General features: G+C 41.7%; 4 protein-coding genes across 4 annotated transcripts; 3 read left to right on the forward strand and 1 right to left on the reverse strand.

The window, feature by feature from the left end:
• Positions 1-42,511: 42,511 nt before the first annotated feature.
• On the forward strand, positions 42,512-47,872 carry gjb9b (gap junction protein beta 9b). The gene is made up of 3 exons (XM_070846280.1): positions 42,512-42,594; positions 45,759-46,260; positions 46,753-47,872. The coding sequence occupies exons 2-3, from the start codon at positions 45,871-45,873 to the stop codon at positions 47,179-47,181; spliced, it is 819 nt and encodes a 272-aa protein (XP_070702381.1). The 5' UTR covers positions 42,512-42,594; positions 45,759-45,870; the 3' UTR covers positions 47,182-47,872.
• An 877-nt stretch (positions 47,873-48,749) lies between these two features.
• On the forward strand, positions 48,750-53,772 carry pef1 (penta-EF-hand domain containing 1). Its single transcript, XM_070846500.1, has 5 exons — positions 48,750-48,828; positions 49,876-50,125; positions 51,664-51,819; positions 52,369-52,512; positions 52,669-53,772. Exons 1-5 carry the CDS (start codon positions 48,808-48,810, stop codon positions 52,896-52,898), a joined length of 801 nt encoding a protein of 266 aa, XP_070702601.1. The 5' UTR covers positions 48,750-48,807; the 3' UTR covers positions 52,899-53,772.
• Positions 53,773-56,410: 2,638 nt separating this feature from the next.
• On the forward strand, positions 56,411-58,546 carry smim12 (small integral membrane protein 12). Its single transcript, XM_070846586.1, has 2 exons — positions 56,411-56,482; positions 57,508-58,546. The coding sequence occupies exon 2, from the start codon at positions 57,536-57,538 to the stop codon at positions 57,800-57,802; it is 267 nt and encodes an 88-aa protein (XP_070702687.1). The 5' UTR covers positions 56,411-56,482; positions 57,508-57,535; the 3' UTR covers positions 57,803-58,546.
• Positions 58,547-65,097: 6,551 nt separating this feature from the next.
• gja4 (gap junction protein alpha 4) lies at positions 65,098-69,410 on the reverse strand. Its single transcript, XM_070846204.1, has 2 exons — positions 69,376-69,410; positions 65,098-67,237 (listed from the first exon to the last, which is right to left on the reverse strand). Exon 2 carries the CDS (start codon positions 67,226-67,228, stop codon positions 66,074-66,076), a length of 1,155 nt encoding a protein of 384 aa, XP_070702305.1. The 5' UTR covers positions 67,229-67,237; positions 69,376-69,410; the 3' UTR covers positions 65,098-66,073.
• Between the last annotated feature and the right edge of the window lie 2,679 nt (positions 69,411-72,089).

The raw sequence follows: 72,089 nt of genomic DNA on the forward strand, positions 1-72,089 counted from the left end.
CCTTCAGCCATATACTATACTATGGCTCGAATGAGTACCACTGCATTTTCGAGTCGGCCAAAACACTGTAAAATGCATCCTCGTCCATATCATTCCCTGCACTCCATGCCATTTCATTGCTGCAAACGTTGCTGAATCAGAAGCTGAAATGGTCTGTAGTTCTTCCTTGCCCCCAACTGCTGTACATGCAGTAACTCAGTGTACATGTCAAATGACAGTGCTGGTCCGGGAAAAACAACAGATTTCGCAGCAGGAGAAGTTGTCATGTCATGGTCAATATAACACGCACTGAGGTATTTATTGCTTCAATTGCCATTATTCACAATCAACACATTAACAAAAAATGTGGTGAAATTTCCCATTGCATCCGTCGACGCTATGCAAGTCATCAGTTTAAAAAGATCATTTATTAAAACACCTGTCGTGGAGAAAACAATTCCCAAACAACATGTGCTACAGCACAAGTCTCTGAAAACCAAACACACACCGCACTTAGCGTACAGTGAGTAATACTGCTATTGGATGTGCCTGATAGCTGTATTTACCATTGTGCAGCTGTGACGTTCAGCTTGTGATAAACCCGTTCTGACACGGCTCTCTTGATGTATTTGCTTTTAAGTGAAACCTCTTACCATTATAGAGTTCAGATATGGGCCGCTTCCCCAGAGCACAGAACTGGTGAGAACAACTGAAACAGAAAATGTTGTCATTTCTCACTAATTCTGTTAACACCCCAAAGAGACAGTGTGTGTACAGGAGTGTGTGGCCATAGCTTTGCTGTGTTTGGATCCATTGGTCTTATTTAGTTAACGCTATCTCTTGTACTCGTACTGTGCAGACTTTCCAGTATGTAGTTGGCTTCCTCCTAGAGTGACATATTAGGCATATTTACAGTAGCTTTAGTGTGACAATAGTCATTGGCTTGGATGAATAACATTATCAAAGCCCTGCAGAGCTGCAGTCATTTTGTGCTATAAGACAGTCGTACCTGTTGACAGTGACATCTCTCACAGAAGCAACACTTAAATGGATGAAAAAATAAAGCCCTGTGCTCACTGTGTACTCCAGGCATAATTACTCATGACTCATCTTTAACTCCAGTACTTTTATGCAGCGTGTTGAATATACTGAAAGAAGAATTTTGCACAGAAGTTTTCACAGACAACTGATGAACTTATGTCTGTGTGTGGTTACTTTAGGTGCAAACTTCCACCGCCAGAATGCCTGACTGAATGAGGAGTGTCTTTTCAGCTGTTGAGGGGTCAAACATACATGTATGGAATAGATCGACATGTGGGAAGACTGTCTTTATCAACAGTTTACAAAAAAAGTGATACAGGATGGATGTCCACATAGGAGGAGCAAAGTTTCACAGCCCTGTCTCCAGACATTGCCACCCCAACAGACTATGAAAACAGAAACCCAAAGGCTTCTGTTTTTTTCTAGTTTTTTGTTACTTCTTCTTGGTTCTCTCTGCTCCTTGTTCAGTCCCCTGCTCTGGTGTCTGTGGATTTCTTGCCAAGTTTTTGTTGTTTTATTCACCTTCTTCATCCTCAAGTTGTGCCTTGGAGCCTCCTTGCTCCAATGTCCCTGCCACGCAGAAGCCGCACTCCCAGCGCAGTCTTGGAACCAAGAAAGTGCTGATGGCCGCCCAACCATCCAAGATGGTTCTGACCTCACAAGGCCAGAACTAAAGAAACTGACTCCAGTCTGTGTTTCAGAACCAAAAGAAAGCGCTCTGGCTTGCAGTGGACGAACGCTCCCCCTGCGTACCGTCATCCTGATTGGGTGGCTAACCTCACCACCCACCATCTGCTACACAGTTTAATTAATGACTGAATGAATTTATGAACGAATTAATCAAATAATTTAATTTCATTCAAATATACAAATATACATATGAGGACGTGCCTCGTATATTTGTTCTTTTGTTAGCAGCTGTTTAGTGAGTGAAACACTTATTTGATAAAGAATCTGATTCTGTTAGTGTATGTGGAATATTATGGCCACTGTTTTTAGCCAAGACCTTTAAAAACTTCAGTTGAGACTAAATTGATAATCGATAATTAAATCAATAATATGGCCATCAATTTATCTTTTTAATAGGAGTGGTGCCCCCAAGGTTAAATCCTGCATTTTTCTATAAATATTGATCATTTCTGAAGTGAGAGTAATTTCCTTAATTCCTCTTGATGTGCTTGCTAAAGATTTATGAAATTTTGAGCCATATACTCTACATTTACTAATTTAAACACCGTGATACTTGAGACATACTATTTTCTGTAGAGACTAAATGGCTTGAAGTATAGTCAGTATTAACACATTTTCTTTTTTCTAATTTTTTACAAGGATATCATGGTAGATTGATTGTAGTGGGGAATTGTTGGCAAACACAAATTAGTTGTCATCACCAGTCACAAACATGTCTCCTAATTAATTCTTCATGAAAAATACATAGACGTGAGAGCAATCAAAGTCACTGTTTGTTTGGGTTTAAGTCAGGCAGCTGGAAGAATAGATAAATGTGAGAGAGGGATGGGTGTGCTGTCCTGAATTTCTGACAGCCACAACAATAACAGCTTTTGCTTGTTCCCCTGTCACTTACTGTGGCTGACAAGTTGTTCTAAAATCCAGCACTAACAACGCAAGACTGCTGCTCACATTGAGCTCCGTTCACTTCGTTTTTTTCCCACTCTCTTGACATCATCATCACACAAAAACACTCACACACCACAGTTGCGTGTACAGAAAATTTGTACAAATAACTACATTGAAAAATACTTCAGAATACAATTTGGCACTGAATATACATGTCCAACGTTGATTGTTCTTTATTTACATGGAGCTGTGTCTTACAGGAGTTTAATAAGCTTGAAGAATCTACAGCAGGGCTAGCAGTGTTGTGCAGCTGTATAGGTGTAGCAGTGCTAAATGCCAACATCTTCATGCTAATAGGCTCACAATGACAATGATAGCATGCTGATGTTAAGCATGTAAAACTTTTATCATGCTCATTGTTATTTGGTGTCTTAGCATGCCAACATTTGCTTATACAGCTGAGGCTAATAGGAATGTCATTAGTTTTGCAGGTATTTGTTCATAAAACCAACGTATTGGAGACATTAAAGTATTGACATGAGATGGTGGCAGAGGAAATGGAACAATGGTCATTGGGTCACAAAAGTTAGGACTATTCCTCATCCTTGTACCAAATTTCATGGCAATCCATCCAGTAATTGTCATTACTGTAAAAACTAAACTTGCTGGTGAAGCCAGAGGTCAAGTCAAGGTCTCCCCACATTCAGAAAGAATTATCCTCTGGGAACAATGAATATCTGTACAAAATGTCATTTCAATCCATAATTGTCTACACAGCCGTTTGGTCTCACGTGTCTGACACGCCTCTGTTTTAACCAAAACTGCCATCGCACGGGCCCAAAGTGGCCCACTATCTGCTTCATTCATGGCCACAAACGGAGGTGTATCTTTTAGACTTGTATTAATCATTACTATAGATTTTTTTTTTCTGTTCTACATGGATAACAGTGATTTTGGTTTGGGCTCTGAGTGTGACCTACACTGCATACTGTGTATGCTTCCTGACTGATGACTAAAGCTGCTGCTGATCTGCTAACATGCCGCTTTTGCTCTGTAGGATCTGTAGACATGTAATAGTTGCCATATTTCAGTGTGATGAACCAGCCGAGCGTTGCCATCCTTACAGCCATGTTGTTAGCATTGCTGAAAACCTGTCTCACATGTAGATGTCAATTAGTACACCCTTCAAATGTAAAAGCTGGCACAGCATCCCAGATGTGATGTATCCATCTGAATGCAGCTTCTATTGTAGCGCAGTGCTTCAGCTTGATCTCAGACTGACCTGAATACTGTGGACTAAACTGAAGTGTACAGGCATCGGTTCTTATGAATAGGGGTGGAGGGATACAGACGTGGGTAAAAATAAAAAAAATTTTAAAAAAAGATTGCTCTGTGAAGTTTTGATCATGTGGTGGTTTAAAGGGAGCACCAAGTGGTGTACAGGGAATAAAGAGACAGGAGCAAAGACAAGTCTATGTTAACAAGTCTATGTGATGACAGCAGAGTAAACACACTTTGTTCCATCTATATTGACTTTCATTGTGCAGTGAAACTTGTTTTTATCTGTACAAATGACAATAAAGACGACTCAATTATATTTACATTTTCCTCATTTGGATTCTTAGCAGATTTTATTTGCCCTTAGCTTCAACTGCGGCTAAGAATGCCTCATTAACCTCATGAAATATCATCCATTTCTATTTGTTTATTGTTCACCTAACATTTTCTGTTTTGTAACTGCTCAGCTGTGATGGTGTTGTTATTGTTCTGTTTGTGAGGATACACATGGTAAATCATGCTTTGAAAAAGTTCTTTATTTCCATACAAAGCCACTGTGGTGAGTAAGATCCGAGCAAGACAAAAACAGGGTGGATTTATTAGGGCCGGCAGCAATAAAAGTGAATGAAGGAGTAAAATAGTAAGAATAAGAAGAAAAACAAGGCAGTGGCTGCTCTGGGAGGCATGTAATGTCTGAGGAGTAGTTTCAGAGGCTTAGCTGGGAAGTGGACAGAAAGGATTCAAAAAAAAAAAAGCAAAACACTGCCTTGGGGTCTGATTTGGTCCATTGACTTTGTCGAGAATGACTACGGATCCCTATCATAGATTGGGGTTTGACCACACAGTGGTTTGATTTGAAAATCACCAGATGGAGAGACTGTGCGCTCATCTCTGAAACATGAAACGTTTTAAGAGTTAACTTCAAGTCTAGTTCAACCTGGTACTTCAATTGGCTGAGGCATTTACTACGAAGAGCAGAAGGTCTCAAAAGGGCCATGATGTGCCAAGAGTCTGCAGCTTTTCACTCATCCTCCACACTGATTTCTCTAAATGCAGTTTTTCTTATTACATCCATGATCAACAGCTTTAACAAATAAAGCTGTTGCTAGTTTAAAGTAAATTATCGGCCGGTTCACGTCAGAGACACTGCCATCCCTGGAGCAGTGGCTAGAATAATCTTAATTAAACTACTCAGAATCGTTGGATAAACCACTTGAACAGATGTCACTAACAACACCTGAATGTGTTCCTTAGGACAGTGTGCATTTGAAAATACAGCAGATACATCTGTAATGGTTTTGGTAAACACCATCCACATCAGTGCTACCCGTCTTCCCTCGCCACAATCATTTCCTCCAGCTTATGTATGACCACCGCGGAAGAGAGCGGGTGTCTTACATCAGGAACTACAAACTAAAAACCAACCCGAGACACACCCACATGGAGACTCTGGGAATACTTGTGCAGAGGTGATATCAGTAATAGGGGTATCTGAGTCGGGTCAACGTGGCACTGTCACGCTAAACATACCCACAGTTAGCCAACGCCAGAGGGTCCCCCAGAGCCCGAGGCACACTATTAACCCACTCGTAGGGCCGCTGGGCAGTCGGGGGATTTAGCCCAGAGGAATATGTGTGTGTCTGAAGGTGCATGCATATGAGTACAGTAGAACCACAAATGAGAGGAACCAGATGAATGTGAGACTTTGCGAATTTCGGCACACCGCACATGTGCAAATGTGTGTGGTTATGCTTCCATGTCAATAGAGGCGACCCCTTGTCTGGAATGTGTTCACAAATGCAGTCGGATGAATGGAGCTGAGGGGTCGGAGTTGAGCTGTGACAGTGGCAGCTGTCAGCACTGTGGTGTGTGATGTATGAGCTCATCTGTCACTACCACTCCCTTTCTGTGGAGGGGGTGGAATAGTAATCCAACATCATTTCCAATTCTTCCCTCAGCCAATTCCTATCCTGATATATATGTGAGATTTATTGTTTCTTGTTCAGTTTAATTAGCGTCTCTTCTCTTTTTTCCCCTTGTTTATATGTTTGCAGAGATGAGTGAGACTGGGTAAATATTGGTACTTTCTTATTTGGCTTTCTCCATCTTTGTGAGTATTATGATGCAAGTGTTTGCCTGTAGATGGGCTAGACAAGTGAGAAAACATGGGCATGCAATCACAAGACTGAAAGTGGGAAATGCATTACTTCAAATCTGTTTCAAAGGCATATGAATCATTAAGGGCTAAGTTGTTGCAGATGTTGGCAATAAATATATTTAGATTTAAATATAGTTTCTAGGCTCACTCATCTGAATAAGTTACATGAAAAAGAAAAACACGCACATATTCATATGCGCACACTCCCTGGCCAATGCACAGCCTCCAGGGACTCAGACTGAAAAGCAGGGGACACACTGATGCCACAATGCCAACATGCTGCCAGTTGGCCACACCTGAGTCAAAAACCACGGAGGATGAGACACAGCTGCAGAGCTGAGACACTACGACACACATACATGGTGTGTGAGAGTGTTTGTGTAAAAGACTGAGATAAAGCCCTGGGGATGCAATAAAAGAAAAAGAATGCTGACGCAGAGAGCTCAAATGTCTCAAAATAAAATTAATTCCTTGCGGGCCAAAGTTGCTGATGTTCCGAGGACTTTACTCCTTTCCGATCTATACCCTTATGTCTCGATTCTTAGGTAGTTAAAATAGATCTGCATAACGGATTTAAAAACAAAAAGTTTCTCTAATAAGTGCTGCTCAGTGAGGACACAGTTGGTGACAATGCACTTCCCAGACCTCCAGCTACCCACGTTGTTTGATTCTCTGTGCAGGGAATAGCAAAAGCCTCGCGTACTGTATGTCTTTGAGATTAAGTGCAATAGTAGGAGATGTGTTACCTCATGTCCCTTTACTTACTCCCCCTGGGGCCCACTGAAATACATTGAGGAGTCATCACCAGGATCCCTTTATGGCTTTCCATTCTGTCCTCATGAATTACATTTCACATAATTTCCATCTTTGTTCATGCATGGTGGTGCCAAGAGCTCTACGTCTAGCATGTGTATAAATCAAAGAGCAGTTCACCGTTTGGGTTAAGGTTGCCAGATACAAGCCATCGTTAGAGTCGTGCTTTAAAGTATGGACATGGCCGTTCGTCCTACACGGCGCCAAGAGCACGTGCACGGGCCATCGCAAAGCGGTGCACATAAGCATGTTTTATATTGCTAGTTCTAAGCCTCACCATGTTTACATCAATCATGTTAGAATGGAAGACAGCATTCAGCCGCAGTGTGTTGTGTATGTTCAGCAGGTATAGACAGAGCACAAGCTTTTGTATTTCAGGGGATAATTATACCTCCTAGTATGCTACATATGCTAGCTAGCTGCGACTGAGCAAGTCCAAGAGTAACAACTGACAACAACTGGCAAATCAATCATCCGTAATAAAGCTCTTCCTCTTGTTGTGATTATTTGCTTGTGTTATTTTTCTTTGTCCTCTGCAGAAGGTTGTGGGTCATCCTATGGAGTTCCATTGCAAGTGCCAGACCACTTTTGTTTTGGTTTGCATTTGAAGGGCTACAGAATAATGCCACCCACATCGACTGTGAGTCATGCAGCAAACACATGTTTGCATAACTCAAAATAATTGCAAAGCATCTATCTCCAAAAATCTAGTTATGCCCTTCTCTCCCTTCTCTCTTACCCTCTACTTGAGATTACAGTGAAAGACACAAACAAGAAAACCAATAAATTGCAGGCCTCTGAGACCATCACAACAGAACTACACATCATGAAATGATATTAACAGCGCCATGCAATTCTCTTTGAGGCGAGCAAGCTTACTATGCACAACAATCAACCTGACACTTATTCAGAAAGAGAAAGAAACAGTAACCACAGGCATCTATCTGTGACCAGTATCCACAGATGCCTGTGGGATTTGCAGAATCTTGAGGCTGCCCCCTAATTAACTGTATTCTTCTCTAAGAAATGCTTTTTGTTTGTGAAATGTTGCTTCCGCTTCTAATCTTTTGAACATAATAGTCTTCCCTTCCAACTGGCTTAATGGCAGGCAAAGGTGTGGTCACAGTGACCCTGGCTCGTCTCTTTGTCGTCACGAGTTAATGGGACGTTGCCGTTAGCAACACAAGCACCGCTTTTTCATTGCAAGTAGAGGGGAAAAAAATGAAAGTTGCGGGCTGGCAGGGAAAAATGCGACGTGGCAAGGAGTGGGATGGTGGATGCTTCAAGGAAATGCGCTCTGTGCCACTGCTGTCAAGTGTAGGTGTGCGCTTTTCTCCTGTTTTAAACAAAGTATGCTGTTGAAGACCGAGTCATAAAGTATCCCAAAGGCCATACACCGTATTTTACTGTTGGTCCAGGGTGGCGGAATTCATTATTTTTTTGATCCTTCAGGCTTCTCTGTGTCTCCATCACTCTGTCTTGTGTGCAGCTGATGGTCTCTGAGGCAGCAAAACTCAGTGTTAATGCATCACTACCACTTGTCAGGCCTGTTGGAATAGATTTTGAAGAGGATGTGAGAGGACACAGTGCTAGAAGAAATGAAGAACCCAAGGCCTACAACTGTGGCCTTATTGACAGTGCAAAGCCTTCACAAATATCTCGCTGCCTTTCTCAATGCCGCATTTCTGTGCACACACAAACTACCACAAAAACAAACCACAGTTTTATGTTAATGGTATATAACAAGAAAAACAGGGATAGGGCATTTGCTTTGGCATAGAAAACTTGGGGGGGGGGGACATTTTGCTCTAGACAAGTCAAACTTTTGTAAATCTGAAGTGAATTTTGGTGCCAAATGCATCTGCTGCAATCAAAATAGCTTAGGATGTTGGCATTGCATCTATATTCAGCCATAAATATCTGAATTAACACTCACACTGTGTTCCCTCAGAAATCGAAATTTCAACAGTTTTCAGCTCCAAATTCACTAATTAGACTTCTTCATTTCATGCCAAAATAAACCGTACGCTATCCTAGATTATCAGTTTGAATGCTCATGCCTTATTTCGCACTGTAAATAAAAAAGTTAGTGTCAAGCTGTTAAAACAGCAGCTCCTCGAGCATACAGGTCTGGGGAAATATATCACAAAAAAATGGGTTGACATGACCTTTGAAATTCTGAAGTAGCTATTTGATTGACTGTGGATGGATGGATTCCCAAACCCCACTTAAGGATACAGCACCAGAGATTAATAAAGTGATAAAAGTAACTCTGTTCATCATTTTTGTTTGCCGATTTGAAAGGCTGGAAGGTGCTGTGACAGAAAGGTTGTTAATCATCAAAACCAGCAGAAAATTTATTTTTTCCTACTCTGTACAAAGCTCATCCTCCTCTGTTTCTGTTCCTGACACCACTCAAGATCTTAACGATCTTCCTCCATCTTCAGCTGAGGCTGCAAACGCAGACAAGTGTTTTTCTTTCCTTGAGCTGGTCTCATCTTTCTTTCACAAGGGCCTTTTGTTGTCTTGCCCTCCTCTCATCCAATTTTTTTTATTTTTTATTTTTTTTTATTGTTTTAATCCTGCCTCACCCTCTCCTCATTTCATTCTCAGGCTTGATCCCTTTCCTACTTTTCCATCTTACCTCTCAATTTGCTTCAATTCAGTTCTTTTCCTGCACTCCATTTCCACCTCCTTTAACTCTCTCCATATTCATCGCCTCGCCTTTGTCTTCGCTTTGCAGGCAGTCCCATGTCACCTCTTCAAAGTCTCCATTTCCTTTTCTTGTCGATATTTGTGTCTTGCCATTGTTTTACTGTCTATACTTTTGTACTTTAATCTGGCTAGCCGATATCTCCTGCATAGCTCCCTGAGGTCTGATGCCACCAGACAGGAGAGCTTTCCATTAATTCTGTTAATAATGGAGGTTTGATTGACAGGCTGCAGCTCACCTGAGCTCACATCTAGACATGCTAAGACTTTATAAAACATAGGTGAGGGAAAACCATAGGTGTTATTTGAGTTGATTGAATGAATAGCCTGAGGTGCCAATTCAGCAAATCTCAAATGCTTTACATTTGAACTTTGTGCAAGTGTGATAAAAATCCAAAGAAGTTGATTTATGGTTGATTAGATGTATCTAATAAGCTCCATTCAGGTATAGCTCATAAGCCACCCCATTTTTAGCAGTAAAAGCAGCAGAACTTTAAATTCAGTGATTCAAATGCTTCTTAGGATGTGTTCAACCCAACAACAGTTCTCTCTCTCTAACACAGGCCCTTTATTTGTTTCGGTGTGCTGATGCAGAAGGCTCCGGCAGAGGAGCAAAAAGGTGGTGCATCTTTTGCTGAAGCACAATTCTTTTTAATCTTGTTACACACTCCACTGGTCAAACAAATATGCAAGTGCAGAGGGGTGTACTGGAAAAGAAATTCAGCCCTGGACTTAGCCACTGGGACCGGCCTGGGGGTCAGGTCTGGGAGGTCTCAGAACAAGCCCGCAGTGCACACTTATTCCCATTCTGGATGACAGGCACACAGATGGTAAAGAGACAGACAGGTTTGGCTGGCTAGTAAAAACTTTGATTTTTTGACGGTCGACTGGCCAGCTGATGTAGTGGCCCACCAGGATTTGTCCCGGTATGCCAGATGGGAGTTGTAAAAATCTGGTCGTTGTCACACACAGTGAGTTTAAGTAAGACTAAAACCCGGGACGCTCAAATCAACACTGCCCACTTTAATACCCTGTAATTGATTCCATTTGGGAAGTTTGAGCACAACTGGTCAGTTCGTTTATGCAGGTTGTACTGACTGAGAGGGTTGATGCAGTAATTTGCTAAGAACCAACGATGAAAGCTACCACATTTGCTTTGATCTCAATGCATTCTTAGCCTCCAATATGTAGGTGCAATTCTGGCAGTTATCTGTTTAACTCACCACACTCCCTGATTTTCAGTGTCCATTCTTGCCAATTCGCTGTACATTATAAATGATATCCCTCACACGAGAAACTGTTTCAAATCGATTGGGCCTTTTATTTTGTGCTGGTCAGACATTCTGATAAATACATGTACGTATTGACAATCTTCTTTTCTCTTTTCTGTCTGTTTCATTTTTTGACATCCTGCAACTCTCTACCATTTTATTTAATTCCCTTAAGCGTAAGGTTCATAGCATAACAACCGAGTGCGCCCATCTCTCTTTTGTGTAACAAATAATCGCAATCCAAGAAAAAGAAAAACGGGCTCAGGTTGATATTATTGGTGCATTGTAGTCTTTTATCATGAAGCATAGTATGGGCAAGTTACGGTATTTGTGAGACCGTTTCAATTTGTGAAACAACAGTCGCATCTTTATGAAGTTCAACTTCAGTCTGCAGCCAAGTCACAAAATTAAAAAGTAATATGGCTGGTATTTACCTATATACTTACAACTGCCCTTATTCGGTAATCTATAATTCTGGCCTTGTGTTTGCCTGGTGAATCACGAATGGGATTAATTTTTCAAAATGTCAGTGGGTACAACTCTGTTAGAAAATTATGCTAATTATTTATAAAGTAAAATTCTAAAGTTAAAGAATAGCTTGCCAGAAACTGCGCAAGTGCTCCAAGCAAGATCATCATATGCAGTAGCCTTTAATTATAACTGAAGTATCACTTGTAAGTCACTTGATGTTTGATACACATTCCAATACACCTTTAGTAAACTGACTAAAATGTTTAGCGAGGTTTAAAGCTTCTCAGAAATGTTTCATTTTGGACTCAGTGTGGATTGATAAGTGGATCAAAGAGACCATCTGGTGATATCATCTGAAACAATGTTTTGATAAGAAAACTTTGTTTTTTCTCGTGTGTGTGTGTGTGTGTGTGTGTGTGTGTGTGTGTGTGTGTGTGTGTGTGTGTGTGTGTGTGTGTGCGTGCGCGCTCGATTTTGCTTCCTGATACTTCAGCAGCAGCAGCAGAAAACAGTATCTGAGTCAACAGCTCAGGTTTGGTTATATAACTTGGTTTCATTTACTGGAATATATTTGAAGTAATATTCAGCAGCAGTTGTGTTTTGTTAACGTGCTGATGATAAAAGATCAAAAGCTGTTGTTGTCTTTGTGTCGCTGGTGTTTTGTGTTGCATGTGCGCGTTGTGGCGTCTAAAAAAGGTTCAATCCTCTCTCTCTGTCCATCTCTTTTTGCCTGTTCGGCATCTCTGCAGTGGCACAGGGCATCAGTAAGGTGCTAATTAGATGCTGCAGTGGAGCATGGGACAGAGCGAGTGGACAATCACCACGGTGAGAGATAATTTCACACTCTCTGCCCGAACTGTCCAACGGCTGCTGCAAGCACAACTGGCAGAGAGGCCCCCGCTCAGTAATTCCACTCCAAGCGAAACTAAAGCAAACAAAACAACAAACAAACACAAAAAAAGACTGTGCACCAGGGTCCTTCACTGGAATAAACTTTACACCATCTGCTTGAACTCATCTGTGAAGACATTTCTAATGTACATGAGGCTGAGATGGTTTTTATGGAGGTGATGATGATGTCCTTTGGAAATATTCAAATATCAAAAAGATATGCAAGTTATTTGACAATGTTTAATTAAAAAAAAAAAAAAGTCCTTTTTTTTTTTTTTTTAGTTGTCTGTAAAGGTGATTATCGCCTTGGAGGTCACAGTTGAATTTAAACACCTTTACTACACTCGCCTTTAACTTAATCCTTATCTTATTCTTATCCCCAAATCCAAGTCCAAAGCTTCAACAACCCAGGCCCCTTGTAAAGCTCTGAGCCAGAAAATGAGTGAAATTCAGGAGGGGAGAAGCGATATCCTTTAAACAAAAAGACTGAAAGCTCCAACCCTGGCTCCTTTCTCGCCTCCACACGCCTGGCCAATCAGGGCGTGAAGTGGGTGTGAATGGCGGTTTGTCAGAAAGTTACAGAAATTGTCATACACAACTCATCCTTATCTGACGAGTAGGATGAGTTAAAGAGTCAGATGACAAGCACTCACTCTGTTGCATAAAAAGGAAACTGAAATGCGTCAAGCTGCCAAGATACAGTACCTGTTAAAAGTTTAGTCACATCTTCTCATTATTTTCAACACTGTAGATTAATATTGAGACATCAAAAAAAGGTATAAGATATCAAAACTATGAATTATGTAGTAAACAAAAGTGTTAAACAAGCCCGAATATGTTTTATATTTTAGATTCCCCAAAGTGGCCACCTTTTGCTTTGATGACTGCTTTTGCTCTATCAGCTTCATGAGGTGTTTTCCATTAACACATGTGCCTTGTCAACCATCAGTTGTGTTGTGCAGAGGTAGGGGTGGTACACAGTTCTATAGAATGAATAGCCCTATTCCACTACTGTTACTAAAGTAAAGAGGAACGGCAGTCCATCATGACTAAGACATGATGGTCATTCAATCCGGAAAATTTCAAGAACTGTGAATGTATCCTCAAGTTAAGTCGCACAAAACCACCAAACGCTGCGATGACATTAGAGTTATCAGCCTCAGAAACCTCGGATTAAGAACAGAAATGCCCCACAGAGTTCAAGTAGCAGACACATGTCAACATCAGCTGTTCAGAGGACACTGCGTGAATCAGACCTTCATGGTCAACTTGCTGCAAGGACGCCACTAATGAGCAAGAGAAAGAATTGCTTGGGCCAATAAGCAAAAAGAATGGACATAAGACCAAAGCATGTTGGACCACAGAGAGAAGGAAAAGCAGCCAACGAGCGCTGAGCACCTCTGAAAACTCTTTTTAGACTGTTGGGAAATCATTACAGGTGACCACCTCACGACGCTGATGGAGAGAATGCCAAGAGTGTGCAAAGCTGTCATCAAAGCTAAAAAGGTGGCTACTTGGGCGGCCACTGGTTTGTTGAATACTTGAACACTTTTTTTGTTTACTACATAATTCCATGCGTTCCATGAATTCCATGTCCACGACAAGACTGAGACAGGAAACAATACTTTTTGTTCCATCTGGACAATCCTGGAATGAGAGTTTGCTTTGTTTGAGTGATAGGCACTTATTGGTTGTTTGGCTATTGGGCAGTTTTCCCAAATCACACCTACTTGCTGCTTCTCTTGTGTTGGCCTTAAACAGTATTGGCCCCCCAGAAACACACACACACACACAAACCTGCACTAAGCCCTCCTAGCTTGCTCCTGTGTGATCGTGCGCTGCAGATGTTAGTGATTAGGCTTGTAATGATGATAACCTGAGCCCCTTTCTCCATTTCACATCTCGTTCTCTTTGTCTCCCTGCCTTTCAGTCTCACTCTCCATCGCACACACTAGACATTAGACAGGTCCAGGTCTAGCCATCCATGTTGTTGCTAGGTCACAATAAGTGTTAGAGTCCCTCTGGCCGCGAGGTTCAGCTCAATTTAGCCTTGTTCCCTACCAGAGGATGGGCTATTTACACATGTTGCCAGGCAATTAAAGTGCTCGTCTGATGATGGGGTTTGTGGTGAGGGCTGACAGCTTTATCACATGTGAGATGACAGGATGTGAAAGCATGATAGGTTCGCCTTTGAATCATGGAAAAACTGGGTTTATGCTGCCTTCCCATCCATTCTCATTTTTCTTTTGCCTTTTCCATCATGCGTAGGCAGTGCCCACTGGTGCTTAGAAACAAAAGGGCAGCGAACCAAAATGTGCCCATGGAGCAAATGTTCAGAGAGGTTCTGCTATGAGTCCCATTCCTCGGATGATAGCACAGACAAAGTGTTTTCCACCAACAAAATTCTTCTGAATGTTGATATCTCCACTTGTTAGCTTCGGTTGTCTGACACACTCCAGCTTATATGTTTGAATGACTCCCAGAGCCATGCCAGCCTGAAGACTTTGTAGGTTGATCACACTTACATTAGAAGGCAGGGAGTAATGGTCATCCAGCCTCAAAATGAAGAGACAAATTACACGTCGGGAGGCTCATATTGGGTGGCGAGGAGGGGGAAGATGTAAGCAAGATGCAGAACATTTTGAAATGAAATATCAAATCCTTTCAATTGTAAATAGGTTACGCTTCAGTTTATAAGTAACTCTAGTTAAAAATGGCAAAATCAAAGATTTAGTTTAGATCAATTTTTGCAGAAGGTCTACAGTCTTAAGTTATAGCCCAATCAATTTTTGTTGACCTGGAAAGAAATACAGAACGGAACCAACTATTATAATCCAATCAATTTTCCATCATCAATCTGACTTCCTCATGGGTAGCATCAGGTGCATAAGAGCAACAAAGGACTCTCATGAAGCTGTGTTCCCTGGGCCAAAGTAGTTACGGTCTGTTTGGAGCGTTTTCTCCCAGAATACCGGGGGACATTAGTCACTAGTCAAGTACTTTAGTCAAATATCTATATGAAGTCACATTCAGGAGTATAAATGAGTATGACACAGGCTGAGTATTATTTGTGCTAAATTTAAAACATCAGAAGGAAATCTGTCTGGTTGAAATACTGCAGAGTTTAACAGTCAATCTAAGCACAACAGCAGCAAACCTCTATGTTTTCCCACACTATCCATGTCTTAGCCTGCCTCATTGCACCGTATTCATGCATACAATCGCCCCCTTGTCACATGTTGAACAGGTAATTCTCTCGTCTTTTGTGGAAACATGCTTGTTTGTAATGTAGCACTGATTAGCACCATCACAAAGGAGTGATGTGTCTTGGAGTGTGTGAACGTGTGTGAGAATGTCACAGTGCAAATTTGATGTTTCATTTGGTTTCCGTGCCATTTTGATTACCCTGTCGCTCGGTTCTTTTTCCCGCACTCACACTTTCTTTCACACACAAAAATACACACTCGCACGTCACCTCGCATGACTGGCAGACCCCATGCCTGCTCCCCGGGGCACTGTGGTCCTTTTATTAGAAATGTATTCTATCAGTGCTTTTAATGTAAAAATGCAATAAAGTCATTTCACGCCATGTTGAGCAACTTTGCCACATTATTGTTAGGTCTCTGTGGCTTTCTACGGTGGGACAAGACACACACACACACACACACACACACACTGACAGGTAGTGGAATAGAAATGAACAGATGAATAGCTCAGTAAATCTCGGTGTACACTGGTGTTGCAGTGGAATCAGCGACGAGGGAGTAAGCAGTGTTGAGCCTTGCAAAGCTTCAGAATATGGGTTTGAGTGGGATATCACAACATACAGTGTAATGCTATAGCATAAGACAGGGTTCACAGTCAAACGGTCAAGTGTGTCACTTTGCCCGTGTCTACCCTGAACAATCAAACCATCACATGATCACACTGAAAATCCTGCAATATTTGTCTGATGTAAATCTCTTATTGTCTCTTACTGACCTTTCACCTGTTCAGCTGTGATCACATATGACTCTATCGCTGTCCTGTCTGATAAACTCTTCGTGGCCCTCTTGTCAGGATGCATTTAGAAACTACTGATAATAATCAGCAAGCTTTATTTTTCTCCCTCAAACCTCCAGTATTGAGAAAACAGAACAACCAAACTTCTGCTTGCAAACTTTGCACAGCAGGTACTCCTGGGAGGCTGCTAAAAAGACAGTGTGGTGAAAGCTGATGAGTTATGCAATCAAATCAGTCGGGGGAATGCTCATTATTGTGTGTTTTTTGGTTTGTTTGTTTAGCTTTTTGCATTCTCTCTCTCTTCTGTTTATCTCTCAATGGCAAACTGTGTTTTCTCATCTGAGGGCTGCTCATCTCTGCAATATTGCACTCCTCTCCATTTCATATGCATACCATCTAGCTGGTTCAGAACGTTCTACTGCACGGTGCCAAGACTGACATGGCAACATATCAATGAAGGTTCAAAATCATTGAGGCTCTATCCTCTCTCCCATTCATCTGGCTGCTTTGTCAAAAGCCATTTTCTTGTGAAGGACTCTCAGTAGCCACTGAAGGAACAGCCGTGTTAGATAGGGGTTTGAAGAGAAGCATAAATAGAAAAGTGAACCTTATAATGCAATTTGTTTACCGAGAACATACAATTAGCGCCTCAAGAACTTGTGCCTGGCACTGTCTATTTGGCTGACAAGCCCATTTCTATTAATCAGGAGGAGCTCTTTGACCACTTTACTCACTAATTTGGTATAATGGCAGCCTGTCCATTCTGTAAACAAACCCCACTGCCTCCTCAAAACAAGATGTTCTTCTCAATGTTCCCTGAATCTTACTGTGTCCGTCTTTCTCCCTTACACCTTCTCTGGGCTGTAATTTCATGGGAAAATGATGACTGGCACAACCCCTACTGCAACAAGTTGGCATTTTCTTGGCATTATAATGTAGTTTGCTGGTCACTGTAGTATTTTCATGCCCAGTGCAGTGTACTCCATCAGCTATCAAACAACCAAGTACTTGATGAAAATGCACGGTAACCACAAAATAAAGCCAAATGGTACTAAACTCTTAAACACTCCAACCAGCAGATATATTCAGATGAGAAACATAAATGCAGTCACCTACCTCTGCTAGCAGACTGAACAAAGGCCTGGCCCTTCAGCTGATTGAATTCTGCTGCACCTGAAGGCATCCATTGTTATCTTCAATCACGCACAACCTGGTTGCCCCAAAATAAGGACACAAACTCCTATGCTTCAGTGCACACCAGACTCAATTAATGTAATCATAATCACCATAAACAAACCGCTTCACTTAGTTTTGGCAGCACCGTCATTATCACAAGTAAATGTAGCCATATCTAATTACATGCTACGTTATTAGTTCCGGTAAAACAAACTAAATGCAATCAGTATTGTGTGTGACAATATGCAGAAAACATGAAAACATTTAAAAAAGGCACAATATCATCTTTTAGATACAAATTTGCAGCATGTGATCTGAATCATCTGATCGGCTCTGGGGTGTGAAATGAACCTGAGAAGATGATAATTGATCATAATGTCCATATGTTCCACTGTTTGTACAGAGTGCTCATTGTATGAACCAAAAAAAATGAAAAAAAAACAGATGTGCTGGCCTACATCCTCAATGACCTTGTGTAAATGACAGTGCTTTATGCTGATCTTTTTTTGCTTGGTCCGCAATTGCAGCATCACAAAAGAGCGTTTCATAAGCCTAACACAAGTGGACAAGAGAACAAATTGCTGTGTGTGTGTGTGTGTGTGTGTCTGCATACATCAATTGCCTTTAACGCTTTCTCTATGCATTAATTCATCTATGAGTGTGTGTGTATGTGTGTGTGTGTACATGCACATCTACATTTCGTGATCATACTGTACACCGTCATGTCTGTCTACGTAGATGCACTTGTACCTCTGTGTGTGCTGCTGCACTGCTGTGATCATCCTGACCTAGAAAAGCACTGAGACAGAGAGCTGAGACTCTCTGCGCAGTGACAGGAGGGGGAATCCGAGTGTCGGCACTCAGCTTCACTGAGCCAGGCGGCAGTCTCACTCCGTCAGTAGCACCGCTGCCCCCACCCACCGTCCCCACCGCCCACCAACCGAAGTGATGCTGTGGAACGCTGCTGCTCCAGGATGAGGATAGGCACAAATCAGAAGTTCACCGTGCCCCTCAGAGAAACAATTTTGGAATAATTTAAAGACTGCTTGTGTCGCACTTGCCTGCTGCATCAAAGACCTTCGCTGTTCCTCAGAAGTAAATCAAGCGTGATCATGCTTGCTTTTCAGCTCACTCTGATTCCAGTTGCAGCAATATTAACTTTGAAAACCAATATCTTTCAAGCTCTGTTTATAAAATCTTAATACCAATCATCCTCCTATAACATCCGGTCTAAATAGTGTGTCAACATGGTGTCATTTCACCGACAGATTATTTCTTGTGCTGCCAAAGTGGACAAAGGGGTATTGGCTGACAATGCTTAACATTTTCACAACCCTTTACCAGATAGCGGTTGGTATTTCCAGAATCGTAATTGAGTCCGTCTCTTGATGAAAAATACAGTAAAGCGATAAGCGAGGTGAGGCAACAAGGGAGCACATCTGTGATGCGTCATGGCAACTGAGGCAGATGGAGGAGAGGAGTGTCATACGAAGGCCATTCACAGCTGCACAATAGATTAGTCACACACCCTCACAAAATACACGCCAACACACATTATCCCACAACGTTAATCAGGCAAGAAGCAGGCATATTGTCTCTGCGTTGAAAAGATCCTTTACTCCATGTGAAGAGTCAAATTAACTTTCTTTAATTACAGCCCATGCTTCCCATTGAGCACAACACAGACAAGTGGCTCGCCCCCTCAGCTTCCTGCATGGACATTAGTCACTGACTGATGATGACCCCTGACTTACTTTCAGTAGAAGTCATGTGACAAACGGGGGCTCAGGTGGATTTTGTGTATGAAGGAGCATCCAATCAGAGATGGCAATCAGAGCTAACGGCATCTAACAGCATCAGTGTCTTACCGACTCATCCACTTGTGAGAATGTCAAGTAGTTCATGCGTCCGGACGTTGTTTGGAGCTACAGTAAATCTGGGTGAGATGAGATTCATTGTTGCTTCTTGAAACAGTACAAAAAAGTGGACGGACTAATTCGGGCAGACTTAAAGTCTTCAAAAGCAGTTCAGAACATGTCATTTGCTGTTTGGAGTTTGTGCATGAGAGACTGAGAACACCACTACAATATATTCTTCTATCAGATATGAACCAGTCTAGCTTCAACTTCTTGGTTCCCTCGGGGCATTTAAGACTTTTGTTCTTCTGAGATCAAACAGTCGGGCTAAACTGCAGCCCTGTCCAACCAATTAACACCCTCTCTCTCCACAGCGGGATGAAAGTTGGCGTTCTGGTTATGTCTGGTTTGCGGCAAGTGTGTTGATCTATTGCACCACCCTACTCATTTATGCACCCTTTAGCCAAGCCACCAGTGATAACCCCGAGCAAGGACAACAATCGAAAAACACAGCAAAAAAAAACAAAAAACCAAGACACACACACACACACACAGATACACTCTCTTCACATACACACACTAAAGTGCTTGTAGCCTAAGCCATGACTTGTTCACCCCCTAAAAGAAAAAAAACATTCACTTTTATTTTAATTAAGTTGTCCATTTAATAAAAACAGGTGCATATGAAAATGTACTACGAGAGGTGATGACACCAATTAAATCCAGGGTCCTTTGACGTCAGACATTTTTGCGCTACACTGCTAAAACAAAAGACTAATGTCGAGGTGAAGAAGGTTACAGTTCTGGACAGGTTTTGTTTTATTTAACTGGCAGGAGAATGCATTACCTCTTTATGTGTTAATCAGGCAAATGGCAAAAATACACATCAAATATCCTCACGACGTTAATTAGTCACTGTCAGACTCTACACTGCATTTTACATTGTGTGCCAGCAGGTTGGATTTCTCACTCAAACACAGATTACTTTGGTTCATAGGGGGATTTCGTTTTATGGCATAAAGCAGGAACACGGCAAACAGAGCTCAAGCTTGCAGAGAATCTGTCAATATCAGATGGTGGAATGAATGAAAATCTGATCTAAAATTACTTCTTTTATCATTGCCCTCTTTAATAAAACAAAATAGGAAACAAATACACATTGGGTAGGTCGATATCCTGTTTGGGACAAGAAGAAACAAGTTTAATGGGAATAAAGGAATAGCCTAGTTTAAGATTTTGGGAAATATGCTTATTCACTCACTTTCTGGTGTCGAATTTTAAAGATCATTAAATATAGCGCCACTAATGCATTCAGTCACCCAAATAATGTGGAACAGTATAGTTATGTCAATACAGAGTGGATATTTACTGTCTTACCTCATCACTCCCCACAAGCATACACCAAGCTCAACGCTGACTGAGGGCAGCGACAGTAATAAACTACAGAGCCACAACATCAGCTATTATTTGGAATCTGTTATGTGGGAGCACGGCATCAGGCACCATGTTGACCACCTCCATGCACCGTTGGGATGAATAAACCCCAAAACCCAGCAGTGTATCTGATCTGCAGCAGGTTAAGGCACATCATTTATGCAGCATAGAATGATTAACTTAAGCATATTAAACACATCATTTAATGGCTCGAGGCGAGCAGACTGTCTCTTCTTGTGGAACGTTGTGTTGCATTGATAGGCATCAGTACATGGGTATGAGCTTAAGGTTGGCAATGAGTGTAGCTGAGGGCAGCGGTCTTGTAAAGCGTAGAAGCAGTTTAGATGTAATTATGATAGGAAAAATAGTAAAGTAAGCCTGTTGCTTTGAGTTGAAATATTTCTCAAAAACCAAGCACAACAACATGACTTGGGAATATGTGCTTGTTAAAGATCAGACATGAACATTCACATTGCACATCTACATAAATTAGCAGCATGAAAGCACAATGCTTGCGCCCAAACAACAACCAAAGTAAAAGAAGCTCAGCCACAGCAGGGACTCAGACAGGTAGGAAGCAGCCTGTAGCAACATAAGTTAGCATGCAGCTAGCAGCTAGCAGACACCAGGACATAGCAAACAAACAGCAGCACAGGACCAAACACACGACTGAACAGAGCCGAGACATTAACACACACACACACAGCAGCAAACACTTACCTCAGTCGGTGAAGTGAGGCGGTGTTCCCTCAGCAGAAAGATATCCCCTTAAAACAGAGCAACTGGGGTCCCCAGATGAGGAAAGCTAAGCAGCACTGCAAAACTCCACTTCCGGGTTAAAGTGCCACGTTGGGGCTGACAGCTAATGTGCAGAAATGGCCGACAAAGCAGGCCCTTGCCCAGCAGCAGTGGGAAACGAGGCTGTTTCTCCACAAAGCCTTTCAGGAGCTCCTGAAGGGGACTGTTAGAATGCTAGCTTGCTTGTGAAATGCTACATGATAGCAGGAAAAGGAGGGAGCACCAAGTCCAGCATAGCTAGCTAATTAGCAGTGCAGCAGCAGGTGGTGGAGGAAGAAGGAGGAGCTTCTTCACCTTAATCTGCAAATGGAGTGGGTGATTGGGTGTTTGCTGCAGGGGGCGGAGCATGTCATGAGAGGGTAGCAGCAACACTTGCAGGTTTTGGTGTTTCAAGTGCTGCACACACCTTTACGCAAAACCTTACATGCTGCGTCTCAGTATTAGTGGTGCTTTAATGTAAAAGCAGCATTTGAATGTTGCAGTTAGTACAAGTGAAGCCAGTTTGACTGAACAATAAGTTTCACATTTTAAAACCTAAGAGGCAGTTTGACTTTTTTGTCATAGTGGTAAAAGAACAGGTCATAGTGGTAAAAGCACAAGTCATAGTGGTAAAAGCACATGGTATTAGTAGTAAAAGCACTGATACCCTTAACGATGGCTGCACACTGTTTGAGTGTCCCAGTAATTCATGTTAGTGTGACAGCGAACCAGCACACACAATACAAGGACGCTGAAACCAAAGCAGCTAAATGGATTTCAGACATCATTGATTTTATTATTTGCATTATATATTTATTTTTTAGAAAAAGGCCCACGAGTTCCTAAAATGTGAAAGTCATTGTGACAGATTAAACTACCCAACAACTGCAGTGCTGTTGAACTTGCACTGCATTACACAGAGAGGTGTTTCTCTTATTTAGCATGTTTATTATTTAGACAATAGAAACACCTGTCAGTGTAACAATACAACACAGCTCAACAGCACCACAGACTAAAGCCTCCACAATTATGGCCATACGGTTGAATCAGCACCTCTCTAAAAGCTTCAAAAACTGAACATTATAACCTTCATAAGAGAGGATTTATTGCAGGATTGTTGTATTATTTTATTTACTACTTTTCTATGCAGTGTCACAATAATGTTGCTGACATTATAGTCAGAACGACTGGCTGACATGTGATGCACATTGTTTTTGGATTAATAATTATGATATACAATCTATAGAAAGGTAAGATTAAACTTTTTTGATAAAAATAAATTGCAATAAATCATAATATAAAATCATAATTGCATTACTTGTAGAATCACATTACTTGAAAATCGCCATACATATCGAATCAGCACCATCAGTATCATGATAGTATCGGATCGGGAGGTAACATCCCATCCCTAGCTTGCAGGGTCTTAAAATAAAATGTTCAATGCAGGACTTACTCATTTGTTCTATTTTTTTCTTTGTTGTATTGTATTGATATGGTTTATTATGTACAGAATCTGAAAACTTTGTTCACCACTGCTTGTAACAGAGAAGATGTTTTAGGTCAGACAGTCACTGCAGCCTCCTGCCTCTCAGCGCGGGACAATTTATGGCCAGACAACGGCGGGCAACAGGGGGCACTTAGAGGTAAAGTGTCAGCACTGGCTAACAGCTCCACACATATTTATCCAGCAGTGGCAATTTATGGGGAGGGAGGCCTGTCACCAGATGTGACCCCATGGGACGTGGCCTCAGCTGGTGAAGACAGCGTGGGGACAGCATGAGGAGGACGGGGGGCTAACAGAGAAAGCAGTGGTCAGAGTACCACTGTATGTGTGAGGAGAACAGGACAAATGTGAGAAATATGCACAGTATATCTTTCTATCTTCTATCTTTTTGTCTCCTTCACTCACACAAGCAGACGCGCACAGTCGCACTACGGTACCATCTCAATGCACTGGGGCCATCTCACTGCGGGGTCAAGTCGAGAAAAAGACAGAAGCGGAGGAAGGGGGTGGGGGCATTAAAAGATCCCAATAATGAATCCACGCAATACAGTGATAAATGATCGCAATGAAATCAGACCTGCTTTAATGACAGCATAATGAAGACGGGTGAAATTGAGGGTGCGAGGAAAGACTTAGAGAACATGAAAGTCAAAGCAGAGAGGAAAGCGCCAAATGTAATGAAAGTGGCAGAAGGGAAAATCTATACGAGACAGAGTGAGGGAGAGATGGAATGTTAGTCGTCTCTGCTGCAATAAGCTTCCAGCGGAGAGGGGAAGAGGCAGGGAGGCCAGTATTCCTGACAGAGCCTTATCTCATCTTCAGCCTGGAATAAAACCCATTTTCCAGCCCCGAGACAATAAAGCACAAGGTTACTGAACCTCGCACCCGTGACACCCCTATTTAGAGAGGGGCCTCGGCCCAACATAAAAATGCATAACACCATCACCGCACTGAGAGGTGGTGTATGACACCAGGGCCAAGCCTGCTATGTCTGTGTGTGTGTAGATGTGTGTTTTACGATAATGCAACAGAGGCGTGCTTCAATGTGTAGTTGAGCAGATAAAGTCTACTGGGGCAAGTAAAGAGACTACATTGAAGCAGTGGTATGCTTGCTGCTGCATTTTTTAAATCAGATTTACATGCGAAGGGTTAATTTAATTGCATTGTTCATAACCTTGAAGAGCAGGACAGAGTGGCCGTGTGAGTGTGTGGACGTGTGAGTGTGCATGCATGCATTTAAACAACTGAACGTGCTTACACACCCGCAGCATGTCTGTTTGTCTGCTCCCCCTGGGATTTTTCTCCTCACACATTGACGTGAATGTGACAAGTGGCCCCTCATCATCACTAAGTGGATTGAGCTGTGTGATGGGCATATCAGGCGCCCTCAGGAAAAATGCCACGCGAATCATATAATGTGATTCTCCTCTGTCGTAATGGGTGACAAGTGTTTCCTGTCTGCCCACCCACCATCCCCTCATCCATCCATCCGAGAGCTCTGCCTCCCTAAGCTTCGCCCGAGGAGACGTGGAAGCGGAGATGATAAGATGGAGAGATTGGCAGGAGAGAGGGAGAAAAAGGGAGGGATGGGGAAAAAGACAAGATGCCACTGTGCATTGCTTCGAGCCAGGAGATGCCCACAAGTCACATTCGTTCACAAAGAGGAGGCAGAAAAGTGAAATGTCTGCTGTGACAGAGAAATAGACTCTGGCAAAGGGAGATGCAAACACAGGGTGGCTTAGGCTAACATTTGCCCAGAGCTATCGGCTGCTTGATTGAACTTTTTGTATATTTCATCTCGCTTTCTCTTGTCTTGCATACACACATACATATAAAAACACGTTACCCAAAAGAGATCTGACTAAGAAGTAGCACACCACCATGCAGAAAACAAGCCTGCTCTACTTTCTCATAGCTATGCAAATTGGGTCAATTAATCCAATGCATGTTTGGCATCATGTAGTAGTTGGTGCAGTTCGCAAAGCATTAACAGCAATGTCATGCTAATTGCAACTCTGTAGTAAATTTCTGCTCAGACACTACCATTTGGCTCAGCTAGCCTCCTGCATGGCCTTACCTTTCTCATCAGAGGGAGCCATGCAAAACTGGCCCAGGATCAGCCGCCACCCATTTGAGGGAAAGGCTTCTCTGGCTCGCTCATTTAAAATGAAATAGCGGTACCAAGCTAGGCTCTGGCATTCACACACTCTTTTAATTGCTTGAAACACTATAAAGCAGGAAAAGGAGCTATTTGTCTTGAAAGTACACTTATCTAATCTCCCTTGAACTATTTGCTTGGAAATACAGCTCTGGGAAAGCCGAGACAATTAGCACCTTTTAGAACATATTGAGATAGATCTTGGGCAAATTTCAAAAGGCATTTGGGGATGATGTGATCATTTGAGGATTTTTAGTTGGAAGTTGGCACTGCTATTAGAGATAGTGAGATTCTTCCCACATCTGAGGAAGGAGATTACAATTTTGGTCCATTCTGAATATCATTATATAGCTACTGCAAAGGCCATGTAGTAGCTCCTAGAAATAAATGACTTAAAGTAATGAACAAGCACACATACTTTACCCCGGTTAGGTATCAAGTAGCTCCTAAAGCTACTAAAAGGTACAAGGTCAACAAAAATCTATTAATGCTAACCAGTAAATGGTATACTGGACTCCATTTAGTGCATAGACTGTAAATAAGAAGTGGATGTGGTCATGCATTGGTTTAGAGACTGCCATTTTGAGATCTCGGGCTTGGCATTTTGGGTGTTGCCATCTTGGTTTCAGAACCAGAAGTGGCGTTCATTCAGTGATTGATTGGTAAGGTTTCCTCCGCTGGCTGGTTTGTCACAAGGTAGTCCCATCTTAAGCATGCTTGCAACATTATGCTTCATCGAAGAAGACGAAACGATTAAGAGTCCAGTAGAGTAGCCTGCTGGCCATTAGAAAGAATGCAGGTTTAAGGCACTTCTGCACTGGTTTCACTTTTCAGATCATTAAGCTATGTCCACTTCTTTTAAATAGTCTATGGTCATGTTCTGTTAGAAATACACAGTATTTCTTTTTTCCCAAAAGTACAAATTTGCAACCCAACAATTTTTGTACATTTTGTGCAAGAGGGAAAGCAGACCATAGTTTCCCAAAAATGATGTAAGGTTGGATAGCTCACAAATGTGAAATATTACTACAGTCTTTATTTTTATTAGGTTTATTTATATTAGCTTACCTTTTCTAAACTATATATATAGTATAAGATTGTAAAAACTCTTGTTTGTACACACATATGCAAAAGTTTTCTTTTCTTTTCTTTGCATTCCACTAGACAGAATGCCGCAGGCACCACTGATCTCTAAAGTAATATAACAGCCATTAAGAACTGACTGCTATTATTGTAGGCCCTCTCATTACTGTCAACAAAACAGCCCTTGAATGCATGTTATACTTGTATTTTCATTGTCTGCATTCTGAAGTAGGAGCTTACAAAAGTGTACTTGAAAGCAGCACCACAAGGCAATTTGCCGTGTGAAAAATAGCTATACTCAGCTAGCATTATTTGACAGTGATCAAAGGTGAGCTCTACATTTTCCTTCAGGTGTTTGAAACAGTGCAGAAAACTGTAAAAAGGTGATGGAAGCTTAACTCCTTCCCCAGCATTAGGGACTAAGCCCAGCAACTTGGTGTGTTTCTTTGGTAGTGCACTTGAGTGAGTCTTTGTGTGAGTGTGTGAATTCTGTACGTGTGTGTTTGTGTGTGTGTGTGTGTGTACAGAAGCCCTTTATCAGATGCTGGCAGAGTGGAGCACAGGGGGATCGATAGAGCTTTGGCCTGAAACAGGGAGACAGTACCTGGATCTCAGCCGGCCTCCACTGTTCCTCTCATTGATCTTCATTACCTCTACAGACTGGAGCTCGAGCAAGAAGGAGCTGGACGCAGTGGCCCATACACACAGGAACACACGCTGCACACACGGACTGTACAGTCATAGTAGTCTCTCTGACTTTGTAAGGACTTAAATTTAACTCAGGCCACACACACAACCACTCCTATTTACAATCAAATTAAAGATAAAGGGCATATTGCATGGATGTAGCTTAGGAAACGTCAGACACAGCCAAAAACCTGAATATGGCTCCTAAATATTCAAAAAATTCAAGTAAGTGCTTCACTGGGGAAAAGATAGAATGCAGTTAATTTGAAAAAAGTTTTTGTTGTCTAATGCTAACCTTCACCATTACTTAACTGTTAACTTTACAGAGACATGTTAATAGTAGATAATGCATAGTCTCCAGTTCAGGAATAATTTGAGCCTCGTCAGTGAAAGACTTCATAATGAGCGAACAATTCTTTATTGACATGTGCACAATTAAAACAAGACACGTGAAGAGTCCTTGCTGATTAGGCGCCATCGTGACATCATCATAGTTTAAAGAATAATGAAGCCACGAACAGTATAGAACAGCCCCTCATAGGGTCTAGACACTGGTGGTGGTTGGATGAAGATCTGGATGGATGTGACAAGGAGCGGGTATCTGATTAGCTCAAACCTGGAAGTGATGAAGCTGGAGGTGAATGGGATGGAGGAGGTTTGCAACAATTTCCCACTGAAATGACAGCTCACAGCTGTAGAGAGGTCACAGATATTGTGACATCTGGTGAAACAGCGAACGGCCGTAGATCAGCTGATTAAGGCGAAAGCATGAGATGAGGGAAAGACAGAAAGAGAGAGAGAGACAAAAAGAATAAGCAGCAGAAAAATAGTCTTTTAGCTTGAACTTCCGCTGAGCTTCATTTGTCTGTTTTAAAAAGTAATTTAAGTCAACGAGTAAAGACATATATTTGTATCTAAACCACAAAGTGCCTTCAAAGAACTATAGACACATAATCAGATTCAGATAATGGTTCAAAACACTCAATGACGTCATCTCTTGGGACCCTTTCATTGGATTAGCTTGTGATTGAGTGTTAAGACAACTTTTAAGTCCATACATGGTGCTCAGAATTATGAGAAATGTAAGCATCTATAGGACCATGAACTAAGCAAACTCAATCTTTGAGTTGAGGACCATGTGATGCTGTCAAAAGGTCATGTTTTTAAAAATCCAAACATTTGGAGTCCTCAAAATCAATCAAATGGTGGCTCAATTGAGCCGCAGGACATTATCATACAACTGTTTCTACAAGCTGGCAAGTAAACTGATTCAGGAATCTTTAGGAATATTGAACAGAATGAAAATGAATCGTTTATATTAAATTAGTATTTGAACCAGCAGGTTTGATATTTATATCAAAACAATAATAAATGCTAAAAAGGTAAGCAATTCTGATCATAAGCAACATGGAATCATTTAGTGGAACGCATTGCTGTAATGTAATCACAAATTATTGAGCGCTAACATGTACTAGCTCTTACTGACAAAAGTGAGATGATTATAATTTTTGACACTGTTGATTAGGCAATGTTGTGTTTGCACACAGCTCATTTTTGTTATTGTTTTTTGAGTGCCAAATGATTTCTAGTTCGCAGGAAAATGTGTGCCTTCATGTTAGCTGCTTGAATGGGGATGGCATTTGTATCTAGGAAGAAAAGAGATTTCCCAATCTATAAAATAATGGCTAGACAAAAAAGAAAATAATTCAAACCGTGTCTCTGTTTATGAAGCATTATGTGCTCATGTCCAAATAATGTATCTCTCTGTATTCATCTACACTGCATCCCAAGTGGGCACCGTTTCTTCTTTATTATTTCCACAATCAACAACAATAAAATTGGATGTGAACGCATTTTAGGCCTGGTAATCAAACCCCAACTTTCAATTAACTTGCCAACTTGTTTTGTCTATTTGAACAGAATAAATAATTACTTCATTCAATTTAATTGTTGAACTGAATGTCCTTGACAATGGCAATAACAAACAGGCGAGCTAAAGCCGTTCCTAGTCGGGGAAATTACTTGAAATGCCCATGTAATTCTTTAAAGATTTTTAAGCACTCGCAATCCAAGACAATTTACAGTCAACAGACGCAAACAAGTCCAAGCAGCTGGTGAAGACGTTGGGTCTGGCGTGTGGATTAGAAACTTTGTTTATGCATTACTCGTGTGTCTCTCTTCACCTTGTCTCCAAGAAGCCAGGCGCTTAATGCATGCAAGGGGAAGCGAGTTAAAAAGGGAAGAGGAAAAGTAAGGGAAGAGAATGAGTGAATGAAAGGTAGTTTATTGAATAACTAAAGCTCTCAGGTGCCATTCTCCGCTTGTGACTTGTGAAGTTAATTCAATTCTCCCCTCTGTCCCATCAAGCCTTGTCTGGAAGTGGACGACATCAAAGCAGAGCCGGAAAACACTAAATGATTGTAACTCAATTGTTGCTGGGCCGTCATTGATTGTTTGCCCGGAAAGAAGTTGGAAGAGAGACAAGACACTTATTTCCTCCACCTCTCCCACCCTCGGTAATCACTTTTGGGATGGATGTGTGTGTAATATGTGCATGTTTGCACCTATTACAATGAAGAAGCTTCTGAGCACTGGGCTTTCATGTTTACTTGCAAGGTATACGCACACAAAGCACTAAAGGAGCACAAAGTAATCACAGACAAGGGGATATAATTGAATGAAAAGCAAATCTGCTTTTTGCAGATGAGCACTCTGTGGTCGCACACATAAACAGATGGATATTTAATTAAGTGCCTTAAAAATTTTGACTGTTCTCACACATTCAAAGACTGCCACTGTCTATAAACAGACAGCATGGCATTTAGCAGTGGTGCAGACAAGAATTCACTAAATTACTATTTTCTTGTACACATTCAAGCTTTTAAATCCTCAGCTGTAATTCATAAAGGCTATGCCTTGATCATGTAATGAAGTCAAAACCAAGTGTTTTTTTATTAGTCTTCAGAAACATTCATCAAATCACATGCATAAAAAGTTTTTAAATCTCACAAAAGAGCTGCCTGCAAATACAAAAATGTTGGTATTAAAGGAGCATTCCAATGATTTCATAGATCAAGTTCAGCTTACTCGTCATCACAGTATTATTAAAGGGATAGTTCAAATTAATAATACAAATAATAATAATAATGCATTTTATTTGTAGTGCACTTTACATTAGCAAATCTCAAAGTGCTACATAAAACACCAATAGGCAAATCAACAATTGAAAAATCAGTCAGCATCATATATAAGGTACTTACCAGTAGTTAGTCAATTACTTACAGTAGAATGCTAAGCAATGTACTGCTGTGGATTGGGTCAGCAGAAAAACAAAAAAGACCCACCTAATTAAATCAATACCATTTTAATTATATGCTATATTACGAATATTTTCACTTCTTTACATTGCCGTCAGACAGCTCTTTTCATCAGGAAATTTAATCCACTGTATTGTTCTACAGCGGGTTTGGGGAGCTCAGAATTGCATCCATGCTTTTTGCAGATAACGTGGTTCTGTTGGCTTCCTCAGACTGTGACCTTCAGCATGCGCTGGGGGGGTTTGCAGCTGAGTGTGGTCCGTTGTGGTGAAGAGCCGTAAAGTGAAGCTCTTGATTTATCAGTCGATCTACGTTCCAACCCTCATCTATGCCCATGAGTTCTGGGTAATGACCGAAAGAACGAGATTGCCGATACAAGCGGCTGAAATAAGATTCCTCCACTGCTCCTTCACATCGAAAGGAGCCAGTTGAGGTGGTTCGGGCATCTGGTCAGGATGCCTCCTGATGGGACATGCCACCGGGAGGAGGCCCCGGGGGTAGACCCAGAGCTCGCTGGAGGGTTTACATCTCTCATCTGGCCTGGGAACACCTCGGGATCCCCCAGGAGGAACTAGAAAGCGATGCTCGCGAGAAGGGCGAAGGGATGGATGGATGGATGGATGGATGGATGGATCGTTCTAGGCTGTCTTCAAAGTAGCCAGACTCCATAGACAAAATGGCAATTTTACTTTGCTAAACACGGGAGTTGCTGGACTGTCACTGCCTCAGTCAACAAACGGTGGTGGGGCTTTGGCTTAATGATAGAGCAGGTCGTCTACAAATCACAAGGTTCGTGATTTGATTCCAGACTCTTCCAGTCCACATTCAAAGTATCATTGAACCCCAAATTGCTCCCAAAGTTGTTGACTGATGAGCGGGTTGGCACCTTGCATGGTGGCCCATTTTGATGACATTTGGCCATGTCATCAGTATGATCTGAAGTAACTATTTAAAAAATACAAAGTCACACAATAATACAGACAAACTAACTTATCGAGGAGCATCCATGCAGGTACTCTTGGATGCTTCTCTAAACTGCAGCATAATACACTAAGTGTGGATAAGTACCTCATACAGACCCACTCAAAATAATCCAAACTATACATTTAAGCCTGTGAAAACACTGTGTGATGCACTCTGTGGCTCTAGAGGGAACTTTCTCAAGTCTAAAATGATAACTCTCATGATGTCATTGTGATATGAGCTTGGTGACTATGAATATTTAGCCTGTGTAACAAACTGTGTGAGTGTGGTTTGAATGACATGAGAATGGAAGGTCTAGTAACAATGCATTATGGGATATGTAGGATCCCGTGTTTAGGGGCCTACATGTGAGGGTAGAATCTGCTGCTTCGATTTTGACCGTTCTTCTTTTGATCTGTCTCTTGTAATTCCTCCTTAAAGGAAATGCAATACTGATTACATTGTTTATCAAATGTACCACTATATGATATAAACTGTGAGAAACCCTGCCTTCTTTACATCCATCTGCTAATACATACAAATAACTTTTTGCATAATGAAACACACCAAAGTGAGAACAAAGACGACTCCCTGACTATGCAGTTGAATCATTGCTAAACCAAGAGTGTGCTGCAGGTGAAGAAAAAATTGATTGACCTGAAAGTGGTTGCAAAAAACAAGATTGCAGAACACAAAGGAGATGTCAATGTCACAGTAGGGGACAGAGCACCACTTCAGTGTCATCCATACAGTAGATGATAAAATAGCAGCATTTATTGGTGAGGCACCTCTGAAAGCCATCATGCTTGATGGAGACTCTGAGAGCATGAGCACGACAAGCCAAGGACCACCAACATACATAACAGTACATAACACATGTTTTTTTTTATGTACTGTAATTGAAACATAAGAATTAAGCATTAAAACTGACAAATTTGTTGGGTACTGCTCTACAAGCCATGATGGCTTTGAAAACTGCTGTGTCTACACTGCTGGTGATTAATTGTAACAAGAAACAAGATGAAATAATCTGGAGCTGGTGCTGAAATTAAGGAGGAACTGCAGGAAGTTGATTTGAAAATAAGAGAAAGAACCGCTTGCGTAAGTATTTGGCGCTTCTGGTTTTGCACGTTAGGAACACAACATAATATCTAACTTACAACAAAAAGTGATCACACAATACTTGTGTTCCTATTAATTCAACTCATTTTCTTCATTAATCTCCAACTGCTTAAAATAATAACAGTGGTCATATATATTATAGTCTGAAAGCACAAACTAAAAAAGTAAAGGAAAATGTAAAAAAATCCACTTAACAGGAGTCATTCAGAGTTTCCTAGGTCGTGCTACATAACACGTCGAGACTGTCACATCTAAGTGAAATTATAAACAGTACAAGTAATTTCTGCAGTCAATTAAAAGACTAATGAAGTTGTCGGAGAGGAGGAAAGGGTGAGCAAGGGTGAGTGAGTGGAACTCTGAGAGGACACTGTCAGAAATAAATAAGGCAGGCATTCATGTGTTATTCATTGGAAATGAGTCTGCGGCACAGCACTTGTCCATCATAAAGTTTTGTAGCTTGATGATTACAATGTGGGTTAAATGCTCAACCCTTGTTTACTTGTTCTCACAGCTTTGCTCTCTCCATGCTGCTTCGATGCACGTACGGCATCTCGCTGAGTCACTCGGAGTCAAACAGAATCACAGCTGAAAAATCATTGCAAAAGAAGAGAGGCTGACAAAAGATATGACGACAGTGACACAGTGTTCATTAGCAGCAAAGTTTTAGCCAGAGTGCATAGTTTTATAGATACATACAACGTCTTCCTTGCTAAATGTATTTATTTATTTAAATTTATTCCGACTCCTATGTGGCCAAAATTCACTCAAATTAAAGCTTAAAGCATGATTTCTCATCACGTAATGTCACATCTGCGGCAATAAGAGTCCAGGAATGTGTCACTATCCAAATTCTGCAGCACATTAACTGTCCTAAAAAAGAATCTACGTCCACATGAGCACCAAAGATTCATTTTCACACCCATGTTAGATTAATTGATATTTAAAGCTTTCTCTTTTTGGCTCCAACCACCTCGTTAGAAACAGTGAAAAGGTCGATCTCATGACTCAAACCACTGACACATTTAATAATCCTCCGAATAGACTGCAGTAAGTCATACAGAGCGTTTACTCTCTGAAACTCTCCATGAATGTGGATCATGGGTGTAAATTTCACGTGAGAGCTGTGTTGAGCAGAAGTGTGTGAACAAATTCTTTCCATCCTCTACATTAGAGGCATTTCCAGCACTTTACCACAACTCCTCTTGAGCAATCAGTTTAGCTTTCACACCACAGTACAGGGTAAGCTTTCTCACTTAGTCACACACCATTAATAGTACAATCTACAGTAGACAGTATAATCACCTGACTCCACTGTACATGCTATTCCAGTTGTCATGGTGATCTAAAGGCGATGCTCTGACTAACAGGACCTGGCAAACAGCGGTGTGCATGCATGTGTGTGTCTGTCTGCACATATTGTTCCCACAGCTGAGAACAAAAGCAAGAATAAAGACATATAACAAAGCTCTTCCATGACGTATTTCATCACAGAAACTTAAACATAAAAAGGTTATTTTAAAGTCTGAAGAGCTCACAGATATCATCAGTAAACTCTGCAAGCTGCCTTTAGTGTGGCTGTTAAAAAATAGCTTGGGATATTTTAGACACTGAACAGGAGTCTACAAACTTGGCTTTAGCTTCAATGCCTGATCGGAATGCTTTCCAAAAAGCAAACAAATAGATTCACAAAAATAGTCATCCTTGGAGATTATAGTCACAAAAGAATATTCAGAATATTACTCAGAAAAGCTCTCACTTAGAGTCACGTTACACCTATTCAAAGGATCATTTAGGTGATTAGACATGTTGTCTACAACTCAACAGTGTAGCTAAAAAAAGTGTAACACTTTTATTTGGAGGCAAAAATGAAATTGCATTGCCAAAATGTTGGTTAAATCCCCTTATTGCATTGAGTTGGTCTATGATGGATGTTAGCAATGAGCAGTATAGATGCTAATTTTTACATTCACCTCAGTGCTCTCTTCCTGATGAGACTGGCTAACCTGAGGGTTTGATTAAAACCTGAATGACAGTCCCACTGCTGCTTTTGTGGCCCCTTGAAATGACTTGTGACAAACTTTGGGGACCCCCAACGTTTCATCTAGAGCAATCATCAGGTCAAGATTTTAATTCGTCCCGTACTTTGGTTCATGACCAAATACCTGAAAAGCTAACGATATCCCTATCAGCCTTGATGATCCTTTGTGTGCTAATTAGCACTAGCATGCTAACACTCTAATCTAAAATAGTAAACATTGTGAATATTGTCGGCTAAACATCATCATATCAGCTTTTCCCTTGTGAACATGCATGCTACTAACGTTGGTGTTGGTGTCATGCGTTCACAGTGGCAATGTACAGTGCACAGCTACTTAGCTGTACCATAGTTAGCTATGATTTACAGCTGTAGTCCCTGGGCAGGAAACAGAGAATAAGTTATCTGTTATAGAATGAATATATATTCACTACATAACAACAACATTTGCAACAACATCAAGATTTCACAACATCAAGTCACATAAAATGTTTGTGTTTATGTGAGATGGGTCCATGATTGGGTTGATTTCAGCCATGTTTTTATCTTGAATTTAAAATCAGTAAAGCTGCAGCAGTCTCTTATATAATTTGGCACTGAGCTCCAAAAGCTAGTTGCTCTAACAGAACATGCATAGACAGCTATCACTGGATGACTCTGATACTGAAGAAAACTGTGATTTTTGATGATTCTCAGGCAACTTCTGAGGCGTCTTTTTTCTATGATGTCTATGCAGATTTATGGATGTTTATCCACAGTGGACTCTGGTGCTAATAATATCCTTGGAAAGTGTAAGCGAGTCTGAATGATGTCAATGTGTGTGTCATGTCTGTGTGTCAAGATTTGACTAAAGTATTGACTAAATAAAAAAGCAGGATTTCTGACTCAAATTCATCTCACACAGAGCTTTCGCCTCACGGCTCTCCTTCCTTTCAACTGTCTGGCGCATATCCCCAGGAGAGGCTTTTTGCTTTCTCTTTTGGCATTGTCTTGTGGAATGTCCATGTCCAATACAGACCATGTCCTGTAATTTTTAAATATCTCATTCACAACCTCCACCTGTAATGTCATTGCCATCTGAATGATACTTGGAACTCTAACAACAATGATCAAAACTATATGAAAATGAGAGTCAAGTTGTAATAAATGCCAATTATCTTTAACTTCACTAACATAACAGTTAACTTAGACATCACAAGATTTATATGCATCGTCATGCACGGCAGCAGAGACCTCTAACAAGATGTCAGATGAAATTAATAGGTGGATGTTTGTGGAATGATGATGAATATGTCTTTGTGCAGTGAATTGGTCCACAGATTGGACAAAGAAACCCGCACCGGAGTGGCAGCCAATCTGTACAAGATCTGCCCACGATACCACTTGTTGTTCATGAGGTCCCATTATTTGGCATCATCCTACGCTGTACTGTTATGCAGGCACAAGCTAAAGGCATCACTCTATCTATACCAAGATAGTTGATCATTTTGAATATCATTATGCATTATTTATAATGTGAGAAGTTATATTATAATGGATTTACAAAAGTGCTCTTTGTGCAATTACGTTTTCATAGACCTGAAATATAAAATCACAAAAACAATTTAAGTTTGAAGAACCTACATTAACAAGGTCAACAATTATTTTGTGAGCATCCAATTAATAGTCCTCCAATTACTAACAGACAATAGACATCATAGAGTATTCCTAGCTTTATCTCAAAAAGCCACATTTCCTGCCCGAGCAGACAACAAAACAATGCAGTGTAGTTTTACATGCAGCTCACTGCTCCCTAAAACACCACAATCACTGCTAGACCCACATACAAAAAGGAACGGCTGCTCTCAGGAATAGCAAATCCTGACCTAGTCAAAGAAGCAGAAACGACAGTAAATGAAATGGGCTACCACAGCAGAGGTCAACTTTTCCTTTACATCTCTTAGATGTATATAAGCGTCACTGGATTTGCAAAAGGCAGCGTTGCACTGATAGATCACAGCCGTTTTGTAATGATAACAATGTGGCACATTTATCAGTCAACAGTGGATCAGATATCACACAAGAAAAGCAGGCTTTTCATTTCTAGCGGATAATTGTGGATTTTGTCAGCTGAAATGACGACTGTCACTAGAATTCTGTCAGCTGTACCTGGCTCGCCTTTGCTAATACCAGCGCTAAACCAAAAACTGTAACGACTTAGTTTTTTTATCTTTCCAGCTCATTCACTTTAAGAGGAGAAGCTTGTAGAGAGGTCCTAAATAAAGACTGAAATATGAGGGTAAAGCTATAGAGGTGGTCCTAGTGGTATATGTTAGTACATAATGATGAATAAAAATGTAGGCCTACTTAAAGGATTATACATTCTGTCATAACCCTTGGATGGTTTGGATGCTTAACTATAGGAAAGCACACTTGGGCAAGTAACAGTGGTTAGAATTAGGCCAAACGTTCATATTTTCTATTCGCATTGTTCACTTTTACAAGAGAAAAGAAATTGAGAATAGACAATAACCTATTGTTTAAGGTAAGTATCACATGTAAACTTCCCCAAACCAAATGAAGAGCAGGACAGAGATGCTGCTCTCACTTTAAAGTTGGATATAGTGAATGGATGTTCCAGCCTTTCGTGTGTAATAATGATCTAATGATATGTTCCTTGCCTAACGGTAGTGCCGGTAATCAGCTAGTTTGCTGCCAGCTACGTTCCACAAATTGCTGAGAAGCTGTGCGACCAAATTACAGACTGTATGGAGTGCCGAGGCCTCATATGGAGCTAGTCACAGGTAAGTGTGTGGTTCAAACATTGATATCTCATTACTCAAACATCAGAAGGGTTTTATCAAGTGTTATCATGCAAGTGAGCAAATAACATGTTCATCTTAGTAAGGCCATAATTGATTGTTAACATGATTTTATGGATTTTATGTGGAATTAACAGCTATTTGATTGACTCTAATCAGTGGTTCTCTGCATAAATCAGCTCACAGACACTTATTTTACTTTACTTTCATATTTTTACATGTTTTGACAAACCTATCTTTCCACAGACCACCAACTAGTGGAGTCAGTATATTGGACAAAGAAAGACAGAAAGAGAGAGAAAGAAGATGGTGACCCCCTCAAGGGGGCATCCTGACATCATCCACAGTGGCGGTGGAGACATGGTGCTGTCACAACACACAGCAAGGGGGGGCTGGCTTGGTGTCACCGGCTCTGACACACTGGGGAATGACCCAAGCTGGAGCAATGACTATGACAGTAATGGGACAGGTCTCCGGGAAAGGGATGGGTGGTGGAGGGGGCAGTATAGAAGCAGGAGAGGGTGGAGGGGTGAGTTGTGGGTGGGTGGTTTGTTGAGGAGACACGGCAGAGAGACACGGCACAAGACTAGACAGGATGGCTGTGTCAGCATGGATGGATACAACAATGTTTGGATATCAGAAGTAAAACACTTCAGACCTGACAAGTGACAAGTTACGTGCAACATTTTTAAACATCAGTATCTAATTGTCAAATCAATAGTGATATTTTCCATACAAAAGTTTTGACCTTGTCTTCACCTCCATCTTTGTAGTTTGATGTGAGAGACAGAAGCATGCACTCTTCTTCTTTTTTTTTTTTTTTTTAAACAATATCTTTATTGGGCTTTATATTATGAAATAATTAACAAAATACTCAACATAAAACAAACAAAGAGCAACATAGTCCCCCCAAAATAAATAAAAGAATGAAAGAATGAAAAAATAAAATAAATAAATATAAACACACAGCATACAGCTCAGCAATTCAGCACCACTGTCAAAATTAATTGGCCTTGTAACATCTGAGAAACTCAGTTAAAGGTGACCATATTCTCTCAAAATCCCCTCCTCTTCCTCTGACAATATAAGTAAGTTGTTCCAGTACAACACAAGATGCCATCTCCCCCACCCACATATGTATTGAGGGTACGTCCATTTTCTTTCAGTATAAAGATATCAACCTCCTGGCCTGCAGGAGTCCAAAGTCGATGAGTGTTGACTGACTTGAAGTGAAAATACAGTTCTCTGGAAATATACCCAACAAACACATCCTTGCGTGAAGAGACATCCTCACACCAACAATCTTAGACAAAGTTTGTATGACTGGTTTCCAGAACTTCTGTAATTTGGGACAGCTCCAAACACAGTGAAACAGAGTACCCTTCCCTTCTAGACATTTGCTGCAGATATCTGGGATGTTGGGCGACCAACGATTCAGTTTGGTCGGAGTGATGTAAGTTCTCATCAACCATTTGTATTGGAGGAGTTTCATCCTTGTATTGATTGATTGAGTTTGGGCTTTTAAACATGCACTTTCCCAATCTACTTCATGTGTATCCTCTTGAAGATCGGATCTCCATGCTGCATACACTCTTCTTAGTGAGAGTTATATATTTCTTTCTAAATAACATTTCTAGTGTAAAGCTCTCGTTCTGTGAGTCCTTCTGCAGATGAAACACTTGTCCTCCAGTTTTATTCCGCACATTCCTGATGGGGCTACTCGTGCAGTCACTTCAACATTACAATGATATGCAGATGCATGCTCAGCCAATTGGTGCGAGCCTATTTACTCTTTTAAGAAAAGACAAGACTCCTATATGCATCTAGGATTGCCAGAGGACATTGTGCAGATCTGGGGTGCAGTGTGGGCAAAGAGGTGTTGATCCAGTGATTTGTTCATTTGGTTCAGTTCTCTCATTTCTACAACGTCTGCACTTTCTTGAAGGGTTTGGAAAAAGGCTGTTATGTGGCCACCCTCATCTAAAATGTTTTCTGTTAGGGTTTAGGAGGAAAACATCCAGTGATATATTCCTCTTCCCCTCTGAGGGAGTTGCTTTTCATTCTTCTGGCCCTAAGAACACTTGTCACTCAATCTGTCTTGGAGACTCACAGGAGTGGGTGTGCCTTTCAGTCTATTCCAGATATTTTGAGTTAAAAAGAGCTCTGAATCATACGCCTTTCAGGCAAAATCTATAATTTGCCTCAAAAACTTTTTTTTTAATACTTTTTAGATGTTATTATATAGCTATATTATTTATTTTTAGAATTCGGGAAAGTGTGCTTAGACAGGTGCATCGAGAAATAAGTAATGACTCCAAGGAGGCTGCTTGCAATTCAAAAAATGCAAAGAGTTGACTGTGTGCAAGAGCTGGTTTTGTTACTTAGAGGTTGTTGGGGTCAAGAATGAATCAGTCAGATGTTTTTGGCTCCTCAACATGACAAGAATAGCAAGGAGAGTTTGCATTGCTCGCGTCTCTCTCTCATGTGAGTTAAATTTGCTCATTCTGAGCATGTGCATGTACAGTAAAGTGCTGAAGTGAAAAGAGACCTAATAAAGACCTACAAGTGATAATAGAGCTATAGCTCTCATTTCTTTGGTTTGATCAAAAGGGTGCTGGCGTATTAAATATTGAATACATTGGTCAGCACATTTAAAGCATTAGTCTGTAGCATTGAGAGGAGAGTGGTTTCAGGATTTCAGAGTAGAACTTCCACGTCTCTCCCCAGCACGCTTCATTTCTGCCTCCAAAACCCGTCCCAAGCCCCCAGGAAGTGCGTTGAGCCTTGAGGTCAGTTTGACATAGTGGCCAATCCGTGTAATCCGTCAGGTGGTGCCCAAAAGGGGCCCAAAAAGACTTATTTTTCCCCAGACTTACATCGTAAATGAGGCATCTGTAAAACAATGGATTGTTTTTTGAGCATCACAACCCCCATGAAATTTTACTCTCAGAATTTGATCCATTAGGTCCAATAACATTTCTGAAGTCTGGAACAGCCCCATGATTAACTTGTTTTATCCACATTCAAGTTAGCTGAGGGCTAACAGGCATGTGAGACATAATGCACATGCTCTATGGGCCCCACAATGTGGAAGCATGGATGTCCATGTGCAGATGATCTACACACAGTGTATCCAAAATACTGCTGTACCCAGTTATACATGCATAGCCCCTCCTCACAGAGGAGGCTGTCTTGCATGCACATGCTAACCAGGGCAACTGAAGAGGCCAGGCTTAGAATGGCGTACACAATGATACACGCTGCCCACTGAGGGATGCTTTGCGTTAGAGGTTATTGAGAAGATTAGCTCTACATGTGATTAGTAAAGAGCAGATTGGTTGAAGTGCTTGTTAATCAGCACAGAGAAATGCACTTCTGGTGTGAACCAAGAATCAACGGAGCATACAACTCCCATGTTTCCCAGGAGTAAGAACAAACCACGAATTATACTCTACAAGGCTCAAAATAACATGCTTTTTCATTGCTGGTGGTTGTCTCTTAGCCATTGTGTTAGCCATTGCAAAGCTCCTACTGAAGCTGCCACTGAAAAAACTGAGCTTGACTGAGTGAGAGCATTTGTGGGCGAGGAGGGGCTGTACATCATGTGCAGTGATTGACACATGCGTTAGAGAATGATCCTGCACCGATTGGCTGTTTTCATTCAGACATAGTGGATTCCTGGAAATGCTAGGAGGAGCACTAGGAGGAACTAGAGGAACCAGATTTTTTTCACAGATTACCTGAGTCATGTACCGCTGTCAGAATATAGTGACAGTTTCGGGAAATATGACAAAAAGCTATTTCTATAAAAGTTACGTGAACCTTTAAATCATCTGGAATAGTATGTTTTCAGACACTAGTATCACTACTGACAACCAAACATTGCTGCTTTATCACATTGTTATCACAGATGATGTGGCTGCTTAGTTTTAGTTTTAGCTGTTTTTCTGTCTATTTAACATTTCTACTCTCTCTCTCTCTCTCTCTCTCTCTCTCTCTCTCTTCTCTACTCTGTCTGACAGGAAAAAAATGTAACAAAATGATGGAGCATCAGCATTCTCTAGAGGCCAGTGGAGGGCATAACATAGATTTTGTATTAAGGCATTCATATTTCTTTCCGTTTGATGCAAGATAGTATAATATGTATTGTAGAATCCGGCTTTGTACAGCCTGTACTACTTTAAGCAAGGTACAGTGTGACATTCTTTGAAAAGCACTGACTGGTATAGTGTGAAAACAGGAACCAACTGAGAAAACCTGCTTCGTGGTTTAAAATGGAATTACAAGTTAGATTGGCACACCCTAACTGAACTTGGAAATTATCCTGAAGTCCGCCATTCTTGTTTTTTTTTTTTGTCTCTCTCTCTCTCTCACACACACACACACACACACACACATATAGTGACAACATTGTAAAACTCTAACAATCTTGACATCATTCTGTATCATGTTCATCCTCCATTACGCTCCACATATTTGTGTGTGTTCCTTAAGTCGGTGTTACAAACTAAAGAGGAAAAGATCAAACAAACAAACGATAAAAACACCCTAACAGGCCGGGGAGTGCTGAGAGAATCCCTCCCTCCTGTAGAATGTGTGGGATTGTTTGCCAGGAAGACACATCAATTGCTCTATTTCCTGTCAGGATTAGCTGTCGTGTGTGTTTGTGTGTGTGTGTGTGTGTGTGTGTGTGTGTCCATGGGCTGATATTAATGAAATGTGTGGTCCAGGACTAATAGTTGAATTTAAATATAATGCCATAGTGGACTTTGGGGTGTGTTTTTTGTTAAATATGTGTATTTGCTGACATCAGTGGGCCCCATGCAAGTTTTCTTCAGGAACTTCCGATCGTTTCACTTTTTATTCCGTACTACTGTTTCATTTTGAGTGGGCTAAGGAGTGGCTAAAATCCCCATTATTTTTCTTTTTGTGCATGTGCAGCTGTAACAGGCAGTCAGTGTACGCTGATGAAGAAGAAACTCCAAAGATATAAAGGTTAAATGCCAGAAATCCAGCACAGACTCAAGTGCTCACTCTGGCTCGCAGATTTGACTTTGCATTCTAATGTGCTGATTTGCATCAGTTTCATATCATATACAATACCATGCAGATCTGTCACGTGCCTGGTTTGCCGCCTGCCTGTTGCTTACCTTTTCTTCTGCTCCAGCTATCATTATCACTTAATTTTCTATTCCCATGTCCAACTGTCAGTTAAACTGTTTCTCTTTTCTCTCTCTGATGATATCTCTCTATTACTTCTCTGTCTTCCCTGGAAACACCCTGAGGCGGGTCTGCACATGCACAACAAGTCCAGAGTGGAACTGCCACTGTGAGAGTATGTAAATGTCTGTATGCGGCGCTCCACCCTTCCTTCCATTCCTGAACGTTGCCAACCATGCTCAATATATCCAGGTGAGACTATGTCAGTAAAGCCAGCCGAGACATCAGCAAGCACCTCTTTCATACTGCTTCTCTGGGTCTAAGGTAAGGGGCTTTGTCTACATTTAAAACAAGCATTAGATCATTTCAACTGACGTAATGTGGATGGATTTCTTTTTAATTTAAGATGAATATTTGGGAGGATTCAGGAGGACAAAAGACTAGTCTAGACCCCTCAAGTCTAAGAAAAATGGACGATAAAAGGGCAAGACTATTGTTCATTTTATTCCCTTTCTAGCATTCAATGAGGGAAGATCTTGTGTGTCAGGGAAAGAGTTCAGTCCTGGCGCGCACAAAAGAATGAGATTTGTAAAAACAGATAACTCGAAGCTGTGAGAATAAAAGTATACCTGACTGCTTTTGCTTCACTCCTCCGGCTGATACGTGCTACCTTGAAAAATGGAATAAAGTCAGGTTGAAGGTAAAAATGAATGACAGAAAAAAAATGAAAAACAGAGTTTGGGAGAAGAATTTTTAAAAAGCCGCAGAAGAGAACTTCAACCCCACCTTGTTAGTCAGGAGCACTGGCTCATACAGACAGTGTAGTCTTGGTGGATAGGAACGTATTTGCAACTAGCTCAACCTGTAGAGCAAGTCACAGTTGAGGATCTATCACTGTTTCAATGCTGTGGTTAAGCACACAAGGAGACAAAATGGGCATCTGTGCTGAGGATCAAGAGAATTTATAAGTAAAGGAGGATTTTGTTGACACATTCGGACATGCCTGCCTAACACCTGCTGATATACCTCGTAAGAATCAAAACTCCATGTAAGGCTCTTAATAAAGCCAGGGGCTTGCACAAGAGCTGTGTTTGCTTTGCACAAATAAGGCTCTAGTAGGGTACAAATAAGGTACGGATATTGGAATCAAGTGCATCGGATATCGGGATCAAATGCATCGCATAACCTGAGGTTTCTCAGTTCAGAAAGCGTGATATGTCTCGTCTGTCACAACAACGAAAAAGACAAACACACGGTAAAGAGATAGACGAGGCCGTTCGCTGTCGGCAGGGAAGCCAACATTGCAATCTAGAGCAAATAGGAAAACAAATTGTGCTCCAGCTTTGCCATCTCCCTGAGACAAGATATATGCTGTTGTCTAAGGTTTTTTTTCTTTCTATCCGGGCTGAATGTCACCTCAAAGTTTGTGTATGTGTGTATGGCTGTGCGAAATTGAGAGAAATCACACTGATAAACCACATGCTCTGTATGTTTGTGCAAAGGCTATGAATCACAATATACATGTATTTTTAAGGGTGAGTGTTTTTGTGTCTAAACATGCAATTTGGGAATTTGTCAGACGTCTGTTTTTATGCCCGAAGATTCAAAACAAAGATGCACCCGACAGCCTTTTCCCCAAATGAAACTGAGGAACGTCATTGTCCCAAAAGCACAGGCTGAGGTGCATTTTAAGATTAATACCCCGGCTTGTATTATTCACTCAGGAGAGGTGAAGTATAGGTAACATCAGTCGAGATTGAACCTGTTTGGCTTTCACTAGCCCGTGGTGTCGGTCTGCAGGCGTTCATTGAGTCAAGTCTTTTTATGCTATGTAATTGAATAGTCAGGAATGGTAGATGAGAAAGAAAATAGCAACTGATTTGACAGCTCAATATATCTACAGTGATGCCAAAATGCTGAAGGAAAGCGTGTCAGAATTCAAATAGTCTGGCTTAGATGAGACCGAAGTGAAATGGAACAGCGAGCAGGGAGGCTGTTATCCAACTTGTTCCCTGTCAGCAGTCATCAGAATGAGATGTAAATGTATAAGAGGGGCATTTCTTTCTGTTGTCGAAGAGGAATCCTTTTCAGAGTCTTAACCCTAATGTAGAGTCCCCGGCCCTCCTTATGCTCACTCTTACATAACAAAGCCAAATATGTATTTCAATGGCCCCTCACTCAACGGTCACACCTGTCGCTCCAGAGCTCCCAACCCTAAGTGAAGGTGAGAGTCCCTTTCAGATTTTAATCCCACATTCTGCAATGCCATGCACACACCTACATGCATAGTTCACACACCATCAAACCCAGGAGAGGGAGAAAAATGAGAGGATACGCGTGTGGCCAAAGAAATGTGAAAGCACACCCACACAGAAACATGGAGCCAGACAGACTTTAAAGTCTGCACACGATCGGACCATTAAATCCACATGCTAATATTTCAATTTTTCCCTTTCTCTCTCCCGTGGCACAATCATGGCATGCTTAATGTTCACAAATGAAATGCTGTTGCTTCGCAGTCCTCTGAAGAACCAAGACTGGCATTTGGGATTACAAAGATTTCTGCGGCAGCCTGATCAGCCACACTGTTCAAATAGCTGACTAATAGAGTTGAGAGTACTGGTTTGTCTTTTCAGCATAGAGGAGCTCAGATGATGACTCACTCATTTATGTATAATGAGTCTGTATTGAAAAGGTAGCTCTGTGTAAATAGGAATCGGCTGTGACGGGGAATATGTTTGTGAAAATGATGTCTGGTTGTTATGTTTCCTCACCGCTGATCACCATTTGAAAATTGCTTTTTTGTTTGTGATTGTTTTTTTCATTGCTTCCTCTGGTTTGGGAATGACACAACAGAAAAGTTGCATTAACCTTATATGTGCTGTGTGTGGAGGATTACACAGTAATGTAATATAATTGCAAAAAAATCGAATCTAATTTGAAATCAATTATAATTGATTGTTCACTTTACATGCATGAGGAGCATTACTCCGCCTGTGCAAAAAGTTGTGTTAATATCTCCTGCGGCTCTGGAGGAGCTTAGTGATGTCACCAGGGTTATGTCGCCTTGGGCTTGGAGACAACAGATTTATTATGCAACAGAAATGCTGCACTATAAACTGACAGTGTCTTGTTTGAAAGGTGTGGGCATTTACCAGGAAGGTAACAAAAGGTGCTGTCTGGTTGCATCATGGGAAATGTAGGATCCAGGAATTTACACCCAGTTTTAGGAATTAAAAGTCATAATATCTCAGCTGTTGAGTTTAGTCCATCTTTTTAAATTTGTCTCTCTCAGATTAAGATGTAAGAAGTTGTGTTATATCACTGGAGCATTTGAACCCTCACTAAAAAAAATTGCTTTAAAGAATGACGAAGATGAAGATAATGTGCTATGCTCTTAATCTAATAAATGGAAAGAGAGTATTTCACTTTTAAGCGCTTAAATTACTCTCTTTTCTAATCGACTCTGTCATTCGTCCATTGTTCAGGTTCAGATTATCAAGAACTTCATCGCACCGACCCCACCTGGTTTCCTGAGGAGCTCTTTCATCTCCCCTCCAGCCTTCTCCATCCCTTCCACCACCTCTAAAGGCAGCAGTCATGAACTGGTCTGCGTTGGAGGCTCTCCTCAGTGGGGTCAACAAGTACTCCACTGTGTTCGGCCGCGTCTGGCTCTCCATGGTCTTCGTCTTCAGGGTGATGGTGTTCGTGGTGGCGGCACAGCGAGTGTGGGGCGATGAAAGCAAGGACTTTGTTTGTAACACAGCCCAGCCGGGCTGCAACAACGTGTGCTACGACCACATCTTCCCCATCTCCCACATCCGCCTGTGGGCCCTGCAGCTCATCTTCGTCACCTGTCCATCGCTGATGGTGGTGGGGCACGTCAAGTATCGGGAGAAAAAGGACATGAAGTACACTGCCTCGCACAAGGGCGCCCATCTGTATGCCAACCCTGGGAAGAAACGTGGGGGGCTGTGGTGGACATACCTGGTGAGCACAAAGGGCTACTTAATTTTATTTCTTGCATCTCTGTAAATGCCACATGTAAAACACAGCAGTGCTTTTGTCTTGACCAAACTGAAGTTAGTCATTGTGAGGAATGTCAAATATAATTGCCATGGATGAGCAACTATGCACCAAAGGGTAGAGAAGACATTTGTATAATTATATATGATTTGTTTTCTCTGATCACAAGAAAAGGCGCTGACAGCTTCCTTTGCACCATTTCTTTTGCCCAATCAAAAACAAGTTTCACCATCCCTCCAAACTGGACTGGAGCTGTATGAGTTATGAGCTTATAATAGTTTAAAATGCTGTCTTGCTTCCAAAATGTATTATTCTTCCAGTTGTTATCAAACTCAGACCAGCAGTGACAGAAAAACCACCTGGATATTGTTTCATCGACAGGCAAATTAACTATTGCCTCATTTATTTTCCTGAAAAATGTGTCTCCCAGTTTAACCCTCATTTGTTTTTTCATAGGTAAGTCTGATTTTCAAGGCAGGCTTTGATGCTGGCTTCCTTTACATCCTGTACCACATCTATCATGGGTACGACATGCCCCGCCTGTCCAAGTGCTCCCTGGAGCCGTGCCCCAACACGGTGGACTGCTACATATCGCGTCCCTCCGAGAAGAAGATCTTCACCCTCTTCATGGTGGTCTCCTCTGCTGTCTGCATCTTCATGTGTATCTGTGAGATGGTTTACCTCATCTGCAAACGCATCCAGAAACTCGTCAGGAGGAAGACTGAGGCAGACAGGAGGATGTTCGTCGAGCATCACGAGATGTCACCGCTGGCAGCCCCCAGGTCAGAGTTCAGGTCCAAAACATCAATCAGAGTGGATCCTACAGTCTCTATCCAAAATCTCAGTAACATCAAGGCTGAGGAGAAACAACCTAAGGAAAAATGATGGCCAGCATGGCAGCAGTCATGTTGGAAAACTGAGCAAGGTACTCAAGGGACCACTGCAAGGAAATGCATTCATCAGACCCCATGGAGAGCTGCTGCTCAACACTGAAGACATCCATCAATTTAGGGACTTAAGACAGCGTTCTGTAAATATTATCAACTTAAATGACTTTCTGCAGGAATGGGCACCTCACACATGGAAATTAATCCTTATAAAGGATGATTTCAGAGAGGGTAAAGGGTTTTAGAGTACTTTTTGGAATGAGTTTGTGTTGTGAGTGTGTGGATGCTTGACCAGTTTAAGCCGTTCTATCTGGTACTCTGTAAATAAAACTATAAAATGCTGAAAGAAGTGATGTAAATGTAAAGTGAAAAAAGAGTGAACCCTTTCCCTGAACATGCACACTGCCCCTTAATGAATGAAACAAGATGAAGCACAGAGTGTGCTTCCTTTAGGGGAACACCATAATCAGCAAAAATCACTTAAGGGCTTTTCGTTCTCAGATATGCAATATGAATAAAAAGCTCTTCATTGTTCGAGAGCCACTTTGACTCCTGTTGAGAGCTGATGATCTCACACTATTAAATCTGAATTGCTTAATGAAGGTATGATACACTTTATGAAGAAATTCATACCACTGAAAAAATTATACTACGTGTCCTCAAATTTGTTTAAATTTAAAAAAGAATGAAGTAAGATGTCAGATGATCGTATATTTTGTTTTACACTTTGTATTTATTACTGTGATCTATAAAGCAATCTCAATCTTAATATATTTCAGTGTGTCTCCTTTATTTATTTTTTAAAACTTTTTGCAAATATCATACATGAAACTACACTGTTGCCCATAAAGTTGGAATAAAATGTTTTTTACCTCTTCTCATGAAATGATTGTGACAATGTGATTTATTCTTGATAAATAAAGTGTATATCTTCTCAACTTCATTGATCAAACTCTTCCAAACATATCACAGTGAAACTTAAACCACAATTAACCTTTGCAAACTGTGTATTCAGGCTTTAACTAAATTGGGGGTATTGAACAATTATTCCAACTTTATGGGCAACAGTGTATCTTGTAGCTTCCACTTAAGAGTTACAAGTTTGGGATTTAAGATACATTTTGGGGACAGGAAAGTTATTATAAGTTGTTATTTTGTTTTTTTTTAAAAAAAAGATAAGAAATGATAAAATACTTTAACATAAAACAATGGTTAAAAAGCATTAAGATTATTATTAGACTTTACTTAAGATGGGTTGTTCTAATGGATTGCGCGTTGGTTAGTCATACGAACATCATTGAGTGATCTGAATGAGATTGAGACATCGAATAAAGAAACAAAAACATGTCCTACCAACAGGTTTCTGTAAAGCCAGTACTTATTATGGTCACAGCCAGTGACTAACTCACCAAGTATTGGGTTATATTCATGAGACTGACAGTCAGAGTGATTCATGCTTATTTGCTCTGTCGTCATCGCTTTTCCACTCTGCCGTCCAATCAGGAACAAGGGACGCGGGTGCGGTTTTGACAGACCCGGAAATGCACCAATAGTGACGCTGAGCCGGACGGCGCCGTGTCCTCCCTCACTGCTGTCTTGTTGAAGGAAGTAAAGTCTGTCAAACATGAGTTTTCACTACGGCCAGGTACCGAAATACTGCAGTTTTCTTGTGTCTTTGTTCATTACAGTGACGTGTTAACATTGTTAAGTAACTGTAGCGTCTGTGTTTTTGCCTTGATACACCGTAACTAATGGTTTATGTTTTGGAAACACTAGTAACGTTAGCTGTGCGTTAGTTTGCTACGGACAGTGATAGCGGTGTGGCCAGCTGCTACATTCAGTATCTTACGTAGCTGTGTGCTTTACTAACGTTATAGTCATTTAATTTGCGCTAACAATGCTGACATTATAGCTGAACGACATAGAACTGCTGTAGCTTGTGTTCCCGTTTTTTAATTGACAACAGCCGTCTTGATAAGTCCTTGTGTTCTCATTCGGAGGTTACTGTGTTTTTATGGGCAAAATGTGGCTTTAGGTTTTTCTTGAAGTGGTGGGAAAAGTATCCACATCCTTCCAAGTAGGAGTATTGATATTTAACTCTAAAGGTGTTAAAGTCATGCTTACAAGTACATAAGTATTATCAGCAAAGTTAAAGCTTCAAACTACTGACAATGGCCCCTCCCTTGTCTCATATTTGGCTTTTCTATTAAACAGTCACATTATTGTTAGTAAGCTGTATTGAAACTTTGAATAGAGCTCATTTAGCCTATTTTGTATCCTGGGTAGCTACTGTATCATATTTTAGGTACCAACTACATGTTTTGTAAGTAAACTGGCTAACAGGCTAACTGTAGCTGCCAGATGAATATGTGAAATCTCTATATATGAAATCTATTAGAGTACAAAGTAGTAGAAAATGGATACACACAAGTTCAACTACCTCAAAAATAAAGTACGAAAACAGTGCTTGAGTAAATGTACACAGCCACTTGTTAATACTGGGTAGTGAGTACTTCTACTACCTTAAGTCGTCTATCTGTGGTACTCAGATTTTAATACTTAATAGCTGTTGATGACTTTTTTCATCTCACAGGACAGGATATAAGAGGTTCAGTCCAGCCACCCACAGCCCAGTTCTTCCTTGTATTTATCATGCAGTCCCAGTAAACGTTGCCCTTGTCTGTCACTGTAGGGCTATCCAGCAGGAAACCACCCACCACCAGGTGCTCCATACAGGGGAGGCAGTGGTCCCTATGGGCATCCCCCCTCAGCTCCGTATGGAGGTGCAACAGCTCCACCAGGGGGGGGTGCGTATGGTGCTTATGGAGCCCCAGGTCAGGGAGGGCAGTACGGGCATGGACCAGGGGGTGCCCCCGGCGGGCCTTATGGGGGTTACGGGGGACAACCTCACGGAGGACCTTATGGACAGCACGCTCCTGCAGGTAACTATGGGCTAAGACTGGAGCTGTGTAAACTTGTGCTTGTGGGAGTTGAACACGCGTTCTCTGAACACGAGGAGACTGCAGATAGGCCCCTCGCTCCCCTTTTTCATTGCCTCTCTCTCCTTTTCACTCCCCCTCACTCACTGGTGGCATGATGGATAGAAAATGACTTGCGTTCCCAGACAGTCATGTAGAGACAGGGTTCAGTTTGCGCCCCTCAGCAGGATTACACGGCTGGAGTGATGACTCCGGTAATACTGAGTGAGGGCTAAACAGAGTAAGAGACAGATGGGTAAAGAGTGTGTGTGTGTGTGTGTGTGAGTGTGTGAGTGTGTGTGATTACCCCGTTTCCTGTAGAAGCTAAGCTTAAGTCAGAACCTGATAGCCTATGTTGCTATCAGTCCCCACAGGGACAGAATCCATCAGGGTCTGGCCTAAAGTGTGCCCTGTCTCTCTCTCCACATTCATTTTTCTGACAATCAGCCCTCGTTCCACTCCTCCCCTCATCTCGTACAGCATTCCCTAACCCTCCCTTTCTCTTCCTCCATGTATTCAGGTAATGGCCACTATCACTATCTCTCTGTCTCTCTCACAGTGATGACTTCTCCGCAGCCCTGCCTTGACCCCGCCACTACCTTTTTCATAAGCTGTGCCTTTCTGAAACCCAGAGCATTTATAACTAAGGTTTAAGAGGTTTTCTTTTTCTTTAACTGGTTTTGCAACTGTAGGGAGATTCATTATTCATGTTTCCCATATTGGAAGGTTATGCAGCATTCAATTAATTAGATTGGACAGTGGAATTGTCATAGTTATCAGCTATTTCCAGCTGTCACAAACCAGTATTAGACACCTGATGAAATGTGTTTGTTGGTATAATCTCACACAATTGTTATGTTTTTTTCCACACATTCTTCCAGCAAGTGACATGTTAATAGTGTATCTACTACCCGTTAAAATCAAAAGCATGGGACTGCCCTTAGTAGTCGGAATTATTCTTAGCACATCATTTATATATGAAGTACATTCAGTGTTCTAGTCATTGGATACTGTACTGTTTTCCAAATCAGTGCCGTCTAAACCCCAAAGCCAAGCACAGATGTATTATTTTTTATGATCAAGTTTCTGCTTGGCAGAGTCAGTGAAGTTTCCACTGTCAGACAGCAGAATCGAGTTTCTTCATCTCCAAGTAAATAAATGATTATTTTGCATCGGTACCAGGCAGCCGCTTCATTTCCAAGAATCCTCTCCGTCTTATTCTTTGCTCTTTGAGTATTTCTTTTTCCCACATATATCTGTTGTTCCTCAAAGTCTGAGAGCTTGAGTGAAATAATAAGCGGTAAGAAATATATAACGACGGGAAACGATAAAGAGAATAAATCAAAGTAGTTGGCTCAGACAGATTGAAGAGGGAAAGCAGCGATAGAAGCAGGAGCACGCAAAGAAAACAATGCTGCAGTGATGGGCATCTTCAAAGTCAGTCTGCAGCAGCGCCCCTTTCTTCGCCATCCTATTAATGCTCTTATTTCTCCTCTCTGTAGGTAACATCCCTCCTGGTGTTAACCCAGAGGCGTACCAGTGGTTCCAAAGTGTTGACACCGACCGCAGCGGCTTCATCAACCTAAAGGAGCTGAAGCAGGCACTTGTCAACTCCAACTGGTCCGCTTTTAACGACGAGACCTGCCTCATGATGATCAGTGAGTCACACAGTTGCAGCCAAGCGAAACGCTCAACAGAGTCTGAGTCGATGAATTGATTATAAATGCTTTGACAGTGTGTCTTGAGGCAAAGAGACGCAGAGTTTAACTTTGCAAAATACTTTTAGAGACTACAGCAAAGAGGAGGAGGACGTTATTTGGGATAAAACAAATGACTTCAGGAGTGGGAGGGGTGGCTTATATATGCGAGGAGCCCCCTGAATCTCCCAAACTTCTAAATAGAATTTTCTTGTTTGTAAAAGAAGAGATTTAGGCAGCAAAGAGTCAGTCTGAAAAAATGACTGAGTCATGTTTGTCTCTGTGCCTGTTAGTTAGAGTCTCCTTACATTCCAGCTGTATTTGCCAGAGGGTGACTAGCGTGCTCCATCACTATCTCGAATGAGAAACGTGTGACTTGTGTTTGCTACCTTTTAGATAATTCAAGGACGTGGGACACATGCACGAAAATGCACATCGTGTCACAATAACCAAATAAAACAGTCTGAGTCTCGTTTGGCTGAGCGTGCTGTGTTTTGCATTTCTTGTTAGACATGTTTGACAAGACGCGGTCAGGCCGAATAGATCTGTTTGGCTTCTCGGCTCTGTGGGACTTCATGCAGCGGTGGAGAGCGCTCTTTCAGCAGTACGACAGAGACCGCTCAGGCTGCATCAGCGGCACGGAGCTACACCAAGGTAACCAGTCAGCTTGTGTGTGTGTGTGTGTGTGTGTGTGTGTGTTACAATTAGTTTAGTTTAAATGTAGGCTGAAGAAAACCAAAGACTCTCAGAGACACAAAATTCACTCCCATGTTGTTTCTCTCTCCTCGGCCCTCCCCCTCCTCTGCTCAGCCCTTGCGCAGATGGGCTACAACCTGAGTCCCCAGTTTTCTGAGGTGCTGGTGCGGCGCTTCGCCGTGCAGGGCAGACGGCCCGGCATCCACCTGGACCGCTTCATCCACGTGTGCACCCAGCTCCAGCTCATGACCCAGGTGTTCAGGGAGAGAGACACCAGCATGACGGGCAGCGTCCGCCTCAGCTACGAGGACTTCCTCTCTGGGGCCATCACCAGGCTCATGTGAGCCTCACTCCACCGACAGTCCCTCATGCTGCGGACTCACAGCACCATTCCATGTTCAGGTCTTATTTTGGTCAGTTTTTAATGATATGTTTACAGCACATCAGCCAGTACACATCAGTCCATGGCTTGTTGCTGTAAGTAGATACCGCCAAACATCGTGCTCCTGAATGAAGTTCAGTGACTGCTGTAAAGGTAGCTACAGCCTTTCACGGAGGGCTTAACATTCACAGGAAAGTGATTGTGGCTTCATTCATAGACTGAAGTTCCTAATCTTACCAGAGATGCCTTGGAGACAGTCAGCAAGTCTCTTGTTTACTAGCACCAGTAAAATTCTGAATAGTTAAACCGAGATACAAGAGAGCACCTGTTTACACACGCTGGTTTAATTCTCTGAATGTTGGCCTGACAACCCCACCGACCATATGCCTGTCAGCACCGAATCAGCGCAAAGAGTTAAAGAACAGCACTTTAACAGCAACCTACGTTTGACTGCGTGACAATGATTGTGCTCATCTGCAAATTTCAAGTCCTGTGAATTTACTCACACGCAGCAGTCACATGTTCCTGTGCCATGAAAAGGATTTCAAATTTTGAATTTAATCTATATGCATCAGCAGTATTCAGCATTTTTAGATCTCCGTGCAGTAGTTGTTGCTTTGTATTGCAACATGTCTAATTGAGCAAAAAAGGGCCCCAATTTTATGATATTAGAACGATCCTACTCTCACACTCATTGTGTCATTAAAGCTCTGCAACTAAGTGGAGTGAATTTGTTTTTAAGTTTTGCTGAATTGCACTCCTGTAAGCCACTATCAGCTATAAATAAAAACTAATTATCCGCGACCGAAAGATAAGTGACCCAGAAGCACTAAAAAGTGTTCCCATTATTGGTTTGCCACTTTCACCTCAGTAAAATGGGATTTTAAGTGATCAATGTGATCTAGTCGTTTATCATTAAATACACTCCGCCGATCAACCACTAAACATGCCACAATGGTTGAAATGCCAAAAACAAATAAATGCTTTTGTATCACGTTCTGGTGTGTTCACATTCTTGACTGACAATCATTCACTGTGACAGTTCCACACGTTTAGAAGAACTTTAATATATTATAGCAAACTACATACAGTGTTTAACCTGTAGAGTGTATAATAAGAGTGTGTAATATATAAAGAGAATATAATGTGCATCCGGCACATAACAGTTTACTGTCAGTATTACAGCTTTAGCACATTTTCACGAGCTTAGCTTATATTTTTTGGTGTAAAAAGCAAGAGAACAGTAATCGTGAGTACTTGAATAGAGTAAAGAATATTTAATCTCAGCAAAAGTGCGGCTGTTAATGCAGCAGTCATTTCCAGTTGAAATCCAAACCCTACTCGCGGCCTTTGACCTCAAACGGCTGCTTGTCTCTACCTTTGCAGAGGGCAGTTTGGCTGCACAAAAGACCTTCTGTCCTCTGCTTCCACATCTGTGGCTCCACTCCCTCACCATCTGTTACTCTGCTTGATCACAGCCTGTGTTAAGAGCACTCCTGCTTCACCTCGTCTCCTCCCAAATCAGACGCAATCCATCAAATTCTCCTGTGCATCGGTCTTGGTCGTATCCCACCTCCGTCTCCTCCTCTCACCTCTCCCTCCGTCGATTTCCGAGGCAGAACGTACGTGTCTCTGTGTCTTTAAGCACACTTTGTGCCACCATCCCCCCCCCCCCCCCCCCCCCGTTCTGTTGACACATCACCTGAACATGGATGCGCTGTGGCCAAAAGTGCACCATGCTTGAAGGCTATAGAAAGTATTGCTTTTTTTCTGGCTTTTCAGCAGTGATTTAACGTTAAAGTCCTGGTTGTCATTTCCTGTGTAATGAGGAAATTTCCCACCTCACTGACCATGCCTGACATCTGTAATTAACTTGGGCAAATAGAGTAGGTCTATAGGGCCTCAGTCAGCGAGGATGTGACGCTCCACTCTGTCAGCTCCAGTTTGTGATTTGGATTGATAAGATGGTTGTATTTTTACATAAAAAGCTTGGCTAGCGCAGCTCTAAATCTGATTTACTAATAAGCAGGAGCTGATGAAATAATCCTGGCACTGCTAAGGTAGCTGGTAAAGCAGAACTGGCACTAGTAATGTTGTTTTTCCGCAGGGGATGAACACATTTCACTTTATCTGACAGGTCTGATCAAATGCCAGCACTGGCAACTACAAGATGGACAGCGCAGAGGGAGGAACTGCTTAAAAGAATCATTTTGAAGCATGAAGCGTAATCACCCACACAGAATCCTGTTAATCACAATCATTTCAGCATTCATTTGAAGTAACGACGACATAAAGATTTGGATACCGCTTCAATTTTTTTAACCTTCTGCAATCGGCACAAATCATCAGCGAGCCTGGACTGGTCATCGCTGCATGACAGGCTGCATTCCAGTGGCTATAGATCAGCCCTGTGCCCTGCTCACTGCGTTTTAAGGAAAACCTTTAGGCCTGGGAGCTGAAATATCAGTGTCATCGATCATGTCGAGGTCTGACACTTACTGATTCATTACCCAGAAACTATAGTCGCATGGAGGGATATTTTCTTCCCAAGATAGTCTGGGATTTATGGTTTCCTGCTGGGTGACTGAAATGTACACAATTTCTCTGCGTCCCCCCATAAGCAGAAACAAAGCTTCTGAATCTGTCTGTGTCTTTATACAGTATACAAAGCCTCTGAAAGTGGCTCTGTCTTTATATGCCAAAATGTTATTTTATAAAAGAAAACTATCTTTTCACTTCGGGGGGGAGGGGGAGGGGGGTAGCTCATGCCTTGTCAGCATACGACACAATGCTGGTGACAGATCTGTCAGCCTCTCATGAGTATTCCTCGAGAGGAGGATTTTGCCATTGATGTTTGAACACAGAAAGATTGTTTTTTTGTGGTTCAACAGCTTGAGACGACATCTCAAAAAAAATCATGCAGGGAAATTGTTCAGCTGTTTTAATGCTTACATAACATGTTACCTGATCAATGGATCACTGAGTCTGACCTCTAGTTTCATTTCCTGTTACAGTGAGTCCACATTTTATTGATCTTAAATTTTGATTTTAACGTATGTGTCTTTACTTACTGTCTATAAAGTAATTATTGTAGCATTGTAGTAGTCAGTATTATTTATTTATTATTAGTTTATATATATAGCACATTTCATATGACAGACGAACCTTAATATGCCTGAAAGTAAAAAGCAAAGATCACATGTGACAAAAAACACATAATATAAAACATATAAAGTAAGAATGTATTTTTCTATATGAAAACAATTCAGATAAAGATATAAAAGATAAGAGGCTATAATCAGCACCAGTAGTGCTTGCAGCAGATATTGTTGTGTGTCCTTAAACAAGCAAAATGCATTCCTCATGTCAGCAGTGTGCTGTTTTCACCACTAGGCGGCGGTGAAACACAGAGGAAAGCGCAGCTGAAACCTTCTTATTTGCAGCAAAGTGACGCTCATCAGCCAATCAAGTGTAACCAGGAAGGACACCGGCAGTAACACGGAAGTTGCGTCCATCCGCTGCTGCACCAACGTGCTAACAGTAGAGGTGAGTGAAGGCTAATGAAACAAACGAAAGTCATTATCGAAATACTAGAGAAGTAAAGACCACAGGGGCGTTTTTTATACCGAAGGTAACGAGTGCAGGCTCAGCTTTAGAGTGACGGTGCACGGAGTGTGGACTCAGTGTTACTTATCATTCAGTTCACACAATGTAGCCGGTGACTAGCAGCTCTGTAGGGCGACTTAAACGCAGTGACGCCAGGTAACGTTACATAATACAAAACTTTGCGTTGGACCTGATGAAATGTCAAAATTAATCATCACGTTTTCAGACGCTGTGTCAACTTCGCTCGGGCTCCTTTTGGCTGTTTGTTACCGGCTCGCCGACGCGGGCCCAAACTCCATAACAATTTCGACCATATAATTTTCTTAGGTCGCGTACAACGTTAAATTTACGACCTTGGACATAAATAAACCCACTCTCTGAATCTAGGAGAACATCTTTCCATTTCGGCAAGGAAACAACAAACGAACAAACGCAATTAATGGTAGAATTTAATCTTGTAAATATTTAACGACAGCTGGGTTTCAGTCGAAAGGACGTATCGTTTTTGACCAAAACGTTAATGTTGCCAATAACATCAACCTTGATGTAGTTGGGTTCACTTTGCTAGTTAGGTCGGGGTCTTATATCAGCTGTTCAAATATAAGTAAGCGACGTCACACTCAGGCTCTCCTCGTTGATTGGTTTTATAAGCCTTATGTGTTGTTGTTGTGAGGAGGACATGAGAAGGACAGTGTGTCTGGTGTCTGGTGTCTTCACTCAGGCATGAATACCCTTCAAACAATCCTGTGTGTTCAAACACCTCAGTTGGTTGAAAAAAAAAAGAAGTGCTGATTTCTCATCATGTCCAATGAAGTTTTGATTTGATGATTTAAAATGTGAAAACACTTTCTCAGCCGGTTCTCTCCTCTATAGTTCCCATGTTCCCTCCCACCATAATACTGTAAACACCCCTTAATGTAAGCTAGATTGCACTTACCGCGTTATTGTTTTTCCCCCCTATGGAGCACCTGGGAGCCAAAGTGGCGTGCAGTCATGTGGCCTGTGGTGTGGACAGCGTTGCGGACCTATGCCCCTTATGTCACCTTCCCCGTGGCCTTTGTGGTGGGAGCAGTGGGCTACCACCTGGAGTGGTTTGTCAGGGGGACCCCTAAGCCTCGCGCGGAGGAGAAGGGCATCCTGGAGCTGAGGGAGGAGAGGAAGCTGCAGGAGCAAGTGGGTATGGACAGCACCCAGGTGCTTAGCCTGAAGGAGAAACTGGAGTTCACACCTAAAGCAGCCCTGAACAGGAACCGGTCCTAAGAGAGCCGACCCTTGTGGGTGTGAGAGACTTACGTTTGCCCTTTCTGAGCCGGAGGGAAGTGCATTGGGAGCAAAGGGGGGCGCGATTTAAGAAGGCAAAAACACTCATTCCTCCCATTCACCTCAGCCACACATCCTCAGTCCTGGCTCATCCAAAAGCATCAGCTACAAGGAGTAATTAAAAACAGAAATGGTCTTTTGCTGAGTCAAATATGGCTTATATGTGCTGTATGTAATACTTCCACCCTCCCTTCGATGTTGTCTGTGTATCTACCCATAACTAAAGCAAGACACTGTAGTCACAGCACGTTGAATATGGAGCCTCTGGATGTCTGATCTTTTAACTGATGACCAGGTTTTTGCATTTTGCTGTTAAACCACACACGTCATTTCCTGCTGGGAAATTATATTCACATTGCGAGCTTGTCACAAAGCGTTTCTCCTTTTTAATCTTCTCTGTATGTTAAGGCAGGACTTCTGATCGTGAACATTAAAGTGGAGAAAGACCCACAGGTGTTTGTTGTAGTTCCCTTTATCTCACGTAACCTTTGATGGCATGTGACAAAATAAGCCAGCAGCGTGTGAGGTCTCTCAGGAAGTTTTAAGCTTCTTAGTCCTGCTGTCTGGAACATCCACACGTTACTTTCATTCTGGAAAGTCTGGATGATTTGCACCCTAAAAGTGTTGATTGTGTGTGTTACTGAAAATGTGATCAATAAAGAAAAATTACGTTGATATGTTAAATGGGTATTCTACTATATTGTGGCATTTCAGTCAGTGTTGGCATCTTATTTCAAGCATTATCTTGATAAATGTTCATTTCAGGTCACTTGTGTCTCTGCAGCATTGTTTCGCATTCAGGTCTGAACAAACGTCTGACTCCACTTGATTACGAAACAATGCTGCAGCCAAAGGACAGAAAGTAACATCAAAGTCACAGGAAGGAAGTAATGACTCTGCTCATTCAGCTTCAAGAAGGAAATTGTTTTCGAAGGAACACTGTAGCAGAAGCATAAATGTGGAAACCGTCAACTCGTTCACCTTTTTTGGAATTTGACCTGCGGATCCAGGTTATTATAATTAACAAAATACTGAAACTAGGTGTGAAAAAATATTTTAGTTAACTAAAATGAAAATGAAATTGGACTTTAGAAAAGAATGAAAACTAACAGAAATTATATTGTTTACTTAAACTGTAACTATAGAAAAAATGGCTTTAGTCTTTGTCAATTTGGTCAAATGTGTCCACACAACCAGCAGGAGGAGGCATTGGTGCCCATGTTTACTGAGACTGGGATGTCTACATCACTGGGAGTCAACTGCCTTTAAAAAGTGCTTGTATTGGATTGTTGGTGCTGAACTTATTAAATAGACCCCCCCCCCCCCCCCCCCCCCCCCCCCATTATTATAATAAAAAAGAAGTAATATTGAAACTATGGGTTGAAACCATTTAATTTATAGTTTACAAGAGGGTAAATTATTTAACCTAAGCAGCACAACACTGCTGAAACCCCTCACTGTGTAACTGTACAGCTCATACCAGCTAAAACTCTAACAACACCAATAACAATGCAAGAACTCGTGAAATGACGCTCGGATCATGAATCTATTGCCCCAGTGCATGCTGGGAGGCTGCCCAGCGCACTTAACCTTATGTAAGTGCAGCCAATCATATGTCAGAGTGCTGATTGAGGTTTTAACTTGCCACTTCATGTTGTTTTTATTTCAAATTAAGAGCGGGCTGTCATGTCTAAGATTAACCAGCCAATCCAATAACTACCCAGTTAGCTGGATGATAATTGACAGGATCATTTTTAGCCGGTTAACAACGCGTCAGCCTGGATTGGTCAAGTCACATTTCAGGAACAAGTTCTATCGCTTTAGAATCAGCATGTGGGGTTAAATCTGGATGGCGTTGTCAGTGGAAGTGCATAATGAAGTGCAGGCCAGCATTGCTGCGGAGACTGATGCAGTGTGTAGTCCTTATTCATGCGTTTGGATGTAGATCACACTTGGTTCTGCTGTCATGTGTAAACAGCATAGATATATGAAAACACTGTTTTTGATACAGGCATCAGTCAAACAAAATGAACAGTTTTTTCCCCTCACAATCCATCAGTAATGTCACTGATTTATTAGTAGTCCAAGAAAATAATGTAAGTAATGAATCAAATAAAGTTTTATTATTTGGAACAATATAATATGACTTGTTCAGCAGTGATGTGCCCTTACCTGACATTTACCCTTCATGTGTAGGCAAAAAGAGGAAAAAGTTTCCAAATTTCAATAAAGAATATCTTTATTATCCTCATCACTAAAACAAGAGCAGTGATGTGGTCAGGGAACAAAGACCAGAATAGGAATCCACCATTGATTTAAATGGAGAAGTAATCAGTGTTGTTAACAGCAGAAAATTAGAAACGTTTATGAAGGTTTGCAAACCGAACATGCGATAGCTCACATGTACTCTGAGCGAACTCTAACAGTTATTTTGTTGACACTTTTACTCCAGTCCCGAAGCCTTTCCTGTGTTAAGTAATGAAACAGAAAGGTCCATCTCTCCCACGCCCCAGGGACTCTCTTAATGGATGATAACCTTTCCAGTTTGCCAGAATAAGTTCTGCTACGTTACCCCGCCAGTTAGTGAGATGGGGAAAGATGATGAGGCCCAGATTTACATTGGCACCAGAGAGCTGAATGCTGTGCTATCGGCAGGCATCAGCTTGTGCTCCCCTCTTAAGTTTGCTATCAGTGGAACGACCCGCTCCACTCCGGTGCTGTGCGTGCTTAAAGTGGCAATTGCTTCAAGCTGGTGGAAGTTTCCATCTGAAACTAGTGAGGATGGAGGTGAGGCTGCAGCCGCAGTATAGTGAGAGAGACTCTGTTAACAAGGGAGTGTGGTGTGTTTAGGTGTGTTAAAGGTGTGTGCGTCCTCCTGGGAACAATCAGAGGACAGTCCGCCGTCTAACAATGGACCAGCTCCTCAAAACTGGACAGTACTGTGGGAACCGAGCACCGAGGCTCCTGGGAAAGGAGGGGGATGTTTGGAGGTGCTCCATTGTTCTTGCTGGATGATGGGGATAATGGGTAAGGGTGATGCTGGCTGTTCCTTTTTTCTTTTTTTTTCTAACGAGGTCCAATCCAACATCCTGAGCGGACAGACTGGAGACGGTGTTCCCTCTGCTGCAGAAACAATGGAGCTGTCTGCCTGCTGGGAGGGCACCACATCCCCTATTAAGCAACCACACACACAATACACAGAATCCAGGAATACAAATATGTCCTATATCAAACTTATACACAGACAAGAGGCCAAAACATAAACACATAAAGGGAAGTCAAAGTAAAAACATTTGACGGTATATTCTCACAGGGACAATTAAGGAATGAAAAATTAACTAAACCACTCTGACGGTCAGGCTGCATATAGTAATATGGTTGGAGTGGCCAAATTATTCTACTAAATCAGATGTTTCTCAGAAAAAGATACCAACCAAATATTGGGTTTAGGTGAGCTATAATATAAATAATAATGTAATATATTATTATTATATAAATATTCCCACTATGTAAAAAGTAAAATTCTTCCAGATTTTTCTTTCAAATTGAAAGATGCTGATTATACTTTATAAATTTTTTCTCTCCGACCAACATCTTGATGTAAATTCAGTCCGAACTTCCTCTTTCATAGTTTCTAAAGGATGGTTGCACTCTCCATGCATATTAAACTTTAAAGCTGCATCGTTTTTTTTTTCCTTACAGCCACTTTGGGGCAGAAGAACAAGCTGAGAACAGAACATTGACAAATTATCACCGTAAAGGTTGTTGTGGTGACTATTTACATTCTAGAAGACATTTAGCAGCATAAATATTAATTTTGAGCTGTTTTTTTTTTGGTCTATCTGATTATCCATTCTTCACTCTTGTGCTTCACGCTGCACTACGCTCGCAAGCTATTTGATTGTTTGTTGTTTGGTACTGAGTAGGTAGCATACAGTCTGTTTAGCAGATTCTTTTCACTGAAAACATCTGGAAACAAGATTTATGAGAGTGAGCCAAAACTAAAAAAGTTGTGAGACGTACAGCCAAAACAAAAACTGAAAGTCGTTAAAATGCTGAGAGGGAGAGTGTAGAGTTGGGCAATAATTCTCTGTGGGTTTGTCACTATAAGCAACTCCTTTTATGTTGCGTTTAATCATCTGACTCATTGTAAATATAAAAATACTGATTAGTGCAGCTTTAAATGAAACACCCATGACATTAAACATGAAAGAACCCACTCTGCACATACTCATATCACAACTGCGGTACAACAAGTACTAAAACCTGTAGCTTGACAACTAATAGCTTAAGCAACACCACCAAATAAACGTGCAGTTTATTCAGATACCCCACCCCGACTCATATACACATACACACTCTCTACATGCTATAAATCTTAATTGACTCCAGCAGCACAGATGGCACTTTGCCCGTTTCCTTGATCCTTCACTGGCGTTTGATGGGGAGTCCGTGACATTAGGTCACCGAAACAGAGGGGGGACGGGATAAAACAATGCAACAATGCCCACTGCAGCCCCATTGTCAGGGTGAACAATCCCAAACGGCCAGTCCTTGGGGAGAAACAATACTGGAGCAGGAAACAGATACAGACCCACTTCCTGTCCAGAGTTTAAATTTAGGTACTGCTCAAAAGATTTTTGGTGTTGTGTTGTTAAGTAACACAAATGCCCAAATTAAGGACTGGGTGTTGGGACATGACATTGTTATGGATACAGAGAGAGTCGTGTGTCAGTATTGTGTGTATGTGCGGTGAATGAAAAAAGGAAGTGGGCACACATACACACACTTAAACATAAACATTAAAGCCTGAAAAGCTTTTTTTTGCTATGCCAGGCACATAATTTCCAGTTACATCCAAATAAAGAGATATTGCATAACTTCAATAACATTATTCCCCCTGTGGCTTTCTATTTTCAGCACTGCTGGTCCCTTGTTTACACACACACATATATATATGTGTGTGTGTGTGTGTGTGTGTGTGTTTTTGAAAGTCTGCCATGAGATCACATTGGACTTTCTTAACTTGAGTGTGTGTGTTTGAGAGAGATTCGCAGGGCTTTTGGCAGCACAGCTGGCAGGAAGTATGACATCAGAGCAACTGGTTTGGGCAGGCCTTGCACATAGGTGGACCCTTTAAAGACCCTGCAGAGCCTGGTGCAGGAACCTTCCCTAAAGGAGAGCTGCCTGCAGGCTTGACAGTTGGCCTTTTATAAGACATGCTGGAGCCCGGAGGCTACTCAGTGGCACTTTGAACTGCTTTATGGTCCAAAAGCGGTTGTACAGTTGCATGTGTGTCCATCTGTGCACGTGTGTGTGTCTGTGTGTGTGCGGTCATTCACCAAACTGCAAGATAGCCTTTCTTTGTGTGTGAACGGCGGCATGTCGCTTCACCAGCAGAGTGAGGAAGTGCATCAGCAGTGATTTCAACAATGTCAGGAAGCACAGTCAGAATGGCAGCTGATCCCAGAGGTTGTATTCATAACTGTTGAGGATGACCTGTCACACAGACTCCCACTGATTTTATTTGTGCAGCTATACACAAACAAATATCACCATTGTTAAGTTTGTTTTTATTGGAATATCCTCTGAAAGCAGTGAGTATCTAATCTGATTGCTCTGACTTTGGGAAGCAGCCTGGATGTGAATAATAGGTCATTAAACCAATGAATGAATGACTCTTACCTGTGTCATGTTGTTCTGGCTGAGGAACATGTAGCCAAAGCAGCACTTTCATTCAGGAGCTTGATAGGAGGGCTGCATTTTTTCCTTTCGGGTAGATATTGACTGTAGAGAAAAAAAAAAGGCTGTTGGAGCAGCAGATAATCTGCACCGCTGTTTTCCTCCTGGAGGTTTATATTTGCTTCACTGAACAGGAGGTGAGAGTTTACTCTGTGGAAAGAACAGAGCAGGGCGTTTGGCCTCTCTTTCCCATAAGGAAGATGGATGCAAAAGGGAGCTCCGCTGTTCCGCTCCTGGCTTTGGTTGGCAGGAGAACACTGATATGGGTCGCCCCATGCAATCTGTTCCATGACCCTCTGGCTTTTTGTGAAAACACACACATGAACAATCACATGGACGCATGCATGCTAGTGCGCTCGCATGCACCCACCCACCTGGACTGAGATAACAAGACTGCACGGGAATGCCAGCCAAGTTCTTGTGAACAGACATTGAACTGGGCAGCTTGAGCAGGCTCTGTTTGGATTGTTCTCTCAACAATATCTGCCAGTTTATCCTCGACACAGGGAGGGGCTGCGCACAGTAAAAAACGCATTCCACACAGAGGACTGAGGAATGAGTCTTCCTATTATTATTAAATCATAAAACAATGTGATAAAATCCAGCAAAGGAACAATAAGGTCAGATTCTTTTTAATTTCTCTTTTTCAGATGCTGGTTGCAGTTCTCGTTTGGCCTCGCACAGCTCAAGCTGTTCATTTTATTAGAACCTGTCTCGCTTAAATTTCCCATAAACCCCCTTTCCTGCTATAGATAACTGCTTATCGTCATGGAGACAGTTCGGTAAATTGCTGGAAATGAGTGCCGTATTGCAGAGTGCTGCAACTGCCGCCCCGAAAAGACATATGGCTACATTCACTCGGAGCCTGGCCGAGCACCTTTGTGGAAGATGCTGACTTCTGGATTTTATCAATTGCTTTCTGCGAAAACAGCGTTAACAGTTAGGGCTCCCCAGGGGATATTAAATAGAGCCAGCCTAAAGTGCTGTTCCACCTTGTATGAACTTTTACTGGCATATAATTGATGCCTTTCTTCCCTGTACAGCCAGAGCAACAGATTTAAAAACAGCCATTAAATCAAAGTTATTTCCCTCCATTTTTTTCCCCCCTCGGGAGGTTATGCTCATGATACCCTGTAAGGCTCATCCACTTTCTCCTTTCTGCTGTTCCCAAAGCATTTTCTCTTGAGTGATTCAGTGCCTCCATATTGTGACAGTATTTGGATAGCAGAAAGTGTACCATTGGACACAGAAGCGCCACACACTCCAGAGACATTTTGCCCACACAGAAATCTCATCCCTGTTTTCAGAAAGGAAAGGGAATAAAACCATGTACACAAGAGATCCACATGTACGGAATGGCGTGTCTGTATAACATCTACAGTGTATTTCATATAGCACGAATGATGCATGATGGGATTGAACAATGTTGATTTTCTGAGCAGTTATATCATAAGTAAGAGTCATTGTTAATTTGTACTTTAAGCTTTTTTTTTTTAATAAATATTAACAACGGTATTTCCTCACAATACTTAAAACATTAAATACAGTTTTCAGATAGTCATTTCCTTGCATTAAGTTTGCACATTTCTGTACCGCTTTCAGTCCGTCCAACACGCAATCACCGATGCATCCTTTGAGTTCGCTCTCAAGCTCTCTGAAAAGTTCGATTTTCAAACTGGAAGCTTGTATTTTCTCCAATATTCAGCTCTCGCAATCAAGTATGCAGTGGTCCTCTCCTTCCCTCTTGCTTCAGAGCTAAAATACTATGGTCACTGGCAATGGCGAGTCATTTACAATCCCCGGATTCTCATGGTTTGGCTCCCATTCTCTTTATCCGCCTTCCCCAGTCCATAACCCCAACTGCAGTGACCAAACCTCACTGGGTGAAAGGGAAAAAGTACATTGTGTGTGTGCATGCATGCATGCCTGCATCCACACAGCCATTAACCTCTTGGGAGCTGAGCGGGATCCAGAGACCAGAACATTCCACAGTGTGAACACAGCAGTGGGGTGAGGAAGGGGGGGCTTCAAAGAAACCCCGGGGTGACAGTGCAAATCTCAGAGGAATATGCTTAAATCTGGTTCTACTGCAAACTCTCCCATACACTCTCACATAATATCCGCAGCCCCTTCGCAGACACCCCCTGTGCGGTGTTTTTTTCCACTGTCACATTCAGAACTAAAAGCCATTAAATGTAGCACTAAGGCATCTTATGACTGTAATCTTCTCTCATTGTGGAGTCTCATTTTCTTTGCCTTGGGGAGCGTTCTCCAAATGTTCAGTTTTGAATAGGTCTATTTATCTGGGAAATGCAGTGCAATAGTTGTTCTTCATTTCTCCTTCGTTTGAGGTCTCATCGTGGCCTCCTGACAGTCTCGTGTCGTGTGTCGAATAAAAAAAACTGGCAGACTGAGAAAACAAACAAAGCTTTCATAGTCAAAAACAACAAATTGCCCTATCTGACTGTGTCATACATAATGCTTCTGCTTTGAGCGTCCCTTTTGAGCACCCTTAGTGATTTTCTCAGTGTGGTGTGCATGTTTCTTATAATGGACTCTAGGGGAATGTTTGGTCCTCATAGCCCCCATGCAGTTCACATAACTGGGAAGCACGTCGGTCTCATCCTCCCCAGGCCTCCAGTTCATCTCTATCGCCAGTTCGCCGTAGCTCTCACAGGGGTTGGTGTAGCACGGAGCCTCGCCTGGGGTGGGGAGGTTGACGTGGCTCCCTGCTTTGTAGGACTGTGACGCCTCCGCTTGGAGCTCCGGAGTCTCCTCTGGTGCGGTCACCCGCTCTGACCGAGGTAGGTAGTCTTGGAGCTCGGTACGGTAGCGTTTCTCCAGCCGATGGGAGATGAAGAGCTGGAGGAGGTGGAGGAGCTCGACAAGGTTGAGGAGCAGGGAGACGGCAGCGATGACCTGAGTGTAGATGGTGAAGATGGTCTTCTCCGTGGGCCGGGAGACAAAACAGTCAACCGTATGAGGACAAGGGAACCCCGTGCACTCAAACTTTGGTGAAATGAAGAAGCCATCATAAAGGAACCACAGCCCTACGATGAAGCCAACTTCTAGGAGGATTTTTAACAGGATGCTGAATGCATACGCACACAGCAAGGTGCCTTTCAGTTTAGGAACCTCAGGAGAAGCCTTGTCAGCTTTTCTGCTTTTCCCCACCTCTTGTTTCTCCTTGTTTTCCGCATTGCCTTTAATCACATTGTTATTGTCCCTTTCTATTGCAATCTCTGCTCTCGTACTTTCACCACCACCCTCTGCTGCCTGCTTCCCTTCCTCATCCTCCTCTTTTTTCTTCTCCTTCCCAGCCCTTATAGCCACATATCCAAAGTAGAAGATGGTCGGCGTGGAAACGAAGATGATTTGGAGGACAAAGTAGCGAAAGTGCGAGATGGGGAAGGCTTTGTCATAGCACCCAAGCGTGCAGCCAGGCTGTCCCGTGTTGCAGACAAAGTCCGCCTGTTCGTCATCCCAGGCAGATTCGGCAGCAGTTCCCAGTACCAGCATGCGAAACAGGAAGAGAACGGTAAGCCAGATGCGGCCAACGCCTGTCGAATACTCCTGGCCCTCCTCCAGCAGGTGCTCCAGGAAGGACCAGTCAGCTCTGGACATCCTCTGCTCCTGATGGGTGGACAGATGGGGGTGAGTGAGAGTTTGAGAAATTGAGATTTTAGGGTTATCTCACCCTTTGGTGTGCACAGAAAATCAATTAAACAATATTGTTTTAGAAGTGTTTTTTAGTTCTTTAGAGGAGGATAAGTACAAATCTGTTTTCTGTGCAATTTTTCTTGGGTTATGCTGCCTTTAAAGGTGGTTATGCAGGTGGAAAGGGGTTAATTTGCAGCATAGATATTAAAAGTGTAAAGCTGGACATAAAAACAGACCCATATTCACCTTATGGAGGAACGCTATAATAAAGCAAACTTACTTACATCTCTACGTTCCATACATACATACAGATTATTACCTGCTTTTGGAAACTAGCATTTGCTTCCCGGCTCACCCAACAGTTCCTTAAAAAGAAGCCGTGTTTGGGACATATCCCCACAACTCTCATCTCAACTGAAACCTGCTCTGTTGTATGTTTTTGCCAAAATATTACTTAACCTCTTTTGTCAAACCTTTTACCACTCTTCTGTCTATGACTGTAACTGCTGCAATGGGTGCGTGTTATACCCCGTTATGCCCGTCTGCATGTCTAGTGGGCGTAGTAGTTGTTATGCAGGTCATATAATTTATCCACCTTTTCATTTACTACTACATTGCTGAACAGATTGGCTTGAATGTTCAATTTAACACCTAACTGGTATATTTTATTTCCACTACAAAATTTTCAAAGGTTTTAATAAACACACAGTTAATGTATAAGTGCTTAAATATTTCTATAAGCAACAAATGAGCTAAGTTTCTCCAACCTTTTCAGTATAATGGTGTCTTTTTTTTTTTTTTTTTTTTTTTACTGGGGAACATGTGTAAGTGGCTGCAACCCGCTATTAGTTCTTCCATGAGCTCACGCCGTTGTTAGGGTGGGCTCCAACTCCCCATCATCAAAATGTGAAAAACAAGGCCCCCATACACTAAAATGAACTAAAACAAAAACACATGGTACTAAACGGTAACATTTAATATGAATGGAAATGCTGTAGTGCACACTTTCACTGTTCAGAGTGAAACTGGGGTGAATGAGTCCAAGAGAGGCCCCTTGAACTTTTACACGATGCAGTGTTATTACCATATATACATTTATTTTTATGGTTGGATTTATGAATCAATTAAGGTGGAGTCCATGAAACACATTGAGAGGGAGTTAATGGAAGTTGCTAATGATAAATGCGGCTTGTTAGGAAAAGTGGCTTGTTGGGAAGCGCACGAACGCATGCACACATGCACACACACCAACACACACACACACACACATCTGAATAAACATCCTGTGTGGGGGAGTTGCTGCTGTGACTTTTGTCTGTTTGTTTAGACTGTTTATGTTTTTCTGTTATTTCTTCCCCTCTGAGAGAAAAAAAAAACTTTAATAGTGAAAACGCAAACTGACAGGATGAGACAAGACAATGGACTGTCAGGGGTTCTGGCCTGCTGAACAGGCACTAAAGTGATAACTGGACTGATCCACTTCTGGGAGTATTGTCTTGAGTATTACTGTTATCTCTACCAAACATACCACAGAATACCAATGGGCTAGTAACAAATCATCATATGAGACAGCATAAGACTGTGAAGTCCATACAAAATATATCACAGTAGAAAATACAATAAATCCCTACAACCAAGACACCGACAAGTCTGCTTATGAAGTCATTTGAAAGTTTCTAATCTTATTACTGCCATATTTTAAGTTCTTATATTATTCCAATAACATCTAAAAGTCTACAACTAGACAGGCTGGATGAATAAATAGTGATAAAACTCAATATGAAGCACCACAGATTCACTGTGATTTATACTCAAAGACTAACAGAATACATCAGATGGAAAAGTTAAGACACCCTGTGATTCACTACAGGAATACAGACTGTAATAAAATAATACAATTACCTCCCAAAAATCAATAAAACGTGTGCCAGGCTTGTAAGCCCCTTGTAGACAGGTTATTCTGATACTTTGGAGGATTAAGGACAATGTGAAATCCAGCAGAGCTCACTTGAGAGCCACAGAGACGTATGATTATGTCCTTAAAACAATATTACACACACAGAAGTCAGTCCTAATCTGATTTTCTCTCCCTAACTGGAGCGGAGTCTCACCTTTCTCTCTCGTGAACTTGCGTCTCCTTACCGGCCTCGTTCTTCTTCTTCTTCTTCTTCTTCTTCTTCTTCTTCTTCTCTCGTCCCCCTCCGCTCCTCACAGTAGCTCTGTTTCTGTTCGCCTTCTTTAAAAAGAATCGATGTAATCGGAAAAAGTGGGGAGAACTTTCCCATGCCTGCCCCTTCAGCCCTCCCCTCAGGAACTCCGTCCAGGAAATGGGATGGATGAACTTCAACTACTGCGCTCGGACGCACGGGTTTAACTTTGTTTAAAGACTTCCACTTTGCATTAATCACACGGGAATATCGCCTGATTCCGGTTACTTAAAGGTCAAAATGACTGGAAAGAGAGAGGCGTGTTTTCAAAAGAGGGGAAAGACTTTATTTCACAGTGCAGCGCCATTATAATTAAAAAAAAAACACGTCACAACAGCTATTTCTAGAAACTTTTACTAAACTTTCTGCGCATTAATTGGACCAAGAAACAAGCAGACTTGTCAGATGATCACTTACGGGACTGTCTGACTGTAATTTTCCATGAAGCCACGCAACGGCGCCAGCCACCTTGTTTTCCAAGAAGCGCATGACGCACCGATCAATGAAGCTCACTGATCGCCTGAAATGAGACCCTCTCTGTTTAAGTTGTACGATAGATTTATTGAGCCCCTCGGCATTAAGTCACCTGCACGATTTGGTCAAACCCACAGCTTGTCGCTGAGGTGATTTCATCTTGAACAGCTGTAATAATGTGATCAGTTTTGTCATACATCAAAAACATGTGCACTTCTCCTCTCTTACATTTACCAGGACACTATTGTGCTTTTTACCCCACTATTTATTTGACTGTTGTCATCAATAGTTTCTTTCCAAATTAAGATTTGTATACAAAGCATATGTTCAATTTATGAAAAAAAACGCAGTGCTGTAGACGAAATGACCTAAACACACACACAGACACTCACATACAAAGCTTTCACAATGTAAAATGATGCATGATTAGTGTAGTTCGGGTACTTTAGGTGCATTTTGTTGCCATGGGGGCTTGAAATGAGATGAATACTTCTTCTCCCTCTGGAGTGAAGTTAATCATAAGGTAGCTGCTTAGTAACACTAAGTACTGTATTCACCTCCCATTAAAGTTTACAATATTATAATTATAACTATCATGTAGGCTGCAATTAATCTGAATGAATTTAGTGAGAACAATAAAATGTCAGTCATAGCTCTCCTGCCAGTGTGTGTATTTTGTGTATTCACCACAAATGAGGCCTATAGTAGCATCACTTTTGCCCATTCAAATAATAAAATAACAAACTCATACTAGTGGTATTTACATCTACTTTCATCTAGGCTATGCACCGAGATCTCACCTTGTATTTGGGCTTGTTGGGAGGCCTGCAGCCTGTCTTGTTTCCTCAGTCAAGGTCTCTGGCTGTGCACAAGCTTTGTTTGCAGGCGTGTGGCTATACCTAACCTCCCCAAGCCCATGATGCTGCTTTAACGATTCTCTTTGCACATTCATTGGAAGTCCATATAGAGATAGTTCAAAAACCTTGAGGCACGTCTCTTCTATATACTGGATAAGAGAATGCGTCTTTTCAAAACGCGCCCGTCTCCGCTGGAAGATGTAAACAGAGTGTGTACTGCAAGTAAGAGGTAGCTGGAAGACTAGATGTAATATCTTAAATCAATTTTTGCACAAGCTAGGCTGCACACCGCTGTGAGCATCAAACCTAATGGCTTCCTCGTGCCACTAAGAAATTGAAACAGTGATTTATTATGAAGGAGTATCATATTCTAATACATTTACGGCGTGGTAACACAAATTAAAAAACAGAAGCACTAGTCATAATACTGTTCAGCATCATATCACATGTCTTAACACAATCTGTACAAATCCAACTGCTAATGGCCACACTGGTTATCACCTTCTGACACCACGCTCAGTCACTTTATGAGAAGTCATCTCTTCACAGTCGTTCCCAATCAGCGCCGCACCATCACATGTGTCAATATGTAGATTTTAAGAAGAGTTAGGGGGCCGGGTCCATCCGCCAGGCTGCTGCACAGAGCGGAGCTTTATAAAAAGCATGTTAAATTGACAGTGAATCATCCTGACAGATCAGCGTCTTGCTCTTTCTTTGGTCATTATATCCGTAGATGAATGGCGGGGAGGGAAGTGAGGACAGCCGACAGAGAGTAATGGGACTGTTTCCATTCAGGAGATGTGTTATGCCTTCCTGCTTTCGGTGTGTTCCTCCCTGCTGGTACAGTTATCAACGAATCTAATTGCCAGCTTCAGCCTCAATCAATTCCTCACAGCGGGACACATTTAAACATGCACAATTGTATTTCATGACTGATTCAGACCTGAGTGTACATCAGCAAACTCAATAATGCAGATATGAATGTGGACTGTGGAAGACTTATTCAGAGATGGGTGGGAACACCAAATTACGAGTTTGAGAATGAAAAATCTTTGGAACTTTTTTCAATTGACTTTTCATCCGTTTAAATCTCCACAACAAAAACAAACGGGCAGGTGTATCCTAATGGGTTAAAATGAAGCAGAAGCGAAAACAACAAAAGTACCAGATCCATTTACTTGACAGCTTAGAAAAAAGAAATTACCGACAGACAACAAATCATGCCCATGTTTGTGATTTTTTTTTTTACATGAATAAGTAATGGAGGGAGTGTTAAATCAACCTTAC

Source organism: Pempheris klunzingeri, chromosome 16, assembly GCF_042242105.1.
Source record: "Pempheris klunzingeri isolate RE-2024b chromosome 16, fPemKlu1.hap1, whole genome shotgun sequence".
Lineage (NCBI taxonomy): Eukaryota > Metazoa > Chordata > Actinopteri > Acropomatiformes > Pempheridae > Pempheris > Pempheris klunzingeri.

What these genes read in the sequence shown, in the direction of transcription:
- smim12 (XM_070846586.1), top strand. Translation starts at nt 57,536, where the DNA reads ATGTGGCCTGTGGTGTGGACAGCGTTGCGGACCTATGCCCCTTATGTC.
- gja4 (XM_070846204.1), bottom strand. Translation starts at nt 67,228, where the DNA reads ATGTCCAGAGCTGACTGGTCCTTCCTGGAGCACCTGCTGGAGGAGGGC.
- pef1 (XM_070846500.1), top strand. Translation starts at nt 48,808, where the DNA reads ATGAGTTTTCACTACGGCCAG. An exon ending in TGGACAGCACGCTCCTGCAG is followed by an intron (nt 50,126 to 51,663) that starts GTAACTATGGGC and finishes TCCTCTCTGTAG; the next exon opens with GTAACATCCCTCCTGGTGTT. An exon ending in CGGCACGGAGCTACACCAAG is followed by an intron (nt 52,513 to 52,668) that starts GTAACCAGTCAG and finishes TCCTCTGCTCAG; the next exon opens with CCCTTGCGCAGATGGGCTAC.
- gjb9b (XM_070846280.1), top strand. Translation starts at nt 45,871, where the DNA reads ATGAACTGGTCTGCGTTGGAGGCTCTCCTCAGTGGGGTCAACAAGTAC. An exon ending in GGCTGTGGTGGACATACCTG is followed by an intron (nt 46,261 to 46,752) that starts GTGAGCACAAAG and finishes GTTTTTTCATAG; the next exon opens with GTAAGTCTGATTTTCAAGGC.